Below are 72,089 nucleotides of genomic sequence, written 5' to 3'. Positions count from 1 at the left end.
TTTCATTGAAAAGGCTAGAATCATACCTCTTTTCCAGTCTCGATAATTGTCTCCATTGAATTTCTCTAAAACAAGTGAAACGGTCGGATTTTCACTTGGATGTATGTAATAAACTGATCCTGGATCTTGAGTTGGATTCTGAATGTTTGTATCTTGTGCAGCCATTGAATCAAGATTTTGCTCGAAAAATTCGATTATAGCAACAAATTTGTGCTTGAAAAAATGATCTAAAATCGAGAATTTGATCAAAAATTGTCCAGAAATTCTGGGGAAAAACTGATGAATTGATACTGTAATAAGTATCCTTTACTGTGATTCAATCAAAACTTGCGGAAAAATTTCAGATTATTAGCAGAAAACCTGCTCTGATACCATAATGAGATTTAGAGGAATTAGAATAAAGAGAAAAATGAAACTCTATTTCATTGATTTTCGGAGAATATTGTGAATGAATTACAAGAGAAGCTTTATTATAGCTATATATACAAAATATCCTGTAACAACTTTTCTAACAACTTTCCTAACAGAAAATATCTAGTAACAGAATTCTGTTATGTAAGTCAACAAAGTCAAGTAGCTTCTAGAAACTTTAATACAGCTCAGCAGTCTTCAATTGCCTTCTCTATAGCTTGCTTCATTCAGCTCCTTCATATTAAGAACAGGATCAACATCATCACTATCAGCATGATCACCAATAAAGTTTAATCAAGAGTACAACGCATAAACAAGAGTAAAAAATTAATTAACCCCAGCACATCAAAGCAATATCTAACAAAAGTATAAAGCTTTACACTTTGTTTGGATAGGAAGAAATGGAAGGAAAAGAAGAGAAGAGAAATGAAGGGGGACAAAATCTCTTGTTTGGGTAAAAGATTGGGAGAAAGAAGGGGAAGGAGAGGGAGGGATCCATTTCCCCTCTCTCTTTAATAACCATAATCTCTCTAAAATTGGAGAGATTTGGAGGGAAAATGGAGCTCACCCCTCCCTTTCTTTTCCCTTCCCTTTCTCCGTTTTCCCTCCCCTTCTTTTCCTTCCTTCTTTGCTATCCAAACAAAGCGTTAAAAAAAAAAAAAGGAACTTTGCTTAATCTAGTCTAAACAAGAGTAAAATAAACGCTAAGAGTTAAGATACGGAGTATATGAATAATTTACAAGAATTGATTAAAAAAAAAAGTTATAAATTTTTTTACCTGAAGACGAGCAGAACTGCAATTCTGCTAAAGTTGTTGAATCTAAAATTTGAAAAGGTTTTGGCAGTGTGTGACACAAGAGCTTTTATATTTATGCCTCTGTTCTTACGCTTCCTGACTTTCCATTTTTCAAATCTTTAAATTTTTTAGCTGTCACGTCACCAATGCTTGTTGATGAGAATGATCATAATCCATAGGCTTTGCTTTTAGTGTCGTTTAAAATCAATTTTTTTTTTAAAGTATTAATTGCAACAATTTGACTAATTATTACGAGTTTACGGAGTATTGCGTTACCGTATTAGTGTCTATATACTACGGAGTAATATACATTCTCATGTTTTTTGTTTTTTTTGGACTTTTTGCAATGCAAATGAATTGTTTTGTAAAATTATTTTTAGCCGCTAAATAAACATTATTCCTACTTTAATTTAACCATTAAAAGAGCCAATGTACAATGTAGTAAGACGAATAACAATGTTTAAAGTCCAAAGGTGTATTCAATCTTCTATAACTACAAGTCCACAACTAAAGTATAAACTACTTACATCATATGGTAGAGTTTTATTTATTTAATTTTTTTTAAAAGGCAGGTAGTTTTTTTTTGAGGAAAAAATAAGAGGGGTATTTTGGGAAAAGAAATTTATCACCCGAAACCCCTTTCACTTTATACAAGTATATAGAACTGGCAAAAGCTAACAAACGCCTCCGGGGCGTTGGATAAGCTATCTAAAAGTATAAAGATTAAATTAAAATTAATATTAATCACACCGATTAACGCGTGATTTTGTTATGCTTTTCCAAATTAATACTACTTTTGGTAACATTTTAAATGCTTATCCAACGCACCGCAAGCGTTCGTTAACAAGATCCTATAAATTTTTTATTCAACTTATGGATTGAAAGATAAAAGATGAATTATTTTTATTTTTTTTTATGTATTGGGATTATACGTAATAAATAAAACTACTATAGTTGTGACATACGGAGTAACAATTTTCATGCTATGCTCAATTTTTTTTTTTTTTTTTTTTTTTTTTTTTTTTTTTTTTTTTTTTTTTTTTTTAAGAAATGCTCATAATCTAATTGAAATTTTTCGGATTTAATTTGGCCTGCTTTGATGATTTTCAAACTTAACTAATTTTTTATTTTATTTGTACACTTATTATTAAGAATGAAATCTTTACAAGAGATGGACTATATAAAAAATTAAAAATCACTCATAATGTATAAATATAACCATATTACCCTACATAAAGTTTATTCTATAAATTTGCCAAAAAAAAAGTTTATTCTATAAAATCACCTTCTAATTTATGACTAGTGTGTATCCTGGGCGATGCCCCGAGTTTCTAATTTGTGTATTTCTTGCTTTAATTTAACAATTATGTTGGACTATTTGTGTAGCTAGTGTGTGTAGTGGCTTGGACATTGCCTTGGATGTCACTTTTTTTTTTTTTTACATCATATCTTGAAAGCACTTCGTCATTGCAACAATCACCACCAAAATTAAGTAAGTGTTTAAATTCTAACGGAGCTTAATACAGTTTGCAACTAGATCATGGCAACATTTACCACCAAAATAAAGCACCTTCATCTATCCCAAAAAGTAATAAGGAAAAAAAAAAAAAAAACTCCTGCTAAAAATACCCTTCAAAACATACTAGAGCACCTTCATCTATCTCAATTCTCAAACCAAAAAACTTCATAACCCTCCAGACTCTAGTCCATCGACCCACTAAATTACTTCCTGGCTAGAGTTCACTCGGAATTATTGGAACAAACAGTGTCATTGTCAGGTTTAGATGCTTAATTATTGGTTCACAGATGACTTGAAGCTCTTTCATCTTTTCTTCAAACTTGGAAGCTTCAGCCAGCTGATAATTCCAATCTAGCCACTGCACTGTCTTCTCAATGGCATTCTTCATCCTCATCTTATCATCGACACTAATCTTCTCCGCGTAATCTTTCAATGTCTCCCACATTTTGTTAGCATAGTTCTCCAAAGCAATCTTAGCTTTCACCTTGTTTAAATATTTTTTATCCTCAGTCCTGTACTTTTCAGCCTCTTTCAACAATCTATCAATCTCCTCCTCTGATAACCTACTCCGATTAGTAATTGTGATATGGTTCTTGTTTCCGGTATTAATGTCCTCTGCGGAAGCAGTAAGAATCCCATCAGCATCGATCTCAAACCATACATCAAACTTTGCGACACCAGCAGGTGCTGCAGGAATGTCTGATAGTTTAAATTTGCCTAGAAAGTTGTTGTCTATAGCAACTGGTCTCTCACCTTCATATACTGAGAATGGTACAACTGTCTGATAATCAGAGGCAGTATAAACCCTGCCAACCTTCTTTGTTGGGATAATAGTGTTACGAGGGACAACAATTTTCATGCCACCACCATAGACCTCAATACCAAGCGATAAAGGTGCAACATCAACAAGCACCATATCATTCTTAGTAATCACACCAGCCAAGACAGAAGCATAGACTGCGGCTCCATAGGCAACTGCCTCATCTGGGTTGATGCTTCTACAAAGCTCCTTTCCATTGAGAAACTCTTGTAAAAGCCTTCTTTCTACTCAATCGAAACTTTAATCGAAAGTAGACTCAAGTTCCGAACTCCATATGGGGAAGGAACGTTGTTGTTTGCGGGGTCTCGATCATTTACATGGACCCACTTTTCATTCCATTTGTGGGAATTTGATGATCTATAAACCGTCCTTAACGAACGATCGGCTCATCTTTGAGCATGATGAATCACTTCGTGCCGACCTGTTGTCAATAAACTTTTGGGCCCTCTTCAATCGAAGCTTCCGGCTTGATTCCTTTTCGCGAGTTTTCGCTAGGAATCATCATGTCGATTGCTTTCGTTGGAGAAATCGGTGGCGTGGTTACCTTACGGTTCCCTCGGCTTTCAAAAATGCGTTTTGGATTCGTGGGATGGAAAGGATTTTCCATTTGAGTTCTTCACACCTTCACTCTTCTCCATCTTAGCATCCTTCAAGCACTGATCTACTGGATCGATACACTTCCTAAATAAATCAATATTTAACTTCTCAAATCGAGCACGGGTGAAATCAATGCCCTTGTAAAGGCAATCAATCTCAACGGTAGTTTCATGAGCAGATGAAAGGGTTCTTTTGGCTCTCTCAGCAGCTGCTCTCAACCTACCAATGTCTACATTGTGTTGCCTTTTGAAGTCCTCCACAAAGTAACTCACCATGTTATTGTCAAAGTCTCCACCACCAAGATGTGTGTCTCCACTTACTGCTTTAACTTCAAACACACCCTTTTCCAAACATACTAAAGATACATCAAATGTCCCACCACCAAGATCAAATACTAGTATATGCTTTTTGCCAATGTCATTCTCATTAAGCTTCTTGTCAAGACCATAGGCAATAGCAGCTGCAGTTGGCTCATTGATAATACGGATAACATTTAGTCCAGCAATGACTCCTGCATCTTTTGTAGCCTTACGCTGAGAATCATTGAAGTAGGCTGTTGAACCAAGATAGGCCTCTGCTATCTCTTTCATCTCGACAAGGACCATTGAAGATATCTCCTCGCCCTTGTAAGTCACCACTATCAGTGGCTCCTTGTATTCACATGAATCAGGTGGGGCAATGACTTTAAATGGCCAAAGCTTAATGTCATTTTGCACTGTTTCATCACTGCGTATAAGTCTCTTGGCATCTGAGTGTTAACAATATCCGGAGCATTAAAATTTTAAATATAGAAAGCAATAGGTACAGAATAAACAGGAAGAATTCCACAAAAAATTATACTAAGTCTCAGTACTAGAATTGCTCTTCAAGCAAGCTCATATGGTAAATTTCTTTCAAGTTTCCAAATAGCTACACACCAGTTGACATTTCTTTATCATTTTTGCCCGGATAGTAACTTATGTCACAGTATGCAGATCTTACTAAGTAGAGCTTTCCTATAATATCCCGTGGCTTACATCTCTCTATAAGCTTATAATCAAATCACAACATTTTAGAAAGAGTCAAAAGTTACTAATGAAAATATTATAACAAATTAACAATCCATATCCTATGTTAACAAGGGAATGGAATTAGAATCACAACCAAATACTAAAATATTATAATATATGTACTTATTAATACTCGAAAAGAATAATAAAATTGTAAAAATTAACAGATTAACAACAGAACGAAGATTATACCAAAGATAGTGTTAGAAGGATTGGCAGTAACTTGGTTTTTGTCAGCTTCTCCGATAAGTCGTTGAGTAGGAGTGAAGGCAACCCAAGACGGCGTCGTTCTGTTACCTTGATCATTTGTGATGATCTCAACACGGCCGTGTTGCCAAACTCCCACGCAAGAGTAGGTTGTCCCGAGATCGATTCCTATTGCCGGCCCTTCTTCGTTGTTTCCCTCTGTTGAATTTTCCATTTTGGAAGGGCTTTGTGAAAATTGGAGAGAAAAATTGAAGACGAAGATGGATGGGTGATTAGTATTTTTGGGATATATCTATCTTCTATGGAGTATTTCTCTATACAAAATTGGAGATAGATTTTTTTGGAGGGAATTTTCCCTCCTAAATTTTATTTATTTATTTAAAGTAATTTGTTATATCGGTGGGATCTTAAGCTCAATTTTTTAAGAAGCCAAAAAATAGTGTATTGGAAAGTAATTTATAAGGGTCTGCTCTCTTACGTTGAAGTTCAGTTCAGCTCAGCTTCTAATTTCCTTCTCTTATAAAATATTCATTTCAGCTCAACTCAGTTCAGTTCAGCTCAGTTCAGTCAATGAAAACAGGCCCTAACTCTAATTTAACTTGGCCAATTACAATGAAGAACCACAAATAAATTTCCCTCAATTTCTCAAAATCCCTAATATTTGTTTCAACAAAGAACCCTTATTTTGTAATTATTAAACCCTAGAATCAGAATTGAAAATTGAATATCAATTTACAAGCATTACATGTTAATTAAAATCCAATTACTTTCCCCTTCTTTAATCAGTGAAATTTTGAAATTTTGTGTTTTTAGGTTAAGTCTTATCAATTCGGAGTATTAATTATAATATGCGAGTAAACCTACCAATTTTCAACCTGACCAGCAAACCCTATCCGAACCCGACCCAATTTGTCGGTCTTGAGCAAAAAAATTTGACCCGTAATTCGATTTAACTCGTAAATTTGAGCGTCGAATCCAACCTGAATAAAAACCCAACCCGCTTTAATGGTTTATTTTTTAAAATACATTTATTTGAAAATTAATATTTAGTTTATTGATTGAGTTTGATTATGTATATACCCTAGCCTATTACCCTCCGACATTCATTTTTCTATCTTATATAACTGTTGATCAAATCCACACCAACAATCTCCTACACCAACTATCAAGCAAGCCCCAATTTATAACTTAGATAAACAAATTACGTTTATCAAATGCCATTTTTGTAAATAAGTTGGATTGCAAATTGTGTTTTTTTTTATATTAAAAATTATATATTTTTGTTGTTCGTGGACCACTATGACAAGTTGGAAAGATTTTAAGTTAACACCGTTAACTCTCCATTTGCTACTATTCATCATCTTCTTCCTCCTACCTTCTTGTTCTTTATGTTCATCTTCTTCCTCTTGTTCATATTTTTTCTTCCCACCCACCTTAATCTTCTTCCTCCAAATCTCTACCCACTTTCACTACCTTCTCTTTCAAGTCCGTTCAACTCCATTTCCTCCATCGGCGGCTTTGCCAGTGAAATTAAACAAAAACCATAATAACAAAAAGACGAATAAATTAATAGTATGGTTAACCCTAAAGGGTAGACTTCGCACCAACTGCCGAAATTAAATGAAAACCCAAATAATAAAGTGAGAAGAACGGGCATGACTAACCCTAAAGGGTAGATTTTCTTCCTCCACTGATTTCGACTTGCTCGACGTCATATAATGAAAAGGTGTACTTTCCACCATTGAAATTGAAGGTTGAAGGAGGAGAGAGAAAATCAGAAAATACCCAAATAGAGGTGATAATGAGACTGAGTTATTCGTGAACTATTCGAGCTCGATTCGTGGTGGCTCGGCTCGGGTTTGAGTTCAGCTCGAGACCTTAACGAGCCAAGCTGAGTTATGCCAAGCTCGGCTCAATAAGTTCGTGAACAAGCTCGATTATTTTTTTTCTATATAAAAAAATCATGTATATAAATATAAATATATTTATTAATAGATACTACACTATAATAAGAGTATATATATTTTCATTATTAAAAAAATAAACTCATTGTAGAATAAAAAATTTAATAATGAATGATAAAGAATGAAGACAAGTAAACTAGGGATAAGAATAAATCAAGGTTGTTCGTGAACAGTTCGAGTTCGGCTTGATCAACGCTTAGTCAAAGCTCGACTCATAAAGCTAAGGTTCAAACTCGGTTCAAGTTCGAACAAATTTAAACGAACATGAGCCAAGCTGACCATAGTTCGGGCTCAGCTCGCTCAATTAGCACCCCTATACCCAAAGGTTGAAAAAGGAGAGTAAAACAATGATTAACCAAAGTTAGATGAAATTCGGATTAAAACCGAACCGAACCGAAAACCAAACCGAATTAGTAATTTAGTTTGGATTTTTTTAGAATTCGGATTGGATCGGTTTGAAAAAATTAAAAAATATGAATTACTAATTGGATTCGGTTTGGGGTTTAAACAACCGAAAACCGAATTACAAACCGAATTTCGACCCATTACGTTAAGCCCATTTTTTTTCAAAGTATCCAACCACTTTCCCCTTTCATATATAAACTTTTTTTTTTTAAAAAAAAAACCTAATTTTCAATTCTCCTTTATCAATATCTTACTCTCTCAGAAAGAATGTTGTTAACAAGAAATGATTGTAGGAATTTTCTGGGTGAAGTTCGGGTTTCGGATTTGAATGTTGCAAAAGAAGGGAACAAATTTCAGTTTGGGTTGGATTCTAATTTGAAAAACCGAATTAATTATGTTTGGTTTGGATTTGATTGAATCTTAAATCGGTTTGGATTCGGATTGAGATTTTCGAAACCGAATTAATTCGGATTGGATTCGATTTTGGCTGTAATCCAAACCGCAAACCGAACTTTCACCTTTACCCTTGATAACACAAGAAGGTTATAATTTAAACTTGTATTGTCTCCCAACTATCGACCCACGTCAATTGCATATGAATAACTTAGCTTACATCACTGTCATGCCATGTTGGTCTGACCTCTTTCTTTAATTTTATAATGTTTTAAAATTTTTTTTTAATTTTATTCTCATTTTTCTTAGTTAGAAAATTGTGCTTTCATGACAATTTAAATTAAGTAGTAGGCATGTAATGGCTAAAAATAATATTGGTGAGAATTATCAACAAAAATTGAAAAAAGCAGAAAAGTAAGCTTGAAAAATCATAAATTTTTAGAAATTAGCCAAAGAAAAATTAATAAAAAATTGTTCAAAACTCGTTGGGTTGACCCGAACCAAAGACTTTGGGTTATGGTCGGATTCAGGTTGAGCATTTCTCGACCTGTGACCCGACCGAAATGACTTTGTGACCTAAAGTGATCTGACCTGACCAACCTGATTGAAAGGTCTATATACGAGGGTTAGGCTTAACTGCTTAAGTTAGGAAGTAAAAATAAAAAGAAGGTCCCACTCACCTGATTTTATTACCAGAAACCAAAATGAGTAGTGGTTTTTTTTTTTTTTTTTTTTAAAAATATATTCAGGGGTAGTTTTTTTTATAAAACTTTGAAATGAGTAGTTGTTGACAAAATGACCTATCAATCGGGTAATCCGTGACATTTTATTATTTTTATTTTTGGTGTAGATATGACGATAAAGAGGATACGACATAGAAAATACTTTGTAATTTGTAATGTCTAGCTAGTTATTGTCCCCGACGATGCTGCGGATCCGAATCAATTGAATGTGCAATGTGCCAACTAAAAATATTACCTTCAATGTAAGAGATAAGAATAATGGAAATTACTACCTTCATAGTTTAAATGGAAAATGTAATTATAAGCACTAACTCATAAGAATAAGAATCAAAATTGTATTACCTGTATATCATGAATGAGAATTGTACTTCGTATATTATAGGCACATACATACTAAAAACCCAAGTCAATACGTACAAAAGATAGAGAAAAAAAAGTATCAAATAAATTTTTTGACATACAATGTTTTTTTTTTTTTTTTTTTTTGACGGGAGACATACTATGTTTTTAAATGGACGTATATATGAGTTAGAGAAACAAAAGAATAAGATTAATAACAGGTAAATTTATTTTATTCATTTACCTTACAGCTCAAATAATAAATGATGAAACATTACTATGTAAAATTGTTTGATGTTATTCAATCTAGCACATAAGTATCCAATGAATCACCATTATTGCAATTAATTATTACTTGCTAATTAATTAATTAGATTTTTGTTATTGTGCAATTACTAAGGAGATAAGAAGAAAAAAAAATATTAAATAGGGAGGCTATATAAATATGAAGAGTTTTCTATTAAACTAAATATTATTATAGAGAGGTTACGCATATGATTAGTTTTTAGGTAGGTTAAGTATTATTAACCTCCATGTCACGCCTTAGATTTTTATAAGATAGCTCAATGTGCACTATGTCATGCTGACATAAGGATGTCACGTGTCATATTATCATGTAATCCATGTATTTTAATAATATTATATTTTCTCCGTTTTTTTAAACTTGCACCACTTGTCTTTTAAAGAATTTTCACAAATACTGCACCATTTCCATTTTAGGAAAAGAAATATTTGTGTTCGCACTATAAATAGCTAATATACCCTTACTTTCAACACTTACTTTTTATCATGTACTCCCTTCGTCCCCGAAAGAACGACCCATTTGGGTTGATTTAGCGGGTATTAAGAAAGTTAAATAAAAAGAAGTAAAAGTATATTGAAAAGATAAATTTACATGGGGTTTGTAAAAAAGTAGAGAGAGAAAGTAATAAAAGTACATATGGAAACAAAATTTTATATGGGGAAGCTAATTTTGCACAAATATTACACAAACTTTAAAAAAATCGGGTGTACAATAATTATTGTACATCCACTATAAAGATAGACTAGATTGATTAAAAGTTACCCTAATATGCATAAAAGTAAGGAAAATTTGCAAATTACCACCCAAAAATAGTATCAATTTCTAAATAACCACCCATTAAAAAATTTATTTTAAATTACCACCTTTTTTCAAAATCCGGTGGAATTCAGATGAGTAGGGCCCTCCTAACGACTACTAACGGCTAGTTTCTCCTTCCCAATTGAATTTCCCCCCGATTTTCCCCCTATATAACATTTCTCCTAACCTAATTTGCGATTTAGACTTCAAAATTTCCCCAAATTCCTCAAATTTCAGCCCCTTGTAATTGCTGTAACATCTTGAAGAAATATTTTAGTGGGTGGTAATTTAAAATAAAATTTTAAATGGGTGGTTATTTAGAAATTGATACTATTTTTGGGTGGTAATTTGCAAATTTTTCTAAAAGTGATCCAATACAAATAAAAATTATTAGTAAAGAATCACATTTTAAATAACTAAAAATCAATTATTAGTGATTAAATGTAATTAAATTACCATTATAAAACTTTTCTTATTGTCTATTTATATAAAAATTGTATTATGTTAAAAGTTACCCAAAAAAGACAAAAAGTTACCCTAAAATTAGGTAAAAGTTACCCTTATACTGCTCGATGTACAGTAAAATTAGTGTAAACCGGGTGTATACAAAAGTTTTTGCAAATTGGTGGGGATTTTAATGCAAATGAGTCATTCTTTTTGGAACTAATTAGGCTAAATGGGTCGTTCTTTCGAGGACGGAGGTAGTACATACAATCACATAGACAACTTTGTATTTCTACCTTTCTCTCTCATCCTTTTTTCTACTACCAAAAAATTTGTGCCGAACTCTTATGGTGCAATAATAAAAGAACGGGGGAAGTTAATTGTTTTTGTAAAAAACAATGAAGTACTAATATTATAGATTTTAAATCTTGGATATCACCGTCAAGACTTTAATAGTACTAATACAAGTAATAATGAAGTACGACTGTACGAGTAAAATATGAAGTACGATTAAAAAAAAAAAAAAAAAAAGTAGAGTGAGGCACAAACCAAAGATAGTGTTGGTGCCCTTGGTGGGATTGACAAGAATGACAACCACTTGATTTTTGCACCATCACCAAAAGACGCTCATTTTGACTAAAGGCAACCCAAGACGGTGTCGTTCTGTTACCTTGATCGTTGGTCGACACACGAGTAAGTCGTTTCGAGATCGATTCCAAATGCCAGACTTTGTACTTCTTCTTTACTCATTACCATCTTTTAACACAACAACAAATGACAGAAAATACTTGTTTTGTCTGCATACTTATGATCAGCTCTGGTTTCTTTCCTTTGCTGCCTTATTTTGTACATTGACTTTTCCACTTCCAAGTTAATGTTCTAGTCAATGTTACTAGTATTTTTTTTATCCCTTCAATTTGTACCTTCTTCTGATGGAAGAATTGGATTTGGAACTTTTTAGTGCATATTTGCCCTCAAGTTGCACAACATCGGGTATGAACAAATGTAAACTCGGTAACACCAAACTACTTATGAAACGGCTACAAGCTCATTTGACATAATGAGAATTCGAGTTGCAAAAATAAAGAGCATACACGGCTACACGGTTCATTTGATACTTGGTGATAAAAGGAGGTAATTGAAAATATCGAACTGAATTTGTGTGTACAAAGATCCATGATAATGCTTTATTCATCTCAAGTATCTCAGTTTCTTTATAAATCTCTATTACTAATAATACTATCCATTTATCCAATACCATATGAACATAAGTTTGGGAATGAGATGACATTCCTACGAACAATATACTCGTAATATTACTTTCCAAATTACACCAAAATTCATTCCCAAAACTAGTCTCATTAATTTACTACTAGGAATTATCACTTTTACACTAAAAATAAAGGCAGCACTTACAAATTCTTTAGATAATTGGCAATGCTATCGAGTGCAGCCTCTACTGAAATCCAAGCCTGAGCCTTAAAATTGCTGACCTCTCGAAGTTGAACCAACTGGGCAGACTTCTGCCTGGCAACATCGACTTGAGGGCTTATGGAGCGAGTCAGCCTATCAAGGTCTTGATCAGCCAAGCTGAGATCTCTTTGAAATTGAGATTTGCGACACTTTAACTTGACTATTTCCTTTTCTGTTTCAGCTATTTTTAATCTGAGCTGATCTCGAGAAGATGTCTTCTGTGATAAGTTAGTCTTAATCCTAGTAAGTTGGGATTGAATTGTGCCAGCTTCTTCAAGTTTCAGAGGAGCGGCAACTTCCTTTTTACTCCATTCCATGAATTGATGCTGTGAAGCCAAAAGATCCTCTTCAAGAGACTTTATAACAGTAAGCGAATTCATAGGCAGGGAGGGGTGAAAGTCCTTGAGTAATTGAGACATTTTCTTCGTTAATTGAAGGTCATTTGGATTGCACCTAATTTCCTCCAAAAGCTTAAAGAATCGAGTTTTCGCAGAGGACAAAGATATGGTTTTTTTCTTGGATACCTTGGACAGGTCCTCCAGCAGTGAATCAATGTCCTGTAAGAATGCAGCCGAAGAAGATTCCTGAACTGAAAACAGGAATTATTGAAAACATAAGTAAATGTAAAACAAATTTAACAGAAATTTTAGTGTAGGGTTATATATATATATATATATATATATATATATATATATATATATATATATATATATAGTAGTATGTACCAAGTATATAAAAAAAAATGTACGAAGTACAAAAGAAAAGGTGTCAACCCCTGGATTGCAATGCACTTCTTGTTCTTTTACAAGGAATCAAAAATCTTTCTTCAACAGCTGCACCTACACAATTCAATTTTTAAGCTATTAGTATATTATGTAAGAGACCTCATATTTTGACCAAATAGAAAACTTCCAATTCCTGATATAATAAGTTTTCGACCTCCTTTATCTGGAGTAAATTGGACCAATAACAAACTAACAGAATAATAGTAGTGACAATAATAAGGAGGTTGATACTGAGCAACCTAAATAAAACTCCAACCATTGTTCAAATGCTAAACCAAGCATTAGAAGAGATGGTCAAAATTAACATGGTAAGTTTTTCTAGTGCTAATGAGGGGGAGCAAAAGTCGCTAGCAATCAAAATGGTTTCACCAATGCAAATTTGAGAACAGCTAACAAAGGGGCACTACTGGTCCACTAAACCAGCAACGAATAATAATGAAGCACATATATATATTTTAGTATTCTTACCAAGATGAAGCTCCTTTTCAGTACGAGGACAAATAGGAGAGTTATCAATAACACGACTTAACATGGCAGCATGGATGGCAGCCCCATAAGCAACAACTTCTTCAGTGTTGATGCTATTGCAGAAAACCTTTCCATGGAAAAACTCTTGCAACATCTGCTGCACCTTTGGGATCCTGGTTGACCCACCATCTAGGACAACATAATGAACGTCTCTCCTTTCCATTTTGGCGTCTACCAAACACTTCTCAATAAGGCACATACACTCTTTGAATAAACCTTCATTGAGACGTTCAAATCTTGCACGAGTGAGATTTGAAGAGAAATGACGATACTGATCATCACAATACAGATCAATAGCAGCCTTAGCACGTGTAGAAAGAGTCCTCTTCACCCACTCACAATAAGCTACCAGCCTTCCATAATGCTCAGCATTTACACTGATGTCATATTCAAACACTTTGATAAGGTAGTTTGCCATATTTCTATCAAAAGCATCTCCCCCAAGTTGGGAGTTCCAATTAACTGCTCTAAACTCAACTATATTCTTATTAATAGTTAGCAAAGAGACGTCTAGGGTCCTACTTCCCATGTTGAAAACTAGAACATTGTTACCCAAACAGCAAGTAGCAATTTTCTTGTGCAAACCATAAGCTAAGGTGACTGCTGTTGGCTCATTAATAATATGAACAAATTTGAGCCCGGCCATTATTCCAGCATCTTTTGTTGCCTGCCTCTGGGAATCATCGAAGTAAGCTGGTACAGTAATAACTGCATACTTCACTTTCACACCAAGATAGGCCTCAGCAGTCTCCTTCAACTTTATTAGTATCATAGAGCATATCTCCTCAGCAGCAAACTGCTTCTCCTCGCCCTTGAACGAAACCACAATTTTAGGCTTATCATTTGCACCAGCAATTACCTTAAATGGCCAACTCTTGATGTCATATTGAACTGTTACATCACTAAATGTCCTTCCTATAAGCTTATTTGCATCTGTAATTTTTTAATATGCACAACACCAAGTATGAGAGAACAAATTGACGTATAGACTTACTCATATGAGCTTCAAAATTATTATTTATGGCAAAACTGAAGTTGTGATTTACAGCCCATATCATAAGAGATTAGAAATTGTGGGAATAACGAATTTGTAGTGTCTTTTAAGACAAAGTGATCCATATAAATCTCCATGGTAATGCATTTTCAACCCCAAATATGTGTAATGTGTACAGCGTCCTTGATTCTTATTGCCACTTATAAACAGTTAAAGGTTTGCAAATGATCATGGTTCTTCAAAAAAGCACAAGAGAAAGTAATGGAAGGGCAATAGAACACAGACCAAGAAAAAGCAACTATTTCCACCAAGCAAACATCAACCAGTGTAAATATATAAAATCATAACATTGAGGTAGAAAAAGGAACACAAACCAAATATAGTGTTTGCAGGGTTTTGAGTACTTTGGTTCTTGGCAGCATCACCAATAAGGTGGTGGTTATCAGTAAAAGCAACATAAGATGGTGTTTTCCGGTTGCCCTGATCGTTGACTATAATCTCAACTTTACCATGCTGCCATACTGCCACACGTGAGAATCTAGCCCCCAGATCAATTCCAATTGCTGGCCAGCCCCAATTTTTCACCATTTTTTATAAAGTAGGTCTCCTAACAGCTTAACCTGAAGATAAACAGAATATCCATAGACATTTAAATGATATAACACATAGATAGACAGACCTTGTTCAAAGTATCATATGGAATTACGGAGTAGTAAATTTTGAAAAACTCTACTAGCACTAATAAGATAACATGGTTTAAATGGCTCAAAATGGCTAAATTTAAATCATGTGAATGATATGATATATCCAATACTATATTAAGGGTGTATCTATTTTACTTCATTCAATTCAAGTATTCAACACAATTAATTTGGAGCCACTATAGTTAATTATTTGAAAAACGTCACACTTAGGGGGCGTTTGGTTAGTGTATTTTTTGGCTTAGAAATGGATTCGATTAAATTGATACTGTTACCGTGTGTTTGGTTTGAAGGCATGGTAACAATTACTATGGTAATGGTTACCCTTCATTTGTTACCTCTCAAAAACTTTGACAAATACCCTTTTCATGGTTAAACCAAACAAATGAAAAGGTAATAGCTAAATGATTCCTTTCTCCCTCTTATTTATTTCCTTTCCACTCCATTTCCATTTCCATTCTCCGAACCAAACGCCCCCTTAATGGATTTTAATTAATATAAAATCGTAGTATTACACTACATCTGAAGAAAATGAACAAATTAATTAAACTATTAAAAACGGGAAAATGTAAAAAGTTTTCGTAAAAACAAACAGATCCTTAGTCATTTTATGAACTTATTAGCCCTAAATTTGAAGTAAAAGTTGTGAATTGTAATTTGAGTTCCCTTACCTAAATCTTACTTGAACATTCATAAAGATACAAAATTTCGAGCTTATGTTTCCTTAAATGAAATCTATTTCAAGTTTAATCAAAAGTACAACGCCTAAACAAGAGCAAATAATCAATTAACCCCATCACACCAAATCAATAAATCCAACAAAACCATAAAACTTAAAGAAAAAAAAAAGGAGAACTTTAAGCAATAAGCATAGACTAGTCTAGAAATAAACGCTAAGAATTAAGACTTATGAATAATTTACAAGAAATGATAATAAATTTACCTGAAGAGTGAAGATGAGCAAAGTTGCAATTCTGCAAAGTTGTTGAATCCAGAATTTGAAAAGGTTTTGGCTTTTATATTTATGCCTCTGTTCTTAGGCTTCCTGACTTTTTATTTTTAAAATCTGTGTTTTTTTTTTTTTTTTTGGGAAATTCTCAATAGTAGCTATGTACTTTTGCTCATTCTCAATGGTAACAAAATATTTTGCAAATTCTCCCAAATAGCATTACTTTTTATAAGATTCCCTAACATGGCAATAGTTGTATAATTTGCAAGTAATTAGCTTAAAAAAACAAGAATTAGCCTAATAATTAAAAGAAAAAAAGATATTTTTAAAAAATGGGACTAAAACCCTTCGCCAAGCAGCCACCTCCACGGCATCTGCTAGCCCACCGCCGGAAACCTAAATACCCGGCATAGCTATCCCGAAAACACCTTGTTCTCCCAAAAACCCACCCGAAACAACTTCGTTCTCCGCGAAACCCACCCATAGCCACCTCACCATTCTCTTTGAAACACATCCATAACCTCCTTAATCTCCCCGAAACCCTCTCAATGTCCATCTCAAAACCCACCCCGATTCCCGAAATTATATGGTTCAGCTTAAAACCCTGATTTTCATTATTTTGAGGGGTGGGATATTGTGGGTTTCGTGTAGCCGATGGGGTTGAGGCAGGGTTGACTGAGAGGGCATAAGGACGAGGAAGAGGAGGTGGGCAGATGTAGTCCGGCAGTCATGGTTGATTATATATGGAGGTGGAAGTGGAAAGGAAAGGGAAGGGGAAGGCATTTTTTTTTTAATTAAGCATTTTTTTTTTTTGTTATTTATTAGTTTAATTTTGGTTTAATTAAGTTAATTAGTTAATAATTGTAAAAATATTGTTATGTTAGAGAAACTTTTAAAAAATAATGCTATTTGGAGAATTTGTCAAATATTTTGTTACCATTGAGAATGAGCAAAAGTATATGACTACCATTGAGAATTTCCCTTTTTTTTTTTTTTAAGCTGTCTCTTCATTTCTCTACACGTCACCAATGCTTTGTAGATGATCACATTTACTAAAATGAGTTGAATTAAACTAAAATGATTGGAGTTGAATTTAATTGAACGGATTGGAACTGAACTGAACTGAACTACCCGCTCCTTTTTTTTTTTTTTTTTTTTTTTAAGTTTTACAGTTTGACCTGTACATAATTTTAGACAATTTAAATGACTTGAATAAAATAAGAGGTAAGTGGAGTACTTAAAAACAGCGGAGCTGATAGTTTATTGAAAAGTAATGAATGTGAGAGAAAATATATAATAATAAAAAAAAGTAGTAGTGGGTTTGGATGGGTACCACAAAAGGAGAGAGATATGCTATTTTGATACGAGTATAGTCTTTTGCCATAAAAAAAGTGTAACACTTATTAAAACACGACTGAATTTGCTAAGTGAAACACTTATTAAAACACGACCGAATTTGCTAAGTGAAACACTTATTAAAACACGGAGAGAGTAAATTGAACTGAATAGAGCTTAAATGAATATTTTACGAGAGAAGGAAATTAGGATATGAACTGAACTAATTGGAGCTGAACTTAACTGAACTGATTGGAGCTGAACTAAACTAAACTGAAGTGAACTCAAATTAAGTTGAAGTGTACAAGCCCTTAAGGCTTGTTTTGATTAACTGAACTGAGCTGAACTGAAATGAAATAAACTAAACTGAGTTGAAATGAATTGTTTATGAAAGAAGAAAATTAAGAGTTGAATTGAACTGATTGGAGCTAAACTGAAATTAAGAATAGACCCTTAGTTTCGTTTATAATCACGTTGTTTCATATTTACAACAGTACGGAGTATTGGGTTACAAATTTACAATACATGCGTATTAATTGTTTATTATTATTATTATTATTATTATTATTATTATTATTATTATTATTTTTAACATAATATGGTTCTTTATGATTATTGATGTTAGTCAATCCAAAATTATTTGGAATAATTAAGACTTTGTTGTTGTAGTTGTATTCATATATACATGTGTTTTTTTTACACAATTTTTTGTATGCGACCTGTTATATCATGCGGTAGGAGCTACTTGGTCAATAAGTAACCCTTGATCGAGTAAGTCGAGTAACCCCTAACCAAGTAACCCCTCGAATAGTACATGACTGAACCCCTCGAGTAACTACACAATTTTTTGTATGCGACCTGTTATATCATGCGGTAGGAGCTACTTGGTCAATAAGTAACCCTTGATCGAGTAAGTCGAGTAACCCCTAACCAAGTAACCCCTCGAATAGTACATGACTGAACCCCTTGAGTAACCCCTAATCGAGTAACCCATGATCGATTAACCCATGCTCGAGTAATCCCTGATCCTTCAGAGGTTAGTAACCCACTGACCCCTGACTAAGTAACCCCTGACTGAGCCCTCGAGTAAGCCCTGACCGAACTCCTTACGTAACCCTTGACTGAACTACTTGAGTAACCCTTTACTAAACTCCTTAAAAAAAACCTTGATCGAGTTAACTCGAGTAACCCATGTCCGAGTAACTCGAGTACCGAGTAGCTCGAGTAACCTCTCAAGTAACCCTTGACCGAGAGAACTCCTCGAGTAACTCATGTCCGAACCCCTCAAGTAAACCCTGACTGAGTAATTTGAGTAACTTCTGACTAGTTTCAAAATAATTCAGGTAATCCCTACCACACGGTGTGGCTCGCTGAATCACAAAGTTGTTATTTTTTATAGGTTATTTTAGATTTTAACACCTGCTAAAAACCCGAAAATGGTTTTTAACACCTCCAAAAAAAAAATGATTTTAACACCACCCAAATTTCAAAAAATGGGTATTATCACCACGTAACTGATTCCGTTTACAAATCCGTTAAGTAGGGCCATATAGACACGTGTCGCTTTGTTATTGGCCAAAAAAATAAAAAAATAATAAAAAATTAAAAAACAAAAAATAAAAATTTTAAAAATTTTTTTTTTAAAAAATAAAAAAACCTAAAACTACCCCAGCCACCCCAGCCCCACCCACCGCGCCACCACCGGCGTCCCCAAACCCACCCCCTGCCGGCGTCCGGCGTCCCAGAGAATCGCCCGGCGCCGGCGACCCCACCCCCACCACCCTTTCCTCCACCTACGCACCCCACCCCTTCCCTTTCCCCATTTTCATTTCTCGGCCCACCACCCCGAAACCACCCTAAACGCCCCCTCCCCCGGAAAACGCCCCTCCTCACCCGGAAACGCCCTCCCTCTCATTTCCCCCTCCCTTAATCGATTCCCTACCACCCCAAACGAAACCCTAAAACCCGTTTAGGATGGTTTCGGGGTTGTGGGTCGGAAACGAAAATGGGGAAAGGGAAGGGGTGGGGTGCGTAGGTGGAGGAAAGGGTGGTGGGGGTGGGGTCACCGGCACCAGGCGATTCACTGGGACGCCGGACGCCGAAAGGGGGTGGGTTTGGGGACGCTGGTGGTGGCGCGATGGGTGGGGCTGGGGTAGTTTTAGGTTTTTAATTTTTTTTTAATTTTTTTTAAACAAATAAAATAGTGACACGTGTCACTGTGGACCACATTTAACGGAATTTTTTAACTGAAACCGTTAAGTGATGGTAATACCAATTTTTTAAAAATTTGTATGGTGTTAATACTTATTTTTTTTGGAGGTGTTAAAAACCATTTTCGTGTTTTTAGCAGGTGTTAAAATCTAAAAAAACCTTTTTTATATTGTTATTATTTTTGAATTTTTGCGGTGCAAATTAATTGTAAAATTCTTCATTGCCTCTAACTCTCTAAGGGCTTATTTCCACTTTGGCCATTAAAATAGTCAATATAAATATGTAATATAATAGGACTAACACCAACATTTAAAGTTCGAACAAGTATTCTGCATATTCTACCTCCGTTACAGGTTATGTATAACGATTGGATATTTTCCCTCTCTACTTTATGTCAAATCGTTACACATACATAACCTGTAACGGAGATAATATATATATATATATATATATATATATATATATATATATATATATATTATAAAAACCGATTAATGCCTTTTATTAATTAATGGACAATTTATTCATAAGAACTTAAGAAGATACGGAGTACATCTGTAGGACAATGATTTTCCTACACTTGTTCCACACCAAATGACACTAATCTAGCAAGGTGATGAGCGACGGAGTTCCCATCCCTTCTAACATGAGACAATGAGACAAATTCGAGGTCTTTACAAAGAAAAAAACAAATCATCTAAAATAAAGTCTAAACATTATCTTTGTATATGTATGTGTCATTATTCATGAAAAACTTATTTTGTCAAAATTGCTTATGACATATATAGAGTAATTTTTTTTTCATTACTGCTCTGTATTTTTTTTTCCTTTCAATTGCAAAGATTGGGAAAATAATTTTTAAAACAAATACAAGTGTAAATATCAATCAGCCTAATACATTTTCTCTATAATTTATTTTTAAAAAAACCTCTTTTACATGAGCTGTACAAAAAACTCAAATTTGTTGCAAAATGATCACTCAATATTATTCTTATGAATTGGTACTAATAAACTTAAATTATCAAATATATTATGAGCCAAAAAATAAAGTACCAAACAAAACTTGGTGGATTTATCTAAATCAAAATTGTATCACTTTAGGAAAACATAAAAATAATAATGAAATACGCTTCTTCCCCATCAAAAACAATGAGTAGAATTCTTTAAACCTCATAATTATAAATTCTTGTAAGGTAACAAATCTAATACGGAGTAATAACATGACAAATTGGCAACAATAGATATCGTTTGAGCATAGTATTTTTGGGGGGAAATTCCCTGTTTCTCATGGTGAGAAACGAAATTTGTTTTTTATGGGGGCATTTTCGTGAATAAATCAACAACTTTTTTATTATTGTGGGCTCCATAGTTGAATAAAGTTGTTGGTTTATTTACGAAAATGTCATGTGAGAAACAAAATTTGTTTCTCTCGTATTTTTGGTGAGGAATTGAATGGGGATTAGGAACTTGTCGATTCATCAACTCTTGAAGATAAAGATTAGCCATTTATTGAGCAATTCTTTGCATTTTTTAAAATATCTCAAAAGTACCTCTACATTGCAATTTTTTTTTTTTTTTTTTTTTTGACGGGACATTGCAATAATTACCAATAAAATAAGTGTTCAAAATTCTAACAGAGCTATACTGCTTGTTTGCAACTAGACCAGCAGCAATTACCACCAAAATAAACTTCTGCTAAGAAAAACCTTGAAAACATACTCAAGCACCTTCCATCTATCCCATACCAAAAAACTTCAGAAACCTTGAGACTCCAGGCCATCCATCAAATTTCTTTCTAGCAACCGTCCTCTCGAGTTTATCGGAACAAGTAGTGTCATCTTTAGGTTTAGATGCTTCGGCAATTATGGGCTCACAGATGACTTGAAGTTCATTCATCTTTTCTTCAAAATTGGAAGCTTCAGGTAGCTGAAAATTCCAATCTAGCCATTGAATTGTCTTAACAATGGCATTTTTCATCTTCATTTTATCCTCAAAACTAATCTTCTTTGCATAATCTCCCAATGTATCCCACATTTTGTTAGCATAATTCTCCAAATCATTCTTAGCCTTCACTTTCTTTAAGTATTTCTCATCCTCAGCCCTGTACTTTTCAGCTTCTTCCAACAATTTATTAACCTGCTCCTCAGATAATCTACTACGATTAGTAATGGTGATCTGGTTCTTGTTCCCGGTATCAATGTCCTCTGCGGAAGCAGTAAGGATCCCATCAGCATCGATCTCAAACCAAACGTCCAATTTTGGAACATTTTTCGGTGCAGGAGGAATGCCAGAAAGCAAAAATCTCCCCAGAAAGTTATTGTCTTTAGTAGATAGTCTCTCACCTTCATATACTCGAAATGACACGTCAGTTTGATTGTCGTCAGCAGTAGTAACTCTGCCAACCTTCTTTGTTGGGACGACAGTGTTACGAGGGACAATTACTTTCATAACATCACCACGGAGCTCAACACCAAGCGATAAAGGAGCAACATCAACAAGCACCACATCTTTCTTAGTATTCACACCAGCCAAGACAGAAGCATGGACAGCGGCTCCATAGGCAACTGCCTCATCTGGGTTAATGCTTCTACAAAGCTCCTTCCCATTAAGAAACTCTTGCAAAAGCTGCTGGATCTTAGGAATTCGGGTTGATCCACCAACGAGGACCACATCGTGAACATCACTCTTCTCCATCTTAGCATCCTTCAAACACTGGTCAACTGGATCAATGCACTTCCTAAACAAATCAATATTCAACTTCTCAAATCGAGCACGAGTGATAGTTGACGTAAAATCAATGCCCTCATAGAGGCAATCGATCTCAACAGTAGTTTCATGAGCAGATGAAAGGGTTCTTTTGGCTCTCTCAGCAGCTGCTCTCAATCTACCCAGAGCCCTCGAGTTGTTACCAATGTCTACATTATTGTGTTGCCTTTTGAAGTCCTCCACAAAGAAACTGACCATGTTATTGTCGAAGTCTCCACCGCCAAGATGTGTGTCACCACATACTGCTTTAACTTCAAATACCCCCTTTTCCAAACATAATAAAGATACATCAAATGTCCCACCACCAAGATCAAAAACCAGTATATGTTTTTTGCATGTGTCACTCTCATTAAGCTTCTTGTTGAGACCATATGCAATAGCAGCTGCAGTTGGCTCATTGATGATGCGCATAACATTAAGTCCAGCAATGACTCCAGCATCCTTTGTAGCCTGACGCTGAGAATCATTGAAGTAGGCTGGTACGGTGATCACTGCATTTTTCACTGTGGAACCAAGATAGTCCTCTGCTATCTCTTTCATTTTTACAAGGACCATCGATGATATCTCTTCAGGAGTAAATTGCTTCTCTTCGCCCTTGTAGGTCACCACTATCAGTGGCTCATTGTCTTCGTTCTCTTTACATGAATCAGGCAGGGGAATGACTTTAAATGGCCAAAGCTTAATGTCATTTTGCACTGTTTCATCACTGAATCTCCTCCCAATAAGTCTCTTGGCATCTGAATATTAACAATATGCAGAGCATTAAAATTTTAAATATAAAAAATAATAGATAAAAAACAAACAGGAAGAATTCCACAAAAAATTGAACAATCTAACCAAGTCTCAGTACTAGGATCTCTTTAATTGGTCTTCAAGCAAGTTCATATGGTTATAATTTCTGCAAAGTTTCCAAATAGAAACAGGCCAGGTGACTTTTAAGTGAAAAATTAGCTGATGTTAGTGGAATTGTATAGTGAAAGTCATCACAATATCAGATGCCACAATACTTACAACTCCAAACTATTTTTAAATTTGTACCATCACAATATCACACTATCATCTTTTTGCTCTGTTAGTAGTCATCAAGCAATTGATCTTCTTAAACCCTATGTCACAGTATGCAGTAGCTTGAATGTGTAAATTGATAATAAGCTACACAATCAACACATTTCTCATTATAAGATTTATATCTTGGAGTAGAGATTTTGCTTAATTTCCAATGTCTTTCTATTAGCTTCTAATCAAATCCCAACATAGCTATAACATAACCCTTCTGAGACCTCTTTTCCGTTAGCTTTTTATAAGAAAGGTTCACAAAAAGAATAGCTCTTGAAGCATTATCTGAGATCTTTTTGCACAAAAGACCACCCATTGTACCTTAACCAGCATTACACCAATTTGCTTCAACCAAACGTTATTCCGAAGACCAATTGTTCACATTATAACTCGATCTCAACACAACCCGACCTTTTAAAAAAGGATATAATTTCATCAATATCTCTACATCTACACAAAATAGGAATTCTTTAAAGGGTAAATTGTTTTATCCACCAAAGTACTCCAGGTCCCACAAATAGTCACATTTTTGCCGAAACATTTCTTTCAAATTATGTATGAAGAATAATGCATTTGTAAAAATCAACAAATTGGTCAGATTAACAAGGGAATGAAGATTATACCAAAGATAGTATTAGATGGGTTGGCAGTAACTTGATTTTTGGCAGCTTCTCCGATTAGTCGTTGAGTAGGAGTGAATGCAACCCAAGACGGCGTCGTTCTGTTACCTTGATCGTTAGTGATGATCTCAACACGGTCGTGCTGCCAAACTCCGACGCAAGAGTAGGTCGTCCCGAGATCGATTCCTATTGCCGGCCATTTTTCGTTGTTTTCCTCTGTTGAATTTTCCATTTTAGAAGAGTTTTGTGAAAATTGGAGAGAAAAACTGAAGAACGGGAAGATGGATGGGTAGGGTAATAGAGTGATTATTAGGTTGTTTGGGAAATTTAAATGACATTTCAATGTTCATTTTTGAGCGGGATAAAATTTAATTTCTATTGTTTTGAATAAATTGAATTTAGTCAATTTCTCGTTAAATTAGGAGTGTTAGGTCTATCGAATCTAATCCAAATTTGATAATTGAAGGTTCAGTAGTCTTTTTTGGAGAGTTGTTTCGTTTATTGGAATTTAATTGGATTGGAAGCTAAAAGGATTTCATTTTATTTTTATTTTTGTACGGACAGCTTGGGTTTAAAAATATTATACGTTTATCGTCTATAGTTGTGAAAGATTAAGGTCTATTCACATTTACTTAATTTCAGTTCAGCTCCAATCAGTTCAACTCAATTCTGCTCCTAATTTCCTTCTTTTATAAAATATTCAATTCAGGTCAACTGAGTTCAGTTCAGCTTCAATCAGTTCAGTTCAGCTTCAATCAGTTCAGTTCAATTCCAATCAGTTTAGTTCAGCTCAGTTTAGTTCAGTAAATGTGAACATACCCTAAGAAGCAGTTTGGTTTGCACAGGGTAATCATAATGGAATGAACAAAGGAAAAGAAGATGAATGGAATGAAAGTACCTTAAATTTTCTATGCCCTTTGTTTTAAAAACAAAGGGAATGAGGTCCACCAGTCCTACCACAACACCCAACCTTCACTTAATTTGATGTTGATAATCTCCATGATTTATGTTGTAAGATGTAAAAATAACAAATTTATAAGGTAAAGTTTTTTTTTTTAAACAATAATATATTTTATTATTAATAAATATAAATTACAACAATTAATATGTATGAAAAAAATAAATTAATGTATCTTGCTAGATGCGTCATACAATCTTTATAATTTCAAACTTCTTTATACTAAGATGCTGACGACATGTGTTACCAAGATATCGTGTAAAAACAAATGAGACAAACATTAAGGGGTAGGGAAAATGTTTGAGAAGTCTCTCATGGTGAATTATGTAGTTGGTAATTTACTAATTTGGCATTACAAGACTACAAGTGTAGGCTGATTTTTAAAGTTTTTGTTTATTGTTACAAATTATTTGCATGCTATTGGGACATTCACTTTGAAGCTGAATTATGGAGTATATTTGCTTGGTGTTTTAATCATAATGGTGATTATATTGATGTCTTATGTTGAACACTGTCAAGTTTTGATCTGGACATTCACTTTAAACATATACGAAGTATATTGTTCGTTTGGTACATTAGTACTACTATTGAGTGTTAAGAGGAGGCCTACTGGCTACTGTATACTGTGCTTTCAGTTTTGTATCTAATTGGGTTTTGAAAGACTTCAAAAATATTTTATCTTTTACTTCTAAGTTCTAATTGGCCTTTTTTACATTGTATGGTGCATCCTAATTAAATAAATCACAGATGCAAAGAGGCTTCTAGGTAGGAGATATAATGATGAAAGTGTTCAGAATGACATGAAGTTATGGCCCTTTCAAGTCATTGCTGGTCCTGATTGCAATGAAGATCAAAAGCCATTGATTGCAGTGACATACAAAGGCGAAGAAAAGAAATTTGCTGCAATGGAGATTTCATCTATGATCCTTGCAAAGATGAAAGAAACTGTGGAGGCCTATCTTGTTTATCTAAAAGATAAACTTGTATCTAAAAAATAAACTTGTATCTAAAATACTTTTGTACCCTGAAAAGATAAACTTTGAGATGAGAAATAAAAAACAAAACAAGCTTACCATTAATTCAAACATTACATTGTTTCACCCATAAAACTACATAGTTCATTTAATATTCGTAGTCAATTCTAACATGATCACAAAAAAACTCTAAGCCAAATTTTTCTCACACACAGATAACAAACCTTAATATGAACATGACATCTTCTAACTTTTCCTGCCTCAGCACTTGCTCAATCAGCACCATCATTGTTGCAGAATGTGAAGAAAGGGTCACATATTTTCTTCAAATCTTCGAGCTTCTCTTTGTACCTCCGTGCCTTCGCATATAACCAATTTGATTGTATAAACGTCTTACTCTGGACAATAGCATCAGTCAATTTCTTCCTGTCATTATGCTGTATCTTCTTGCCATGATATTTAACCATGTCAGAGATAGTTTGGAGGTAATTCTCCAAATCTATCCTGGCTAAAGCACTTTCCCTTCGCCACATAAACTCACACTTGAAATCAGGAGCCATAGTGAGGTTACGTACTTCTTCCCTTGACAGGCCACTGGGATGTTCAACTGGAATTTCATTCTTATATCCATCCAAATCATAGACAGAACATTTCAAAATGCCATCACCATCGATTTCAAAACAGACTTTAGGTGCTGGAGGAATTGTAAAAACACCTAAACTAACTTTTTTTGGTGTTTCACCTTCATATACCTGAAATGTCTGTTCATATGGTATATTAGAAAGTGTTCCCAGGATTGGAGTGTGCCTTGGAATCACACTCATGTATGTCTGAGAGTTAACCCAAAGAGAGTATGTGCTGATATCTTCAACCAGCAAATTCTTGGGATAATAGGTACCCTTCAGGACTGCAGCCTGTGTGGCAGCACCATAGGCAACGGCCTCATTAGGATTAATGCTATTGCAAAGCTCCTTCCCACAGAAAAAAGCTTGTAACAGCTGCTGAACCATAGGAATTCTGCTTGGCCCACCAACTAGAACAATCTCATTGATATCATTTCTATCCATTTCTGCATCCTTTAAACACTTATCAGTGAGGTTAATACACTCCTCGAACAGATCCATATTTAACTTTTCAAACCGATCAGGAGTGATGGTTAAAGAAAAATCAATGCCTTCAAGAAGGTGATCAATCTCAATATCACTGACGTTTCTGAAGAGAGGGTTCTCTTTGCCCTTTCACAAGCAGCTCTTAACATCTTAATAGCCCTAGAGTTCTTTCTAATGTTCTTTCCCTGCTTCCTCTGAAACTCAGTCACAAACATCTTGATCATTCTGTTGTCAAAGTCTCTTCCTCCCAGGTGGGTATTTCCACTTATTGATTTTACTTCTAAGGTTAACGAATACCTAGTCTTTTCCTCGATAACAATCAAAGAGGCGTCAAAAGTACCTCCACCAAGATCAAACACTAACACATTTTTTCTCCCTTTACTCAGCCTGTGAAGGCCATGAGCAATGGCAGCAGCCGTTGGCTCGTTGATAATGTGCATTACATTCAGTCCAGCAATTGTTCCAGCATCTTTAGTGGCCTGACGCTGTATATTATTGAAGCAAGCTGGAACAGTAACAACAACATCCCTCACAATAGTGCCAAGATAGTCCTCGGCAAATTCCACCATTTTACAGAGGAACATAGCAGTAATCTCTTCAGGTGCAAATGACCTTTCTTCACCCTTGTATGTCACCACAATCTTGGGTTTTTTTTTCTTCGCCAATAATTTTAAATGGCCAAAACTTCTTGTCGTTCAGTAGAGCTTCATCATCAAAGCTCCTGCCTATAAGCCTTTTTACATCTGCCAACACCAAAATATCGCAGTTAATTACTTCCATGGAGAGTATATATGATGATAATCAAGCTTGAACTCCATCCTATAAGCTACTATTCAATGAATACGTATGGACTTCACATTTGATGGAGTAGTTTCAATCAATTCTTGTATCGCGGAAAGAAAAATGTAAATGCAGCAAAATAAACTTTGGTCCAGATCAAGACATATATGAACATCAATTAGCTTCGACAACATACAGAAAATTGAGCAATAAGTATACAAGTAAACTCCTTACAGTAATACATTGTCACCTATTAAGTTTCTGTAGTACAAAATTTTCAAATCAATCACACAACGTAAGACAATTATGAGATTACTCAAAAACCAATTTAGCTTCTGTTCTATTGTATAAATTCTGAAACATTATTGTCCAAACAGCCACAACAGAAGATATAGAGAACATAACCGAACCAATCCAATAAATGAAAACTAGTGAGACGAAATTTGATCATCAAGAACATCAAGCTCAACATGACCTTACTTAACTTGAAGGGGCTAACTCATGACAACCATAAAGCCTTGAATCCATCCTACAAAATTCTATTCAATAAATACTTATGGACTTTACATTCTATGTAGTAGTTTCAATCAATTCTTGTATCGCGGAAAGAAAAAGGTAAATAATGCTGCAAAATAAACTCTGGTCCAGATCAAGACATATATGAACATCAATGAGCTTCAACAACATACATCAAATTGAACAAAAGTATACAAGTAAACAATTTCAAGTAATACATTGTCACATATTAAGGTTTCAATAGTATACAAAATCTTCATATCAATCACAATACATAAGAAAATTAAGAGATTACTCACAATCTAACCAATTTAACTTCTATTTGTTGAAAAGACTAATCTAGAAAAATCTAGGAGTCATATATTAAATGTAATCTAGAAATATCTTGTACAAACCTAGGATAAATATCTAATAAGAAAAATCTAGAAAACTAAACAAAAGCATACTACCTAGATTAATCTAGAAAGAAGAAGAAAAAAGGAGAAACAAATTGAAGGAGCAAAGTCGGTGGAAGTAACCGACATTAGTGAGTATAAATAGGAGCTTGCATGTACTCACTTTACTTAACTCATGCAATAAAACTCAACTTTGCAACCCACTATGTGCCTACTTCCACTCCTCCACTTCTAACATTTGGTATCTAGAGCCCATTAATCCAAAGCCTCCATTTTCCATTCATCATCCAAAATCAAATATAACAATAACTCCACATAAATTCAAATGGCCTCCCCTATTCCAAATCCAAACACAAACTTAAACACAAACACAAACAATTTTAATCCCCAAGTTAATTGGGTACCTACATTTAAGGGGGAGAAATTTGATTAATGGAGTATGCAAATGAAATCAATCTTCATCACCCAAGACATTTGGGAAATTATTGAAGTTGGCTATGAGAAACCCAAAGATGCCAATGAAAAGGCTTCTTGGGATGCCTCTAAGAGAGGCCAATACAAACAAAACATAAGAAGGGGTCATTATGCCCTTTCCATAATTTATCGTGGGGTAGATGAAACAATACTACCTACGATCATGGCCGCTACAACGGCAAAGGAGGCATGGATTATCCTGGAGACAAAATATAGAGGCTCAGAAAAGGTAATACTCTTCAAACTTCAATCTTTGTGGGGTCAATTTGATAGCCTACAAATGACCGATAATGAATCAATTCAATCTTATGTTGATCGAGTCTCAAATATTGTTAACCAAATTCGATCTAATGGAGACACAATTGAAGATGTTAAAATAATCCGGAAAATACTACGCACTCTCACCAAAAAATTTGATCACTTAGTGACTGCCATAAAAGAATCTAATAAAGATTTAAAATTGCTGAACATGACTGAGCTAATGGGCTCTCTACTGGCTCATGAAGAAAGAATGCGTAGATTTGATGAGCAGCCAATAGAACAAGCCTTTCAGGCTAAATTAAAATTTTCTAATGGAGAAAATAAAAATAGCCATGAAAATAATTTTCATCCAAAAAAGAAAAATTTTAATAATCGAGGTCGGGGAAGAGGAAATTATAAAAACCAAGGGAGCCGAGATGTAGGGAATAATTTCAAGCCTTTAAATCCCACTACCTTGAACCCACTGTGATCATACACTAAAGTACGGTGGCGTCCAAAAGGGAAGAAGATAGAGCAAAAGAGTCGCCAACAAGTTTTTAAGGAACTTGTAAACTGTTCACGAGGTGAAGGTTACACCCCTTAACGATCCAAGAGATCGTCAACTCCATAAGGTCTAGAACCAAATAAGGGTTTGGGGATGAAGGTACAAATCCAACCTAAAAGAGATTGAACCTGCCCTAATAATAGGCCTCTACTTTATTCTGATCGTATTCATGTGCGCTTTCTGACTAACATGCAATTAATAGAATTAACCCTAAACCTGTTTAATCTATGTTGGTTGAATATAATGCACAAACAAAACTATTATTGGCGATCACTTGAAATTATAATCAAAGTTAACCTAACAAGATTATTAATATCTTATTAAGCGTGATTACAAGTATAAATTCCCTTTAAACATGCAATAAAGGTGATCAAACAATAAATATAAAATATAATCAAGCAACATAATAAATAATCAATATCATGATAATAATCATCATCAAAATAATAATAATCATAATCGTGTTAAAGCATAATAAAAATAGCAAGATCCTAGGCATGATACTAACAAGATTAATAACAAATCCTAACATGTCACAAAGCAATAAAAATCAAATCTTTAACCCTAACATGATACTAGCAATCATAAATATTAGGAAAAACATAGGAAGCATCGTAACAATCATATTTAATATTAAAATTACCATAGACATGATACTAGGAATATCATAATAACAATGTAAACATGATTTCTACATCATAATATCAATTAATCAATTAAAGCACTTACTTTGATGCCTCGTACAAAATACACACGTTAGTAACTTCAAGGAAAATAATAAATCAACAATCAAATTAAATAACTGAAATAGAGATTTGGGACCAAACCCTCAGAAATTAAAACCTTTCACGTCTAGGGCGAAGGCAACTTCGAATATGGCTAGGTGTTTCTAGATCTTGTGAATGCGGAATTTTGTATTAAAAAGGAAAGGAAAGAAAGAAAGAATGTTTAAGAGAGATGAATGAAATCAATTGGTGAATGATTAGTGAGAATAGGTGTAGTTGATGAATGAAAACGGAGTTTTTAATACGATATTTATAGAGAAAATCAGCCAAAAAAGATAATTTAACAAAACAGAGTCTGACGCTCAGAAAACAGAGCTAGCGCCAACCCTGGCTAGCTGGCGCTAGACACCAACACTAGCGCCAGGCGCCAAGGCCTGGGGTTAGGCGCCAAGCCTGATTCCAACGCGTTTTCGAAAATCCGATAAGTTTACCGTACTGGAGGATAAAATAATATAATTTCCTCGAAAATGCTATTTGATTTTGATTAAAACTCTGAAAAGTCAACAAAAGTCAATTTATCAATGCTAATTGAATTAGGAATGAAAAGAACCTTCTAGAAGATTCTAGAAGACTAAAGCCATTCCTAATTTCATTTGGAATGATAAATCATATTAGGCCCTCCCCAAGATCATTGGGCCGTACATAAAGCTCAAACCGGGACCAGTTTAGTAAATTGGTCATAATTTCCTCAATATTCATCGGAATTGGGCTTATAATATATCGTTGGAAAGGTCTTTGCAAGCCCCATCCAACTACACTACTATTGGACCCATACCATGGACCAACCAAACTGGATTGACTGTTTTCTTAAAATAAGTTTTCAAAAACAGAGAGAAGAGAAAAGAAATAAAACTATCCGCAACACTAGACCTTTCCACACTTTCGTTTCATTCGATTATGATTCGACGTGAAAGGTACTCATCACTGGGTTTGGTTTTGGGGAGACACAAATGGGTGTCTACAGAAGCCCCCACTTTGACTGAGTTTGGAGAAACGCAAGTTTCGAAAATAAAAGTAAAAGTATCGATAGGGACGGAGAATGATTCTGAACGTTCTGCGATCCTAAACCAATCTTGTAACGCCGATACCTGCAAAACTAGCATTAGTTAAACAGATAAAAGAGTTAAGAAACGCGTATCTTGCACCGTCGAGCACACATCTCTGAAAGTAACCGATTCGTTTTGATGACCTCCTGCACGCTAGAGAATGCCATCCCGCTTGAAAACCGCTACGCCTGTAACTGCTTCCAATTTGGAAGATTGCTTCGCCTGAAACGATCCTCCTCGCAATGATAGTATTCCACATCCTAGGGAACACCATCGAAGATTATTTCTCTTGAAATAATCCTCATCCGCATTGATAATATTCCACATCCAAGGGAATACTATCGAAGATTATTTCTCTTGAAACAATCTCCATCCGCATTGATAATATTCCACATCCTAGGGAATACCATCGGAGACAACTTCGCCCGAAATTACCTCCAGCTGTTTGTGACAACTCTCCGCAAGCTAGGGAACGCTGTTGAAGATATCTTCTCTTGAAGTCACCTTCGCTTAATGCGATAATTTTCCAAAGGAAATTACCGAAGATCCACGCCTGTCGATCTTTTAAAGTTCGCCTGAACTTTGCTTCCGCTATGCCTGTACGTCGGCGCTTCTGTTGCTTTGAACCAGTATGTCGGTGCTCTTTTATTTGGGAATAGTTGCCAACACAACTCTTGTATGATGTATGACAATCCGATTTAGGGAAAGTTGTCAATGCCACGTAACAATCCATCCTTGGAAATGTTGCCACGATGAAGCGACAATCCGTGTCTCGGAAAATTTGTCAAAATCTAATCTTTGGAAAGTTGCCAATGCTTCGTAACAATCTTTTATAAGAAATTTTGCTACCATGGATAATCCAAATCTTGGAATATAACTCTTGAAAGCAATCCACCTTGGAAATTTGCCAAACGCTATGCGACAATCCTTTTGGGGAAATATTGCCACACTTGACAATCCGCGTCTTGGAACATTTGCAAAAAGAGTTGACCGACAATCCACTTCGAGAAAATTTGCCATTTGCTGAAGACAATCCACGTCGAGGAAATTTTGTTGAAATTTATGATGAGTAGAGACCTACGACAATCCTTTGGGAAATCTTGCCATAGGGAACTGGGTGTATGAAAATCCAATCTCGGAAAACTTGCCATCGATTTATGAATGTATGACAATCCGAATTTGGAAAAACTTGCCAAACAAAGAAGGAGCACGACAATCCACGCTTGGAAACTTTGCCAGAGATGACAATCCAATCTTGGAAAAATTGTCGTTAAAGAAGACGCACGACAATCCATTTTTGGAAATATTGTCAGTTGGGGATGACAATCCAATTTTTGGAAAGCTTTTTCGTTTAATAAGAATGCGCGACAATCCATATTTGGAAATATTGTCGTTTAAGTGCTTGCTTTTGAACAAATGCTTTGGTGCTTGTAATGAGCCAATACTTAGGCGCTTAAGCTAAGTGAGACGGTCTTTCGTCAAATCGATCACTTAGACTGTAATCCAATCGACTACTCAATCATGTCAAATTGCTTATAGGGGCTAACTGGCGTACCAAGGAACCCGAAACTGCTGTATGAAGTCGAAATCACCTTTCTGAGAGGCTTCGAGCTCTGTCGTTGTTGAGATATTTCTGGCGCCAGGAATTGGAGTAGGGTCTTTCCTATTCTGCTGCACCTGTATTTATTTTGACTATAGAACTTTGCCAATCTTTAATCATCTTAGGGTTGACCTAAGGTTTAGCATTGCTTGACTCATCGACTTGACACGACTCGTTGTGATCGACTGACTCGAGGTTGACTCGACTCAAAGTGAAATGACATGTGTGACTCAAATCAAAGTGATATGTCACGACATGACTCAATTTGTACATGACTCGTGTGTGCATTGTAATGTGATCGTACGACTCAAAAATGCAAAAAACAAAAAATTTCCGTCATTTTTGTGGAGGGTACCGTCTTTCTCCCGAAAAAGAAAGACGCGAAAAAGGAATCGAAGTTTTCGAATGCATGTTGAATGAGCTTAGTCAAATGTTGTTTGAAACTATCTCTCAAGGTGTAAGGATTAATTCATCCTAGGCTTTCTCAACTGTTGACTCCATGATGAAAGTATTTGGGTAACTTAGGCGCGGAGGCTAAGCACTTCATACTTCGTGATGCAATGACAATTATGATTGATGAGTGATGTGACAAGGCATGCTTCAATATTGTGATTTCATGACAAAGGGTTCCTAAGGGAAATATATTTGGTCATGTATTTGTGTAGTGTGTGAAAGTGACACTAAAGTTAGGCCGCAAGAGCTAAGTGTGTGGAGAAATATATTGAAAAGAGTCAAATGGTGGTGACTCTTAGGCTAGGTAAGCTAATGATGTAGGGATCAAGCCCCCAAGTCTAGCTCTAAGTGAATAGGGATGAGCATTGGAGATTCCTTGATATGATCATGGTATAAGTGTGTGAATGTGAATATGAATGCATTTTTAATACGGCCACACCTCGATGTGAAGTTGCCTACGTATCCGTTAGGAATCAGGCTGAACGTAGCTCTTGCCGAACCTCCCACAAGTCTGTATACCTCAAAAAGGTCTTTTGAAGGGTTGTAACGTGGTTAGGATAAAGGCTATAGAAGGAGGGGATGAAGGCTCAAGACCCTAGATAAACCCCCAAGGTGTGCAACCTTGATTTTAAATCTTTGTATTTTTATGCTTGAGTTTCTACTCTTTTTTTTTAGCTCTCTTTGCTTTAGCATTTATTTTTATTTATATAAGTGTGAGGAATCTCGATCAAGCGGTCTATCACTCACTTGGCATTCATGTTTCTCAGACACGGTACCGAGCACTCGATAAGAGACACAATGTGGGACGTGTTCTTATCGAAGATATTTTCATATCAAAGACATTGGAACACTTGCCCTTTTGTACACTTTTATTTATTTTTCTTTTGCTTATTTTTTCTATTTTAATCTTTTGAATTTACTCAAGCCTTCTTTAGAATTGCATAAGTTACACACCATCCCATCCCAAGGTTAGGTAGATGTAGGTTGAAAAAATGAAGGGTCTATCGATCGTTAGACGAGGCTCAAAGTGGTTTATGAAGAAAGGATTGTATATTTGAAAGGTGAAAGGAGATATGATGTGGCTACAAGGGGTGCCTAAAATCATTGGTATACCTTGTGTTTAGCTCGACATGGATTTTTTTTTTTTTTTTAATGCGATGCAATGTGATGATCATATATAAGGAAATAAATGCTCATTTTTATTAGAATAAAATAAAGAATCTACAAGATTAATCTAAGGGAAAATAATGGTGCCTATGCTAGACTTATTGGAGAAAGGAAAAAAATGAAAAAGAAATAGAAAAAGAGGTCATGAAATCATGTCGTTGAAGCTCGCCTCTTGTCTTGTGTCGTTCGCTTCATCATCACCCAGTCTTCTCGCTAGCTAGAGGCAATGGGACCTTGTTTGCTTCTATGAGGTCTTGAATGAGATTTTGAAACCTGTAGCATTCATCAGTGGTATGATTGTTTCCTCGATGGTACTTGCAATAGGAGTTTGGATTCCATATCGAAGATCGATTTTTTGGTGTTGGATCCTCGGTAGGGCCAATAGGTTTGATTAACCCTCGATCATAGAGACGATCGAAAGCAGCATCGTAGGTCATTCTAATGGGTGTGAACTGTCGCCTGGGTTTCCTTTTAGATCCTTGATTGTTTATGGCTAATACATCATTATGGTCAAAGGTACTAACATTATTACTAGAGTGAGCGTTTTCGGAAGAAGAAGGATTGTCGCTCTTCTTTCCTTTCCAGCCACCGTGGTTACTATTGTCAGTAGCTTTTTTCTTTGCAAGGTCGTCTTCGATTTCAATTCCGATGTCATAAACGGCCTTGAAGGTATTCAAGTTGTGTTGATATTTTAAGTGCTTTGAATACTTTTCTTGGAGATTCTTGATAAACATCCTCACAGACTCCTTTTCGGTGGGGACCTCAATCATCTTAGCGAAAGTTTCCCTCCATTTATTAAAGAAAGAAGTAAAGCCTTCATTCTCTTTTTGTCTTAGCATCTCAAGTTGTCTATGATCGGTTTCAACTTGGATATTGCGCTTGTATCTGTCAACGAAAGCGTTTACTATCGACTCCCAGGTAGAGATTTTCTCCTTGTCAAGGGAGAAGTACCATTGTTGGCAAACGGTTTCAAGAGATAGTGAGAACAGAGAGGGAAAAACCTTTTTATCGATACCCTTAATACTCATTATGGTTTCGAAAGCTCTTAGATGAAAATAAGGATTATCCGTTGCCTTGAATTTTGGGATGTCGTTGGCATTGAACTTCTGCGGAAGAAGATCTTTATCCACCGAGACCCCTTGTGATGTAAGCTCTTGAAACTTGTAGTCACTAGACAACTTGCTTAAACTCTCTTGCATGAGGTCCATTTGTTGTTGCTTCACGGGATCATCGATCCTAAGCGCGAGAAGCTTCAATGTCTCAGTCACAGTAGCTAGTTGGTTCTTAAGATCATTGACTTCTTCTTGAGTTGCCATTATCTTCTTAGCCTTCCTCTTTTGACGAATCGGTTTATCAAAAAGCGAGACTTGAATAAAGAGGTTGTCCTTGATTAACCGCCCTTCCCTCCTTGACCAAGTACTGTGGAAAGGGAATTTGGGGATACTTATTGTTAATTATTTGACTTAAACTTTATTCAACATGCAATGGATGGAGGAAGTGAAGAAAGATTGGAATAGAATGTGAAGAAGATTTAGATGGAGGGATATGAATAATTAGGAATAGAATGTACCCCCCAAATCAAATGACGGAAAGACCGACTCATGCATGGACCTAAGACATGGTCATGGTGACATATACTCAAAGTGTGTGCTAAGACTAGTGAGTGTATGTGACATGTTGAGACTCGTGTCATGACCATGTGGCTAGACTATGTGACTAAGACTCGTGTCATGATCATGTGGCTAGACTATGTGACTGAGACTCGATTGATGACTCGACAAGGTGTTATTCACAGTGAAAATTAACCGAATTAATTAGCAAACTAGTTAATTAGACCCTAGGTGATGACTCGACCAATAATCCGAACTGTCGGCCAAGCGACAGGATTGGCGTCACACTGTGGAGCTTGGCGCCAGGCGACAGAACTGTCGTCAGGCGCTACACTCCATAGTGTGGCGCTACAGCTCAGACCTTGGCGCCAATGGTGGAGCTTCGGTCTGGGACTGTTTTCGGTGGTATTAGTCAAGTGGGGTATGCCTAAAGTCGTACTAGGTCAATTCCGATTAAAATATTAGACTTTACCGACTCAAATTAAATAATTAATTAATTAATTAGGCAAAGTTCTTTAAGTCATTAATTTATTTAGTCTCAACACAAGTCAACAAACGGTTAAGAGAAACATATATATGCACAACAAATGATGCACAATTAGTCAAGTAGGCACAATATGATGCAATGCGTTCGCAACTTAACCATGGCTCTAGTTCTCTAAAGTTCGGGATATGGTTTAGTCAAAGAGGGTCCATAGTTAATTGTCCGGATGCACCGCGCGGAAGCCTAACCGTGAAGGGTTGGCGCGAGTGGATGGGACACCGCAGGCTTTAGAAAAAACTCGCTTCCATGGTTTGGTGAATTCAACATCTTGGATGTACCCTTTGTTGCACGGAGCATTCAATCGGGTAGATGGAGCATGAATTCCCAGAGGGTTATGTCCATATGTAGAGCACATATGGGTTTCAGAAAAGTAAGAAAAAATTCAATCAGGAAGTAGGATCGAGCAAACAATACGAAAAACCGGTCGAAATTAGAACGCGTATTTCTGGCTCAGTATTGGGGGGAAATTGGCGCCAGCAATCAGAGACTGGCGTCAGTTTTTAACTGTAGCGCCTGGCGCCAATGCTGGCGTCTGGCGCTACAGCTAAAAGTCTGGCGCCAAGCTCTGGCCCCTGACGCTACTTCCCACATGCCTCAGCAGCTTTCTGTGCTCAATAAAATTTTCCAGTTTCGCGCAGTGTTATTTCAGTCCTAGTTGTGAAAGACGTTTCTGTAATTTTCTACGTGTAAAATCCTATGTTTTTAACTCATTACGGATGGTCTTTCCAATGAGATCTTTTTTATGCATATGACAATAATGTTAATCAAAATTACGCACATGAAATACTTAGAACTTTTAGAGTCTCATCCACTCATTCTAAATCATTGCCGAAACAAATTCAGGAATTAAAATAGAAATCCTCCCCAGTGGAGTCGCCAAAAAATGTAGGGAATAATTTCAAGCCTTTAAATACCACTAGCTTGAACCCCACTATGATCATACACTAAAGTACGGTGGCGTCCAAAAGGGAAGAAGATAGAGCAAAAGAGTCGCCAACAAGTTTTTAAGAAACTTGTAAACCGTTCACGAGGTGAAGGTTACACCCCTTAACGATCCAAGAGATCGTCAACTCCATAAGGTCTAGAACCAAATAAGGGTTCGGGGATGAAGGTACAAATCCAACCTAAAAGAGATTGAACCTGCCCTAATAATAGGCCTCTACTTTATTCTGATCGTATTCATGTGCGCTTTCTGACTAACATGCAATTAATAGAATTAACCCTAAACCTGTTTAATCTATGTTGGTTGAATATAATGCACAAACAAAACTATTATTGGCGATCACTTGAAATTATAATCAAAGTTAACCTAACAAGATTATTAATATCTTATTAAGCATGATTACAAGTATAAATTCCCTTTAAACATGCAATAAAGCTGATCAAGCAATAAATATAAAATATAATCAAGCAACATAATAAATAATCAATATCATGATAATAATCATCATCAAAATAATAATAATCATAATCATGTTAAAGCATAATAAAAATAGCAAGATCCTAGGCATGATACTAACAAGATTAATAACAAATCCTAGCATGTCACAAAGCAATAAAAATCAAATCTTTAACCCTAACATGATACTAGCAATCATAAATATTAGGAAGAACATAGGAAGCATCGTAACAATCATATTTAATATTAAAATTACCATAGACATGATACTAGGAATATCATAATAACAATGTAAACATGATTTCTACATCATAATATCAATTAATCAATTACAGCACTTACTTTGATGCCTCGTACAAAATACACACGTTAATAACTTCAAGGAAAATAATAAATCAACAATCAAATTAAATAATTGAAATAGAGATTTGGGACCAAATCCTCAGAAATTAAAACCTTTCACGTCTAGGGCGAAGGCAACTTCGAATATGGCTAGGTGTTTCTAGATCTTGTGAATGCGGAATTTTGTATTAAAAAAGAAAAGGAAAGAAAGAAAGAATGTTTAAGAGAATGATTTTCTTCTAATTTTCGTAGACTTGTGTCAATGTCTAACTTGAAATTGGGTGGCATGAAATCTCATGATTGCCATGTCTTGATGCAACAATTATTACCAGTTGCCATTCGAGGAATTTTTCCACCTCAAGTGAGGTATACAATTACAAGATTATGTGTCTTTTTTAACACTATCTGTAGCAAGGTCATAAATCCAAGTATTTTAGATGACTTGCAAGCAGATATACTTAAGACAATGTGTCGATTTGAAATGTATTTTCCTCCATCTTTTTTTGACGTGATGCCTCATTTGGTTATTCATCTTGTACGTGAAATTAAACTTTGTGGACCAGTGTGTATGAGATACATGTATCCTTTTGAACGAGAAATGGGTGACTTAAAGGGAAAAGTCATGAATCCGGCCAAACCTGAAGCTAGTATTGTACAACGAACAGTTGCTGAGGAAGTGGCAGCATGGGTTGCAAAATATCTTGCACGTTCACAGAAAATTGGGTTGCCAAAGTCTCGACACGATGGGAGGCTTGGAGGTCAAGGTACTATTGGCAGGAAAAGGATATCCATGGGCTTTGAAATGAAAAATAAGGCCGAGCTTTTTGTGTTGCAAAATCTTAGTGAGGTTCATCCTTACTTGGACGAGCACATGCTTTTTCTTAAAAATAAATATCCTTCCAAAAGTGATCTTCAGCTGATAAAGGAGCATAATTGTTCATTCGTTACATGGTTCAAGGAACGAGTGATGTCCCAACTATCCACCACACCTAACAATATATCTGACACATTGGGATGGTTGGCATATGGTGATAAATGTCAAGTCATGTCATATGAGGGATACAACATCAATGGGTATTCTTTTTACACTAGCCGACAAGATGACAAGTCAACAATGCAAAACAGTGGTGTTAAAGTAGTAGGTTTTTCATCTGAGTATGTTAGTGCACATGATAAAACACTTGTGGATAAGAAGAAATTTTATTATGGAATCATTGAAGAAATAATAGAGCTGGATTATGTTAATTTCAAGATTACTCTATTTCGATGTAAGTGGGCTGATAGTAGCCGTGGTGTAAAAAAAGATGAACAAGGGAACTTGACCCTTGTAAATCTTGGTCGACGAGGGCATCTAGCTGATCCATTTATATTAGCTTCACAAGCAAAATAAGTTTTTTACATGGCTGACCCAGCTGATTGTAAGTGGTCAGTTGTTTTAGAAGGTAAAAGAAGGATACTTGGCATTGAAGATGTGGTGGACGAGGAAGAATATGATGAGCAATTTAATGAGTCACCACCTTCCGTTTGGAGCATCCTTCCAATAGTCGATGATTTTGACACAACGTTGAAACGAAAAGATCATAATGAAGGATTTTATGTCGCAAAAGAGAAGAATGAAGTAGGTATAAATTCTATGATTTTTTTTTCCAATATTTGTTAGTAATTGCATAAATTGCTTATTATTGTTATGTGTTCAAGTTTATAATTTAAAAATGATATAAATCGATGTCTTAATATATTTATGTCTTTTTTTTTCAGGTAAGTAATAATGGAGGATGAGGATTTGCATAATCGTTCCATGCCTTTGCAAAGTGAGGAAGATGAGTCACACAATCAATCACAATCAGAGCAACAAACAACCGACTCTCAAAAGAAGAAAAAAAAGCCAAGAGGTCCTTCAAAGGGCCTAAAATCCATACCTGGGGTTCCTAGAGTGCTTGAATGGGATGAATTGTGTCGACCCATTGGAAAGTGGGCAAAAGCATACAAAATTCATGTTGGTGAAATAAGTCGTGCAAAGGTGTCTATATTGTATAAAGATTGGAATCAAGTTCCACAAGGAATAAAAGACACTTTGTGGGAAGATGTTAAGGTAATATTCACTATTATATGTTAAATGTTATACTATTATATGATCATTTTGACATTATTTGAATATGATGAAAACAATTTATTTGAATATGATGAAATTATTTACTAACTTTTTTTATTTTTTTAATTTTTTGCGTAGAGAGAGTTTCAAATCGAAGAAGATGAAGACAAGAAAAAAAAGGTCCTACACACTTGTGATAAAACTTGGAGAGATTTCAAAACAAAATTGGTCAGTGGTTGGATCACATGTACCAGGAATATGCCGAAGGAGAAAAGAATGTCGTATGTACTCTATGATTTCATATCTGAGGATATGTGGAAAACATTTGTGGAGGAGCATACTACAGATGATTTTAAGGTTTGTGTGTATTAATATCAATGATCATGCGGGTTATTAATACTTTGTTAACGGATTCTTATGTACTAATCTTCATTTATGCTCGTGAAAATAGGAAATTAGTGAGAAGGCAAGACAAAGCCAGTCTTTCAACGAATACCCTCACCATTTAGGAGCCAAATCATATGGTGAAATGAATATTGTATGGCGTAGAAAAGGGTATATTCCCACGACATCTTCAGCATCCAGTACTTCATCTTGTTCTTCGGTTGTGTCTAGTTTGCCGGATAGGACATATGCTTAGCTTCTAGCAAGATCAATAGAAGATGATAAGGGAAATCCTTATTTGCCGGATGAGAAAACAAGAGAGCTGAAAGAATCCATTGTAAGTATATAATAAGTATATGTAATAAGTCTTTATTTCAATTTTGAATATATTTTGTTAAGTTTATGTATTGCAACCAAAGTTTTCTAACTTGAAGTCATTGTGTAGGATAATTGGAGAAAGCAACAAGCTGAAGGAAACTTTGTTCCTAATAGGCATGATGATATCTTATCTCGTGCCCTTGGGAAAAATGATCGTAATGGTCGGGCAATAGCATTTGGCAGTGGAATTGGCATTAAAGCTGTATGGGGATCCGGAAAGAGGCGTAGTGGCCGACGGGGTAGGGAATTCGGAGATGATGAGCTGGAAGAATTAGAGGCAAGAGTAGCCCGGAGGGTACGAGAGGAGACTATGCAGGAGATGGATTCTAAAATGGATTCCATGGTTCAAGAGAAGTTTATGTTATTTGCTAAACAGATTGGTATTCAAATTCCAACTGAAATGATAGAAATGAATAACATAGGCCGGACGACTCAACAAAATCCTAGTAGTTGCCAATCAGTGGGTGATGATCCATTTGCAAACATACATGTATCCAACACTTTGTTATTTTATATTTTGTATCTTTTTTTTTAATGATTTATGACTGCGACATACTTTTAACTTTGTAACTCAGTTTTCTATATTTTTTAATTATGATTTTTTTCTATCTTTATAAGGAACCGGTTCCTTGTCGGCTATCATTGTTGAAAAATGACTCTGAGAAAGTCATTGTAGCTGAAGGTACATATCATCCGGAGTTAATCCTTGATCATCATAGTAACCTCCTTCCGGATCACGTGAGGGTGAGTGTTGATGATTTTTTTGACGAGTTCAAAGAATTCTCGGTTCCAGTTCCTTCTTCAATCATCAAGAAACTTAAGCATGCTCATGGTACATTTACCCAATGGCCGAAATACTTGGTTTCATTCATGCATGACAAGGTAAATTATTTTTGTAACAATTTACATATAGTTTGCCATACAAAATATAGCAAATTGTTGAATAGATTTGCTTTGCTATTGATTAGGAATTCATATCAAATAAGAACAATGGTAACAACAAAGCGGCCAAAGAAAACATGTAAGACAAAATGAAAGTAGTTGAAAGTGGTCGCGAAACAAAAGAGTCCAACACCAATCCAAAAAAAGTTTTTCTTATAGATTATGCTTTGGAAAACTTGTCTCAGAAGTGTGGGTCTTTGAATAGTTTGTTATCTTCATTACCCGAAGGTTAAACTATTAAGGTTAAGGCTGATGCTTGGACCTTTAGTTATGAAGACAGTAAGAACATCATTATCAAACGTGAAGATGTCAATCAACTTCTCATAGGAGCTTGGCTGAATATTTCAGTTTTGCAAGTTTTTATGATGTAAGATATTCAAATTTCACTCTTCCCATATACTTATTTATTACCATTTATAATGTTATTACATGATATATATGTAGGGCCTTGAGTGACTTACTCGATACGGAGGAAGTGGCTTCCATTGGATTCATGTGTCCGGAAATGATTTTAGAAACCGATTTGCATAGTGATGCTGATCGTATCCTACTATACATGATACATGTGATGGAAAAACAAAAATCTAAGCAGTTCATCTTATGCCCATACCATGAAAAGTATAAACTTTGAACTTGTATTTATTTGAACTTTGCAAATTGTTGATATTATTTACTCTCTTACAAATGTGTGTCTAATTTATTATGTAGGAATCATTGGGTTCTTTTGGTCTTATGCATGGCTAAGCGTGAAGTCATCATCTTTGATTCTTTGAGGCAGAAGCGAAATTTAGCAATTAAGTTTGCAATGACAAAGTAAGTCTAGTTTGTTATTAATGTCATGATTTTATGTGTGTAAGGGTAATATATATGTTATTTGTTTCAAATGTGTAGTGCTTTTCGAAGTTTTAAGGCATTAAGTGGACAATCTAGGGGAAGTAAATTGACATGGCATTTGGGACAGGTTACCTTAATTTCTTACCGTAACTTTTAGTTTCTTAATAATTGAAGTATAGCAATTTAATTCAACTTACAAATATATTACATGTAGTGTCCTCAACAATTGGGTGGACGTGAGTGTGGCTACTACGTCATGCGTTATATGTACGAAATACTTGAACATCACCATAGCAGTGAAGATCTTATTCAGGTATGAGTTGTCAAATATTTCATTTTTGTTTGATAAATACAATTTGATGTTAGCTACAATCTTGAATTAAAACTTTCCTCTTGTATATTTGTTGTGTTGATAGGATTTTTCAAGAACTACACCGTACACCGAGGAGGAGATAAATGAGATCCGAGATATTTGGGCAGAGTATTTTATATGTAATGTTGAACTTTAGATATACCACTTAGCGCATGTTTGACTCTTGTTTTGGATTATAGGCTTGAAATGAAGTAATTTGGTTAATTGGTGTTGGGATGATGAGTATAATGTCTATGATATTGAGATGTAAATTATTGGACAGGTTGTTAATATAATGCCGTCATTCCCAATTTTATGGGTAGGCCAAATTACAAAGGAGACTCTGCCGAAATTTACATTTGCATTATTCAATAATATTGCATTTTAATTTCAATTATATTAGCGTTAGCATATTACTTTATACCTAGGAAAACAGGTACTACAAACATATACAAGGCAATTATTATATTATAATTAAAAAAAAAATTCACCTCATTTGAGTCACTCATTAAACAAACAAGTGACGCAAATACAGCAGTTTTGTATTGTCTACACAGTCATTTGCGTCACTCCTATATAAACAAGTGACGCAAATAACAAAAAATAAGTTTATTGGAAGAGTCATTTGCGTCGCTTGTTTATGAAGGAGCGACGCAAATAACAAAAAAAGTTTATCTGAAGAGTCATTTGCATCGCTTGTTTATAAAGGGGCGACGCAAATGACTAAAAATAAGTTTATCAGAAAAGTCATTTGCGTCGCTCTTTTATAAAGGAGTGACGCAAATAACAAAAAATAAGTTTATCTGAAGAGTTATTTGCGTCGCTCCTTTATAAAAGAGTGACGCAAATAACAAAAAATAAGTTTGTCAGAAGAGTCATTTGCGTCGCTTATTTATAAAGGAGCGACGCAAATGACAAAAAATAAGTTTATCAAAAAAGTCATTTGCGTCGCTTGTTTATAAAGGAGCGACGCAAATGACTCTTATTTGCGTCGCGCCTAGGAGCGACGCAAATGACTTAAAAGTCATTTGCGTCGCGAGCAGTTGCGTCGCTCATAGAAGCGACGCAAATACACTATAAATGAGCGACGCAAATAAGCCTTTTTCTACTAGTGATGATTCGTCGTGAAAGGTACTCATCACTGGGTTTGGTTTTGGGGAGACACAAATGGGTGTCTACACGAGATAATAACACTTTTTGCATATTATGCAAGAAAAATGGCCATAATACAAGAGATTGTCGGTACAAATGCAAAAGATGTACACGACACTCTCATTTTGAAAAAAATTGTTATTTTCGGCAAAAAGAAGAGGTCAACTTCACTGAAAATAATGATCAACTATTTTATACCTGTCTAAATGCTCAAGAAGAGAAAAATGACATATGGTATATAGATAGTGGTTGTTCCAACCACAAGACCGGAAATAAAAATTTCTTTGTAACTCTTGATGAAAATATAAAATCACAAATTACTCTTGGTGATGGGAGTAATCAAGAAGTTTCCGGAAAGGGAAGAATTGTTGTTAAAACAAAAAATGGCTCTTCTAAATTCATCCCCGACGTTTTTTATGTTCCTGGGCTGGTACAAAATTTACTAAGTGTGGGCCAATTAGTCCAAAAGGGCTATATGGTGAAATTTTATAATAATCAATGCCACATATATGACAAGAAAAAGGGGCAATTAATCACTACCTCTAAAATGGCTCCAAATAAAATATTTTCACTTAAAATGCAATTGGAGTCAAACATTGCCCTAAGCACAACAGTGGATGAGTCCACCTTGTGGCATTTGAGATTCGGGCATTTAAATTTTGACAGTTTAAAACTGTTAAAAAATAGAGAAATGGTGATTGGGCTACCACCAATCACTAATGAAAAGAAAATTTGCGAGGGTTGTATCTATGGCAAAATGCATAGATCACCATTTCCAACTTCATCTTGGAGGGCTAGAGCTCCATTAGAGCTTGTCCATGCTGATATATGGGGTCCTACCAAGAATCCGTCTCTTGGCGGAAAAAGATACTTTCTGTTGATTGTTGATGATTTTCACGCATGATGTGGGTATATTTCTTGGAGAAAAAATCAGAAGTGATAGATATTATATTTACGATAATATTTGTCGCAGATTAGGATAATTTTGTATATATTCTGTTATACTTCGTATCCTTATAAAAATAGGAGTACGACTCTTGTAAACCTCTATAAATATTAATCAATGGTACACACTCCAACTTGAGGAGTTTTTCCCGAAATCTAACATGGTATCACAGTCAAGGTTTTAGATTCCAATTTGTTTTATTTTTTTCCTCCAATTCTTTTGGTTTTTTTTTTTTTTTTTTACGTTTTTGGGACCTTAGCTTCCGCATTCCTCTTTGGTTAATTAACCACAATTCTTTATAGCCTGGTTCTTCCACTTTGTTTTTTTGTTTATTTTTCTATTGTTAGCATTTGACTTTGGAAATCAGTGCTCATAATCGTCTTTTTTTACCAAGGCAGCCATGACTAAGGACAGTGACCACCCACCACCGCCTCCACCTCCTCCATCAATGGAGTTTCATCCGGCTCTCTCCGTCAATAACATCAAAAATGCTATTCCTTTGATTCTTGATCGGGAAAAGGTGCAATATTCTAGTTGGGTGGAATTGTTCGAAGTTCATTGCCATGCTTTTAACGTTCTTGATCATATCGATCCGAACACTCCAAGACCATCTGATATTTCTGAGTCTTTGTGGCAGCGTCTCGACTCCATTGATAAACAATGGATATATGGCACTATTTCAGTTGATCTCTTGGAAACCGTCTTATGTCGTGGAGACTCTGCTCAAAAAATCTGGAATAAGTTGAAAGCTCTATTTCAAGATAACAAGAACACGAGAGCTGTTTACCTTGAAAACCAATTTAATTCCCTTCACTTGTCTAATTTTTCAGACGTTTCTTCTTACTGTCAGCAGCTAAAGAACTTGAAGGATCAATTGGCCGCGGTGGACCAGCCGGTGTTGGAGCAGAAACTTGTTATTCGTCTCGTATCGGGGCTTGTTAACACAAATTACGATACGGTAGCAACAATTATCAAGAAAACGGACCCATTACCCACGTTCGAATCTGCAAGGTCTCGTCTCCTTCTTGAGGAGACAAGATGTTCTAACGACCAAGGCAATCAGACGGATTTTGTGGCACAACAATCTGCTCCCGCCACCACCAATTCAGGTGCATCATCCAATTCCCAGCCTTCACAACAGAAGCGACCAGGCGGGGGTATCTCCGGCAAGGGCGGTGGTCCTGGCCGAGGTCGCGACAACTCAGGCAAAGAGGGCAAAGGACGTGGCAGGGGGCGTGACTCCAACTAGCAGCAACAAAGTCTTCAACAACAAGCCCCTCAATGGGGTCAATCGAATTCTTGGGTCCAACAACCTCAACAATTCCATTGGGCCCCTGCCCCATTCCCATATCCTCAACAGCAGGCCCAAAGTCATCCAAGACCCAATTTTCAGCCTCCAAGGGCCGCATACGTAGCCCAATACCCGCCACGGCAATATCAAGCTTCATATCCCACTTCTCAAGCTCAAAATTACGGGCCGCTCATGACTCCAACCGAGTTAGGGAATTCTTTTGCCACAATGAGCCTACCACAAGACAACTCTTGGTACGTGGACTCAGGCGCGACATCTCATATGACCAACAATTCAGGTACTCTCATGCCCTTGTTTAATTTGAGCACCAATAATCATATTTTAGTTGGTAATGATAGTCGTATTCCAGGAACAGGTTATGGGCACACCATTTTTCCTTACCCAAAGCCCCCCTTAGCACTCCGTGATGTTCTTTTAGCACCTCAAATTGTCAAAAATCTTATCTCTGTGCGTAAATTCACCTCTGATAATTCTGTTTCAATTGAATTTGATCCTTTTGGTTTTTCTGTGAAGGATCTACGTACGGGGAAGGTAATAACGAGATGCAATAGCTCAGGAGACCTATATTCAGTAACCAATAACACTAGCCCATCCACCTGTCTTGCAACATCACTCACTGTTGCCACCTCACCCTCTTGGCATGATCGTCTTGGGCATCCCGGGAATTCAACTTTAAGCTTTCTTAGGTCTAGAAATTTAATTTCATGTAATAAGGAGCATGACTCTATTTTTTTTGTTTCTTGTTAATTAGGAAAACATGTTCGATTACCGTTTCATAATTCCAATAGTACTACTTCTACTGCTTTGGAAATTATTCATGCTGACTTGTCGACTTCACCTATTCGTAGTTATCAAGGTCACAAATATTATTTAGTACTATTGGATGACTTTACCCATTTTGTGTGGACTATTCCGTTAAAATTCAAATCACAAGCCTTTCAATATTTTTTGAATTTTAGAGCTTATGTTGCCACTCAGTTTGAACGACCAATTAAATCCTTTCAAAGTGACCATGGTAGGGAATTTGATAATGATCCTTTTAAACTATTTTGTATCACTCATGGTTTAGTTTTCCGTTTTTCTCGTCCACACACTTCATCTCAAAATGGGAAGGCCGAACGCATGAATCGAACCTTAAATAACATCTCTCGTACTCTACTTATTCATGCTTCAATTCCCCCTCCCTATTGGGTAGATTCTCTAGAAACGACAACCTATCTTCTTAACATTGTGCCAACCAAAACTCTTGCCAATGGGACTCCCGCTTATGCTTTGTTTCGTAAAACTCCGTCTTATGATCATTTGCGAGTCTTTGGTTGTCTTTGTTTTCCTAATTTATCGGCTACGGCCCCTCACAAGTTGACTCTTAGGTCCACTCCTTGTGTTTTCTTAGGATATCCAGCCAACCATAGAGGTTATAAATGTCTAGACCTTTCCACACAAAAAATAATTATTTCCCGTCATGTCACATTTGACGAGACTCAATTTTCGTTTTATAGTCTAAGTCAATTTAAAAAATCTGACTACTCCTTTCTTAAGGATACGGAGCCAAGTCCTTTAATTTCTCCATTATGGCGTCAAGCTCAAGCCCCAACTCCCCACACAAATCGGCCCACTCCGCAGGGTACCTGCGGCCCAGACTCCACACACACGGCCTACCCGCGGACTGATCTGCTTCCCTCACCAAACCAGACCAATCCGCCACCTAGCAGCCCACTAATACACCCCACTTCTCCCCTGCGCACAAATCAACCCAATTCCACTAACCTTCCTTTTGGGCCCACCTCGCCAAATCAGCCCACTTCCTCTAATTCTTTAAATTCACCCATCCAACCCATCACTCAAACTACATGCAATTCCTCATACACGCCCCCACCATTGAGGGGCATTATGCCCATTCGGCCCACTCACCCCCCACCACCTTCCCCTCGTGTTACTCGTAATCAACACGAAATTTTTAAACCAAACCCAAAATATCACCAAGCTAATATGACCATCCCTTCACATAAATCACCGCTCCCTAAGACATATAAAAATGCTCTTAATGACCCTAACTGGAATGCGGTGATGCAAGATGAATTTGATGCTCTTATTAAAACAGGGACTTGAGATTTGGTACCTAGGCCTGCGGGGGTGAATATTGTTAATTGTATGTGGTTATTTAAGCACAAGTACAAGTCTAATGGTGACCTTGAAAGGCACAAAACTTGTCTTGTTTGTGATGGCAGGTCGCAAGAAGTTGGTGTAGATTGTGAGGAGACTTTCAGTCCTGTAGTTAAACCGGCCACTATTCGCACTGTTCTTAGCTTAGCTTTGGCTAAAAAGTGGTCGATTCATCAATTAGATGTCAAAAATGCCTTTTTACATGGTGATCTTCAGGAAACTGTTTATATGCATCAACCTCCGGGTTTTGTTGATCGGAGAACACCCTCTTATGTGTGTCGGCTTCGTAAGGCTCTATATGGTTTGAAACAAGCTCCTCGAGCTTGGTACCAGCAGTTTGCGAATTTTTTGGTCGGATTGGGTTTTGTCATTGCTAAAAGTGACAACTCTCTTTTTACCTTTCGACAGGGTAATGATATGGCATATTTGCTTCTTTATGTTGATGATATTATATTAGCTACCTCTTCTGACAGGTTGCGCGAGGGGATCATATCTCAGTTGAAAATTGAGTTCCCTATGTCTGATTTGGGCCCTCTGAGTTATTTTTTAGGGATTGCAGTGACCCGGACTCCTTCTTATTTGCTACTCTCACAGGAAAAGTACGCACATGAGATTTTAGAGCGTGCAGGTATGGGCTCTTGTAAACCTGCAGCTACTCCAGTTGACACTAAGTCTAAACTTAGTGCAGTTGCAGGACCATCTTTTAGGGATCCTACCCTGTATCGCAGTTTAGCAGGTGCTCTTCAGTACCTCACTTTCACAAGGCCAGATATTGCCTATGCGGTACAACAGGTGTGTCTATTTATGCATGATCCTCGGGAACCTCATTATGAGGCATTGAAACGCATTCAGCGTTATGTTCAGGGTACTATTGATCATGGTTTACATTTATATCCGACTGCTTCTCATCGTTTGATTACTTACACTGACGCTGACTGGGGAGGTTGTCCCGACACCCGTCGTTCCACATCGGGTTATTGCTGTTTTATTGGGGACAACCTCGTTTCCTGGTCATCTAAGCGTTAACATACTCTATCTAAATCGAGTGCAGAAGCGGAAAATCGAGGTGTCGCAAATGTTGTCTCTGAGGCATGTTGGCTTCGTAATCTTTTATTGGAGTTACATTGCCCCCTTCGACATGCTACTATTGTTTATTGTGATAATGTCAGTGCTATCTACCTTTCTGGCAACCCGGTCCAACACCAACGCACCAAGCATGTAGAGATGGATATTCATTTTTTTCGAGAAAAGGTAGCTTTGGGGTAGGTACGGGTTCTCCATGTTCCTTCGAGATATCAGTTTGCAGACATTTTCACGAAAGGCTTGTCACGAGAATTATTTTTGGAGTTTAGATCCAGTCTTAGCGTACGACCTCCTCCCGCTACGACTGCGGGGGTGTGATAGACATTATATTTACGATAATATTTGTCGCAAATTAGGAAAATTTTGTATATATTCTGATATACTTCGTATCCTTATCAAAATAGGAGTACGACTCTTGTAAACCTCTATAAATATTAATCAATGGTACACACTCCAACTTGAGGAGTTTTTCCCGAAGTCTAACAAGAAGCATTATCCCACTTCATGCAATTTAAAGCCTTCATAGAAAAACAAAGTGGGCATTCAATAAAGGTTCTAAGAACCGATCGTGGGGGAGAATTCACAAGCAATGAATTCAACAAATTCTGTAAAGAGCACGGCATCAAAAAGGAGCTCACGGTGAGACGCTCACCAAAACAAAATGGTGTCGCAGAAAGGAGAAACAGGACAATTGCTGAAATGGCTCGCTCGGAGTATGATGCAAGGAAAAAATCTGCCTAAACATTTTTGGGCAGAAGCTGTCCGCCCAGCTATTTACATCCTGAACAGGTCTCCCACGAAAGAAATAAGAAGCATGACGCCTTACGAAGCTTGGCACAAACGAAAGCCAAGAGTCGAGCACCTCAAAGTTTTCGGGTGCATTGCATATGCCCCCGTCCCGAAGGAGAATCGGGATAAACTAGATGGAAAAGGAGAAAAATGTATCTTCATTGGATACAGTGACGAGTCAAAAGGATGTCGTCTAATCAGCCCGAATCCAAGGAGTTAATCATCTCCAGAGATGTCCTATTCAACGAAGGAGCACAATGGCAATGGAACGAGAGCAATCCAGAAGTTCAAGATCTAGAAGTTCCTGTAGTAGTCATTCCATCTTCAAGCCCAGATGTAGGTGAAGGCCCAAGCAGTCCAAGGTCAACACCAAGTAGCCCAAGATCACCGCAGAGCAGCCCAAGGTCACCATCAAGCTCAAGCACAACGCCAGAATCAAGTCCAACACAAGAAGTTCGACGACACAACGACCCAGGCGTCTTCCAGCCTACTTGGATAAATATCAGTACAATCATGCTATCATGGCCCTCATCGCCAGCGAACCACAAGGCTTCCAAGAGGCAGCACAAGAAGAAAAATGGATCGACGCTATGAATGAAGAAATCAAGATGATCGAGAAGAACCGCACATGGGAGCTTGTTGAAAAGCCTCGAGACAAAGAAATAATAGGCCTCAAATGGGTCTACAACATCAAGTACAATGAAGATGGCTCCATTCAAAAATACAAGGCTCGCCTAGTTGCAAAAGGCTATTTACAACAACCTGGAGTTGATTTCAGTGAGACATATGCTCCAATTGTTCGAATGGAGACGATCAGGTCAGTCCTTGCACTCGCAGCTCAACTTAAATTACAAGTTTTTTAATTAGATGTCAAATCTGCTTTTCTTAATGGCGAGCTAAAAGAAGAAGTGTATGTTGAGCAACCGCATGGATACATCATCGAAGGCAAGGAAGAAAAGGTGTATCGCCTTCGAAAGGCCCTATATGGGCTCAAGCAGGCTCCTCGTGCATGGAATAGCAATATTAATGGCTATCTTATTCAAAATGGGTTTATAAAAAGCCCAAGTGAGCCATCACTCTACATCAAGGCCCAAGGGCCACATGATTTTCTCATCTTATGCCTTTATGTAGATGATCTTATCTACATGGGCACTAACTCAAAAATGATCGAAGACTTCAAAAAGGCAATGATGTCAGAATATGAGATGACCGACCTTGGAGCTATGAAATACTTCCTTGGCATGCAAGTAAAGCAAAGTACAGGAAGAATTTTTCTCTCACAAGAGAAATATGTTAAAGATATGCTCAAAAATTTCAACATGAGAGATTGCAAGCCAATGGCGACACCAAGGGCTACGAATGAGAAGCTCTCCAAATATTATGGAAAGGAGAACGTAGATGCATTGCTCTATCGCAGCATGGTCATATCTCTAATCTATCTCACAAACACAAGGCCCGACATAGTACATGCAGTCAGCATTGTCTCTAGGTTCATGAGTGAACCTAGCAAGACAAATCTTGCAACAGTAAAGAGGATTCTCAGGTATTTCGAAGGGACGAAGAGCCATGGAATAATGTACGAGTCCGAGATCGACTACAAGCTCACAGGCTACACAGACAGCGACTGGGCGGGCTAGAAGCATTGATGATCGAAGAAGTACGAGTGGATACGTGTTCCAGATAGGATTGAAGTCCGTCTCCTGGTCATCAAAGAAACAGGCAACGGTGGCACTATCATCATCAGAAGCGGAATACATATCGGCCACAAGCGCAACATGTGAAGCAGTCTGGCTAAGGAGAATTCTTCAAGATCTACGGCAAGACACCGAAGATCCAACAACCATCCACTGTGACAATATTTCAGCTATTGCCATGACAAGGAATCCAGTCTTTCATAGTCGCACGAAGCATATCGAGATACGACATCACTTTATTCGAGAACTGGTCGAGAAACGGGAGATCGAGCTACAATTTTGCAAGACGGGAGAGCAACTCGCAGATATTTTCACTAAGGCACTACCAACAGATAAGTTCCTCCATTTTCGAAGACAACTCGGTATTCAAGATTTTTCTGATTAAGGGGGAGTGTTAAAAAAGATAATCTAGAAAATTCTTGAAGCAACTAGTTATTAGATATTTTGTAATGTTCTAGAATAGGCATATGAAAATATCTAAGGAAAAATCAAAGCCTAGAAGAAAGTCCTAAATAAGTCACTAGAAAAATCTAGAGTAGAGGAGATGTATATGGCGGTGGAAATAACCGACATACACTCACTATAAATAGGAGTAAGTGTAGACATGCAATGTAATTAACCCATGCAATATAAACACATTATCATTGACTTCAATACTTCATTTCCAATTCACCAAATACTAAAACCAATAACTCACTACTACTTCCGTTAAATATTTCTAACACTATTCTATTGCATAAGTTCTGGAACATTATTGTCCAAACGACCATATAAACAGAAGAGATCGAGAACATAATCGAACCAATCTAATAAATGAATGCTAGTGCGACGAACTTTGATTATCAAGAACATCAAGCTCAACATGTCCTGACTTAACTTTTAAGGGGCTAACTCATTACAACCATAAACTTGTCTCAATATAGTTTTAAAAGACTTGTTTAGCTGAATTTGCTACTCATCATATTACCGTAATTGATATTAAATGTTAATTTCATCTTTGCAAACATAATTAATGTTTGGGTCCAATTTAGTCCAATTGGGCTTAGGCATTAAATGATCCAATTAAAAGCCCAAGGTCAAGGTTCATCTCTCCAATTGTGCTAAAGTCAAAGATCAGTCCTCAAGGAAAGCCAATTGGGCTAAGGCCCAACTTCTCCATGTATGCAGAGGTATAAAAGCCATCAATATTACATTTGTACATTCATTCAAGCAAAGCCTCAAGCAATTAATTCTCTTGCATAGTGTTCTCTTTCTACGCACTGTACTGACTTTAGCATCGGAGGGGCCTTCCTCGGCAACACCCCCGAGGCTAGTTTACGTGTGTTTACTGTGCAGGAAACCTTCGGCCCAACATTACTTGGATCGAATCTAGTCTTCTCCACTTCATCGGACCTTCGACAAGGTCCCATTGTTTTCACCCGAAACAATTTGGCGCCGTCTGTGGGGAGGACTTTCAAAAATCTTTAAGCCAAATTTCTAACCAAGATCATCTTGCAATTATCTTAGTAGCAATGGCTAAGAACCGCAAGAGCAAAGGCCTCCGTCAAGGAGCAGGCGAAAAGCCTAAAACCCCTACACCATCACCCTCGCCGGACCGGAACTCTCCCAAGGGTGCCAGCTCGGGGGGAGGATCATACAGGGAGGATTCCCTTTCTCCCGTAATTCATAACTCTCATCATAGGCCGAGTCACTCTCGGTCTAGCAGGGGTGAGTCCGATCATAGGACACATTCAGTGCCCCAAAGCCAGCCATCGACTGTGCGCTCTCATTCCCATACTCGGCCGAGGACCCCTTTGACGGGGCCCAGCTCAGAGGAGGTGGCAAGAGCGCTGGCAGTGCTCATGGAGGCAATGAGGGCACAAAATATGCCACCACCTCGTGATCGAACTCCTCCGCATACCCGGCATCAACGGAGGAAGCTAGACCATGATGGTGGGAAGCTTCCTTCCTTCCGGGAACTGGAAGAGTGGGAAGAGGATACCTGGAAAACTGAAAAAGAGAGGAAAAAGAACCCTCAATTTTTCAAAGGATCCTCATCCTTCCGACCAGAAACGCATAAAAGCAGCAGCTCAGCTTCTCGGCCAGAATCTACTCACCGAGAACAACCTGAGACTGTTCGCCGAAGCGTCCTCGACCGACTTGGCGGCAAGGAACCGAGCGTGCACAGTCGCCTCTCGTTCCCTGCGGCCGAGGCCCAGGCTTCCCAGTCAGGGACGAAAACCACTCCTACCTCTCTAAGAGGGCGGAGCGCGGTCCCTTCGGCCAGGAACAAGGGCAAGGCCGTTATGCTACCCGCCAGTTCTCCATTCGAGCAATGGATACTGGAAGAGCACGTGCCCACGGTTAAAATACCGTCGCACATCACATATGACGGGACCTCGGATCCGAAGGACCACGTGGCCTCGTATGAGACTCATATGCATCTTTGCCCCAGATCCGAAGCGACTTGGTGCAAATATTTCCCAACCACTCTCAAGGGGGTCGCACAAGCCTGGATCTCCAAGGGAGTAAAGCAAGGCTCCATAACAGGGTGGGATGATCTGTCCTCCAAGTTTAGGAGCAAGTTTTCCACGGCAAACCGCCGAGAGAAGACTACTGCAGAACTCATGAGTCTGCAACAGGGGGAAACCGAAAGCCTCCGAGACTATCTGACCCGTTTTAGTAACGAGTCATCCAGCGTCTCTCAGCTGGACCAGGGGCTAGCCGTTTTTTGCAATGCAGAATGGCCTTCAGCCCGGGAAGTTCCTAGACTTCATGGTCATGCATACCCCGCAGACCTTGGAGGAAGCTCTGAATGCCTCGGATAAGTTCATCCGAGCCGAAGAATGGAACAAAGCGAAAACCCAACCTCAATTCGGGGGAGGGAAATAAAGACAAATACCCTTGTCTGAAGGCCAAGGCCATAAGGCAAAGGGAAAGTCAAAGGCCTCGGAGCAATCTTCGGCCAGCGACCCAAAGAAGGAAAAATCTGCCTCATACACAGGCAGATACGAGTCCTACACACCGCTCTCTCTTCCACGCGCCAAAATTTACAGCGTGACGATGGAGGAGCAGAGTTACCGAAAGCCGAGACCACTCCCAGAGTGGTATCAGCGAAAAAATAAAAATCAGTGGTGCGAGTTCCACGAATCTCCGGGACACAACACTGAGGAGTGTATCCAACTGAAGGACCAGATAGAGGACATGGTCCGGAAGGGATACTTGAAAAAATACATCGCGGATCACCGCGAGAAAAAAGAGTCCGAGAAGTCAGCAAAGGACTCTCGGCAAGACCTCGACTTCCCCCGGAAGAACAGTAAAAAGCCGGAGGGGAAATTCTCTCCGATCAATGTTATCTCGGGAGGAATATGCTCTCGGAGGGAGCACAAGCGACACCTTAGGGCTTTGACTCACCAGGTGAACAACGCTGACATTCAGTCTCCCCAATCGTCAGTGCTGAACATGACGTTCACAGCCGCCGACTGCCGAGGGATAACGTTCCCTCACGAGGATCCGTTGGTGATCATCGCCACGGTGGCCAACCACGACGTCAGTAAGGTCCTTGTTGACGGTGGCAGCGGAGCAAACATTATGTTCCGAAAGGCCTACAATCAAATCAAGCTGAAGCCCAAGCACCTTACGCCGGTACCCTACCCGGTATCCGGGTTCAACGGGGCTTCAACTTATCCAGATGGGAAGGTGACACTTCCTATCACCATCGGCTGCGATGAGGCAGCCAGGAACGTCATGATTGAATTTTTGGTCATTGACGCTCCTTCAGTGTACAACGTGATTTTGGGGAGACCCATAATTCATGAGATCCAAGGGGTCGTCTCAACTTATCATCAGCTGATGATTTACGTCTCAGACGCTGGCTTCCCCGAAAGGATACAGGGCAACCAAAAGGACGCCCGAAGGTACAACTACCTCAAGCCATCCAGTAGTCGCCCAGATGACGACAAGGATGAGGAGGAGAAAGAAAAAGAAAGAGAGCCAAGCACAAAAAAGCCGAAAGGCCTAAGTGCTTCGGCCCAAGGATCTGTACCCAGAGGTAAAGGGCCCGAAAGGGAAAAGGCTAGCTCTTCAGCTGAACAGCAAGACTCAGAGAGCCAGCCGAAGAACAAAAAGACTGGGACACCTGCTGACATAGGCAGCAGGCCAGATTATGAAGAGTCCAGTCCATCAGCAATGGACATGGACCAACAGACTGAAACAGTTGAGTTGGCCGAAGGAGACGTTGAGAAATGTGTAACAATCGGGATGGACCTTGATCCGAACACCCGTTGTGAACTTATTCAGCTCCTTCGGGACAACAGAGATGTGTTTGCTTTCTCGGCAGCTGATATGCCCGGGATAAGTCCAGACCTCATCTCCCATAAGCTTAATGTTGACCCAACGTGTCGACCAATTAAGCAAAAGAAGCGGAATTACTCCGCTAATAAGAACCAAGACATCGCAGCCGAGGTCAAAAAATTGCTGGAGGCAGGCTTCATCGAACCTTGCCAATATCCAGAATGGCTGGCAAATGTGGTGATGGTTCAGAAGGCCAATGGTACCTGGAGGATGTGCGTTGACTTCACGGACCTAAATAAGGCTTGTCCGAAGGATTTCTATCCCTTGCCGAGGATCGATCAGCTAGTCGATTCGACAAGTGGCCATGCCTTGCTTAGTTTCATGGACGCATTCTCGGGGTATCATCAGATCTTCATGCACCCCGACGATCGAGCAAAGACAGCATTTGTCACGAACGCTGAGGTGTACAATTACAAAATGATGCCCTTCGGATTGAAAAATGCGGGGGCAACCTATCAAAGGCTGGTGGATCAAGTTTTTGCCGATCAAAAGGGCCGAAACATGGAAGTCTATGTCGACGATTCGATCGTCAAAAGCAAAAAACCTGAGGACCATGTTAAGGACCTGGCTGAAACTTTCGCCACCTTAAGAAAGCATCAAATAAAGCTGAATCCGAAGAAGTGTGTCTTCGGCGTGAAGTCAGGGAAATTCCTTGGGTTCATAGTCAGCAAAAGGGGGATTGATGCCAATCCCTCCAAAGTCAAAGCAGCGCTCGACCTTCCTGAGCCGAAAACAAAGCGGGATGTTCAGCGGCTCACCGGAAGAATGGGAGCCCTCTCGAGGTTCATTTCCAGAGCTTCGGATAAGGGGTTACCTTTCTTCAAAGCCCTGAAACTCCCGAAAACAAAAGAGCTCGTTTGGGAGGAAGAGAAAAAAGACGCCTTTAAACAGCTTCGGGAGCATCTGGCTCAACTCCCAACGCTGGCTAGCCCAGCAGAAGGAGAAACTTTGTACCTGTATGTGGCCGTTAGCCCGGCCACCATCAGTGCAGTACTGCTGAAGGAAGAAAGTAAAAGTCAGCAACCGATCTACTTTGTCAGTCATACACTGACGGATGCCGAGACTTGCTACCCTCTACTCGATAAAGTCGCTTTCGCGGTAGTAGTAGCTGCTCGGAAGCTGAGGCCCTATTTTGTTTGCCATCAGATAGTGGTCTTAACTGATCAGCCGTTGGAAAAAGTTCTCGGCAAGGTTGAAAAATCTGGTAGGCTAGCCAAGTGGGCTTTTGAGCTCACCGAATTCAGCATCAGCTACCGTCCGAGGGCTGCCATTAAGGCTCAAGCTCTAGCGGATTTCTTGGCTGAATGCTCATACCAAGAAGCGCTAGACAATGAAAAGAAAGTCTGGACCGTGTTTACGGATGGATCTTCCACCGAAAACGGTTCGGGGGCAGGAGTAGTGATAACTTCTCCCGAAGGCAAATCCTTTGAGTATGCACTAAAATTTTCTTTTAAGGCCTCGAACAACGAAGCCGAATATGAGGCAGCAATCGCCGGCCTAGAATTGTGCATCTGCTTGGAAGCCGATCATGTCTGCCTGAAAACAGACTCTCAGCTAGTTGCATATCAGATTAGCGGCAGCTACGAGGCCAAAGAGCCCTCCATGATAGCTTATCTTGCCAAGACCAAGTCAGTCATTGCAGAGCTGAAAACTTTTGAGGTTCAGCTGATCCCAAGGGGTCAGAATACTCAAGCCGATGCACTCTCCAAACTTGCCAGTTCAACTCTTACCGAGCTGAACAGATCTGTATATGTAGAAGTGCGTCGAGAGAGAAGTGTCGACGAAGCACCTGAAGTGTGCTGCGCTGACCTAGAGCCTAGTTGGATGGACCCCATCCTAGCTTTCAAGCTTCGGGGAGAAACTCCCGAAGATAAAGCTTTGGCCTCCAAGATGAAGAGAACCAGCTCAAGGTTCATTGTCTTCAGGGGGGAACTTTTGAAAAAATCCTTCTCAGCCCCATTGCTGAAATGCGTGGGACCAACAGATGCAGATTATATCCTACGGGAGATTCACCTCGGCATCTGTGGGAACCACATTGGGGGAAGGACCTTAGCCCACAAGGCATTGAGGGCTGGATATTACTGGCCCACCATGATCGCAGATGCTAAGGAGCTGGTCCGGAAATGCGAAAAATGTCAAAAATACGCTCCAGTTATCCACCAGCCAGCAAGGGATCTTCAGCCGATCCTTAATCCACTCCCGTTTGCCCAATGGGGACTGGATATACTAGGACCATTTCCAGAGGCTGTGTACCAAAAAAAATGGATGATAGTTGGTGTTGACTACTTCAGTAAATGGATCGAGGCCTAAGCAGCCTCGAACATTACAGAGCAAACTGTCAGAAAATTTATCTGGCAGAATATCATCACTCGTTTTGGCATCCCGAGAGTATTTGTCTTCGATCATGGGAGGCAATTTGATATCTTACCATTGAAGCGGTATACAGATCAGTTCGGCATCAAACTGGCATATTCAGCGGTATGCCACCCGCAAAGTAACGGACAAGCCGAAGCTGCAAATAAACAGATCCTAAATGCCCTCAAGAAGAGGGTGGAAGATCAAAAGTCCAAGTGGCTGGAGGAGCTCCCTGGAACCCTTTGGTCCCTTCGGACAACTGAAAAGAGGCAACGGGCTATTCACCTTTTGAACTGGTGTATGGTGCCGAAGCCGTTCTTCCAGTGGAAATTGGCTCTGAGAGCCTACGAGTGCACCACTTCTCGGCTGAGAATGAGCGATTGATGAGGGAATCTCTCGATTTCCTCGACGAAGTAAGAGACTCAGCCCGAGACAGAATGGCCGCTTATAAGCAGAGAATCAACAAATTTTATAACCGAAGGGTCCATGCAAGGCCTCTTAAAATTGGAGACCTTGTCCTTCGGAATGCTGCTGCAGTTCAGAAAGGCCGAATCCATGGGAAACTCTCAGCTGCATGGGAAGGGCCTTATGAAATCTGTGATGAGCTTCAGCCAGGGACATACCGACTTCGGCAGTTGGATGGAACTGAGTTGAAAAATCACTGGAACGCTTATGTACTGAAAAAATATCATGTGTAAACCCTTCGGGGCAGAACAATCTTTGTAAGTACATTTTGAACTAATGAAAGGCCTTGGAGCCGCCATTTATATAAATATTTGCAACTTTTTATCCTTTCAAAGTTTTCTCGGTTCTATCTACTCTTTAAGGGTTTTTTATTCAGCCTCGTCTGAAACCTTCGCCTTCGGGTAACTGGGTTTCAGATTGCTGACAAAACTCGTCTTTTTAAAGAACACTGGTCTTTCAGCTGAAGTCAAACTTTAGTAAGACTTGTTCTCCAAAGACATGAGTCCATGGACAATTCTGGGATATTGCCTTAACTGAGCCTTGTATCCCAGAAAGCCATTATCCGAAACATTGCCTTCAGTTGGCCCTGTGTTTCGGATATCCATTTTTCAATGATAGACAAAAAATCAAGGATAACAGCAACTGTTGGAAATTTTATTCAGCCTCGTCTGAAACCTTCGCCTTCGGGTAACTGGGTTTCTGATTGCTGGCAAACTCGTCTTTTTAAAGAACTCTAGTCTTTCAGCTGAAGTCAAACTTCAGTAAGATTTGTTCTCCAAAGGCATGAGTCCATGGACAATTCTGGGATATTGCCTATCCCAGAAAGCCATTATCCGAAGCATTGCCTTCAGTTGGCCCTGTGTTTCGAATACCCATTTTTAAGAAATAAAGAAATTGTTTATTCAGCTGAAGCCATACTTCAATTTCTGGGGGGGGGGGCAAGAAGCACTACCAGTGCAAGTTTATGTTCAGCAGAATTGAAGAAACAGTAAAGCACTCAAAAACAAAGCAGCTGAAGAAAAGAACATCAAATTAATAATTTATGCTCAGAAATTGAGCTACAAGTTCAAAAAAGTTAAGAAACTATATCGACAGCCGCCCACAAGCGGAAAATAACAACTGCCGAAATACGTACAGAAGTAAAAAAATAAACTGTTTTGTACGACAAGGCAAGCTGAAGCAAAAAACAAACAAGGCAAAAATTCAGAAAGCGGCAAGTCTAAAGTTGAGCGCATGATGAACCGCAAGATTCTGAAGACGACTGCCCGAGTTCCTATGCTTCAGCCCGAGGATACGACTGGTCAGCATTGTTGGGCTCCATGGTGGTCTCAGCCCCAGCAGCAGAAGAAGCAGGCTTTGCACTCTGCCGAGCCTCCCTTTCCCTCTGTTCAGCCTCCAACTCCATTCTCTCAGCTTCTTCTTCGGCTTCCTCAGCCTTAAGGATTTCAGCTTCGACTGGAGTTGCATACTTCATATGAGGGTCTTCGGGATCCTGGACCCATTCAGCACATTTGGACCAGTCCAACTTCGGCTCAGCATGAAGGCAGACTCTTCGGCACACTCTGAACCCGTTTCTGAAACCCATTTCATATTCTTCCTGGGTATAGACATGGACTTTGAGTAGAGCCTCAGCATCAGCCAACTTCTTCTGGGTCTCCTCCAAGTCTTCCTTGGATTTTCTTCAGCTCATCGGCGAGCTTGAAGGAGGAACCTTTTAGCTCATTCAGCTGCTGCTGAACTTGGGAAGCCTCTGTCTGGGTCTGGGCCACTTCTTCCTTTTTGGCCATCAGCTGATCCTCAGCTTCTTGGAGCTTAGCTCTCTGAGCTTCAGCAGCAGCAGCAACAGCCTTTGAGAGTTGGACATCCCTGGCTTGGAGCATCTCTTCAGCAGCCATTCTGCTAGCTTCAAGAGCTTCTAGCCGTTGCTGCACTTCAGCTTGTGCAACAGCTCCTTCCTGGATTCGGCTCTCAATGGTAGCCTTGAATTTGGAGATGTCCACTCCCATGTGCTCTTGGAGGAATTTTTCCCCTTCCATCAGTGGGGGAAAAACTTCCTTCTCCATAGCATCGCAGAAGGTTTTGAAGGCTTCAGCAGCTTTTTTCTCATATTCTTCACCCTTCTGCTGCTTCTCTTCAGCTGCTGCTTGCTTCAGCTTAGCAAGCTTTAACTCCTCTTCGGCTACCTTTTTGTCGTGCTTGGCAGCGTCTACCCTATCTTGTAGGGTATCTATCAGCTCTACAGTGAGAGTCTGATTGTGCACGAACTGAAAACAGGAGCACAAGTTAAAATAAAAAATAGAGCTGAATTTTAGAGGAGATAAAGGCAAGGAAAATCACCTGCATCATCAGCAGTTGGTTAGACCTGGCTGGGTCAGGAACTGATCTGCTGGATTCGCCCATCCCAGCAGTGGCCTTCAGCGACCAGATTCTTGCCCTATCTATTTCGGACGTGCCAGCAAAATCGCTGAAGTAGGCTGCAGCACCTTCTCGGTTCTGACCCCATATGAGGTCCCAGATGTGATCTGGGATTGGAATTCGGGGGCCGAGAAACCCATTTCTCCAGATTGCAGAGTCTGGAAGGAAGGAAAGGATGACGACGGAGCTTCTTTAACTTTGGATGGCTCAGCATCCTCCTTCTCAGAAGAGTCAATTATTATGACCTCTTCTTCTTCAGGGGTGAGGAAGAAGGCCTCAACCTCTCTTGCAATGTCTGCCGTGAAACCCTCAGCACTGGGCATCACGGCATCCTCATTCTTGTGCTCAACAGCACTCTCTTGAACTTCTTCTTGGACCCCTCCCTTAGGTTCGGGAGTTTTCTGATCCACCTCCATCTCGGGAGGTGGCAGAGGGGTCTTTGGAGGTGATTGAGGTGGTGGCCGGGGAACCCTCGGAGATCCATTGCCTTCCTCGGGTTCCCTTATTTCGACGTTGATGGTCATCGGCCTCCGCTGAAAGTCATGGGGGCCGATGATGGCCATTCTTCGGCGCCTTTTCTGAAGCGGCTGCTCGTCCATGTCTGAGTCTGAGGACTCTTCTTGTATCTGGTCTTCGGGACGAATAGGGGCTTTCCCTTCTCTGTGTCTATTACTCTCTTCAGACTGTAAAAGACAGGGGGGGAGGAAGAATGTGAGTAAAAACAAAACAACAAACAGAAATAGACAAAATTAAGTCTGAAAGCTCACCGAGGTCTTCAGCAAAGCCTCGTCTTCTTGAGCTGCCCTAGCTGCAGCTTCTTCTTCAGCAGCCCTGGAGGACCCTTCTCCTCCTTCACAAACTTCAATAACCCGTGCAACCTCTTCGGCCGTACGGGCAGCTTCAGCTTCTTCGTCCAGCAGCTGAAACCAGGGATCTCTCTTCTTCCACCAAGGCTTCTGCCTTTGATACAGAGCAACAACCTCAATTTGGAAGTGGGAAGAGTCTAGATGAACTTCTCTATGCCGCGGTTCAGTGATAGAGGGGGCCCGATCAGTTACAACTCGTTCTCGGTTGACGCCAAGACGAGCGTAGTTAATGCCGACGTTGGTCTCGTCCCGCTCTGAAAAAGAAAAGGGGAAAGGTCAGTTCAGTTAGGTTGGCATAGCATAAAAAAGCGAAGTGAGAGGAGAAAAAGAGATAATTAAAAAGCCTCGGCCCCAGCCGAAGAAGCTTACCATCCTTAAACTTTCGGCTGAGGCAGACAGCTGCTAGCATGTTCTCTTGGAAAACATAATGCGTATCGGGGAGCCAAGTCTCCGGGATATGCTGCATTCGGCCGCTGCCCCCCCGGTTCGGCAGCTTGCCGAAGATATTCTGTTGATTAAGGTTTGGATCTGGGCCGTTATCTGCGGGGGGACCTAAACTTCCCATGTCGGGATCAGGCTCAACAAGGTACCGGGGAGCGCTGAAGACGCAAGGGTGGCCCGGGTCCGTGGGTGCCCTAACCCAAATCCATTGACCTCTCCAGTCCTTGTCTGAAGAGTCGTTCGGCCACATGGTTAGGTACTGGGGCCGAGACTCAATCCGGTACCACCCAGAACCATGACTTCCGTGCCCACTTTGAATATTTGGCACTAGCCGATGAAGCTTTTTGAAGCAGTGCAGGTTCGGCACATACCTGAAGAACTTGCAGACCCATAAGTATGTCATCACCCTTCGGATGCTAGTAGGAGTTAGCTGACATAGGGAAATATTGTAATGGATCAGCAAGTCTCGGACGAATACGTCCAAAGGGAACCTCAGCCCATACTGAAGTTGTCTTGTGTACACCCCCACATACCCCGGGGGTGGACGATGGATTCTATCGGATGCCACGGGCATTCGGCACCAATACCCATCAGCTTCAAGGATGCCGTAATGCAACTCAATTTGTTCGGCAAACCGATACTGTTCGACATTCTCCACCCACCATGAGTAGGGGCGGTTCTTTATCATGGCCGAAGCTACTTCGGCATCCTCCCACTCTGAAAACCCGGGAAGGATATCCCAAAGGACAGCGGGAACTTCATCGTCCCGCCCAGAAGCGCTCGGCCCCTCCGTTCTCTGAGGAGGAGCCGAGGAAATTGGAGTCGCCCTAATCCCTTCAGCAGGGTCAGACTCTGCTCTTTGTCCATTCCAGGTCCCAATCCTGTTCCTGGGATCGGGAATTGGCCTTGCTCTTCTTGGAGCACGGGCTCTACCCCTAACTCCTCTCGCCATTGATAATTTCGAAGAAGGAAGTCGAAAAAAGGGAAGGAGTTCAAATTCGAAGAAAAATAAACTAAAATCAAAGGAATTTACCTTAATCTGAAGCGAAAGTTGCCGATTTACGAATTGGTAGTGGCGAGTCTCAGTTTCTAAGCTTTATGCTCGGGGAATTTGCGAAGTTTTGATGCGGGTTCTTGGGTTCTCTCGAGAATTATGGGTTTGTGTTGGTGAATAAGTGAGGAGAGATGACGCGCCTCTAATTATATCTCCAGAAATGGGAATACGGGGAGTCCGCGTTTCAATTTCTCTTAAATACCTCACTAAGTAACCGTTAAACACACGACCTTGCGATTAAACTGCCCATTATTCGTCCAACTTCCACAATTATCCGCCTTAACTGTTGTTATCTCATTAATTACGGTTTAATTACGGTTTAAATTCAAATTTTTGGATTAATTAAATCATTCACTTCCCTCCTTTTCTGATTAAATCAAACCCGACCCGTCATCCTTCCAAATCGGGTCTGGGGGGCAAGTTGTTTGGGTCCAATTTAGTCCAATTGGGCTTAGGCATTAAATGATCCAATTAAAAGCCCAAGGTCAAGGTTCATCTCTCCAATTGTGCTAAAGTCAAAGATCAGTCCTCAAGGCAAGCCAATTGGGCTAAGGCCCAACTTCTCCATGTATGCAGAGGTATAAAAGCCATCAATATTACATTTGTACATTCATTCAAGCAAAGCCTCAAGCAATTAATTCTCTTGCACAGTGTTCTCTTTCTACGCACTGTACTGACTTTAGCATCGGAGGGGCCTTCCTCGGCAACACCCCCGAGGCTAGTTTACGTGTGTCTACTGTGCAGGAAACCTTCGGCCCAACATTACTTGGATCGAATCTAGTCTTCTCCACTTCATCGGACCTTCGACAAGGTCCCATTGTTTTCACCCAAAACAAGTAATTTCTTAAATTCCTTAATGATTAAAATTGTTTTTTTTCAATTTTTTAAGAAGGGCAGCAACTAAATTTTTTCACAATTAAAACCCATTATTATTTTGTCTTCAAGAATCAAGAACATGTTACAAACAAAGCACTAATTATCGATAAATCCCAAAATTATTAAATCAAAACCCAAATTTCAACAATATTATCAAAAACAAAAAATGGGATTCAAGATAGCAGAGTAAATAACTGGAATTATCAAAACCCAAATTCCGACAAAATTATCAAAAAGTGGTATTCCATAATCAAGATAGATGATTAAATAATTAAATAAATATAGCTAGAATCATTGAATGAATAATAAATAATAAACCCAAAATTCAACATCATTAAGAACACAAACTCATAAATGTTACTCTATATTCAAGATAACAATTGAAAGCAATTAATTGCAAAATCTACTGAATATGATCTTTAAATAAAAGAGCAATAAAGTTACCAAAAATAGTATTGGAAGGATTAATATGAACTTGATACTTGGCAGCTTCTCCAATAAGGCGTCCAGTCGGTGTAAAGGCAACACAAGACGGCGTCATTTGATTACTAAGATCGTTTGGAACAATCTCGACTCTTCCATTTTGCCGAACTGCAACACGTGAATACGTCGTTTTGAGATCAACTCCGACTGCCGGCAACGCAATTTCATCGGGAAACTCCATGTGAACTATGAAGAAAGCAGTTTATTGAAGAATTAAATTCAAAGTCGTCGTAATTTTTGTACAAGCTTAAGAGAGCAATGGAAGTTTAAGGTCAGCTGCACTTTGTTCAATGTATTTATATTTTCAAAAACTTTTGCATGCCCCCAGTTTACAATAATTTTATTGTAGATCGAACATTTTTCGAAAAGTAACCCTTTTTACTTGTAAAAGTGACCCTTTTTTTTTACAAAAGTGACCCATATTTTCACAAAAGTGACCATTTTTTTTCCATAAAAGTGACCCTTTTTTCTTATAAAAGTGACCCTTTTTTTATACAAAAGTGACTTATGTTTTTACAAAAGTGATTTTTTTTTCACAAAAGTGACCGTTTTTTCCACAAAAGTGACCTTTTTTTTTCCACAAAAGTGACCCTTTTTTCCGCAAAAGTGTTATTTTTTTTCCACAAAAGTGACCCCTTTTTTTCCGCAACAGTGTTCTTTTTTTTTCCACAAAAGTGACCCTTTTTTTTCACAAAAGTGACTTTTTTTCCCCAAAAATAGAGTTTTAAAATCAATAAAAATAAACACAAACGCATGCAAAAGTATACTTGATTGATGTCGTATGCTTAACGAAATAATGACAATTAACTTAGCTTGTTTCTGAAATTGGGGCTTGAATTAAGAGCTTCTCCTTCTTTAGCTTGTTTCTGAAACAGAGTACCGACGCGAAATCGGGCAGAACAATTCCTTATTGAATTCTTTTACAGTTTATTCCTGCTTCAATAGAACATGAGGGGATTTTAAAATCAAGAGTTTATAATTTCTTTGGATGGATAACTATTAACTAAGGTCCTTTCTAGGCAAAAATTTGAGATGACAATCTACAAGGAACAATAGATCGGAGTTCGGCCGGATTATTGGGAGATGCTAAGGGAGTTCGACGGTGGCGCGGCAGCTGGGAGTGGTGACAGGGTTCGTGGTTTGGCGGTGGGTGTTTTTCTCGACGGTGGTCCGGCTGACTTCGGCGGTGACTCCATGACTTAGAGTTGATGAAGTTACATGTCCAGCCCGATTTACACTAATTTAGTGTAAACCAGATGTTATTAAATATTTGTGTTATATTTTAGGGGTGGAACGGTATATAAAGTTGATTTTGTTGTGTAATAAAAGGTAAATAAATTTAGTGTTATATTTATTTAAAAAAAATTAAAAATTATCTAGAGATAAGAATAAATTATATTGGTTGAAATGGTATTAAGTTAGGAATTCATGACAAAATCACGCGTCGTTCGGTGTAATTAATGTTAATTTTACTCTAATATTTGCATTTTAATTCTCTTATCTAACGCCACAGGGGCGCTCATTAGCTTTTGCCTTATCTAAAACAATTGTGAGTATTATGTAAAAGAGTTGTTTAGTCTAATCAATCTATCTATATCTATCATTAACCTATACTAAAAGCGAACCTAAATGACACTTGTCAGGATGTCATTAAAAAAATTTCCCGTCTTTTTTTTTCTTTCTTTATATTTTTTATTTTTTGCCAAATTTGAATGACTTCCAATTTTTAACCTACAATAATACTTATTTCTATTTTGACAACACATTTAATCCAATCATACTCAATTAATTTTTTTTTATTATTTTTTTTAACATATATTTTATATACAAGGAATATTTTAGTTAAAAATATAGTAACATAGATTAAAATTAAGGTATTGAAATATATCATTATCCAAGATTATTATAATATTATCAATTTTTTTCCTCCAACATAAAATTTATTTTAATTAAAAATAGAAAAAAAATATTTTGGTACCATACTTTGTATAAATCTTAAAATTATACATAATATTTATAAGAACAACCAAACAAAATTATTTTATTATATTATACTCCATTTTTTTATAAGTTATAGTTGGATTTGCACATTTGTCAAGACACAACTTTAACCATCAATATCCTTAATTAAAGACGAATACAAAGTATTATTTTGTTACAAATATTTTTTTTGGTAAATTATTGTTAAATTAACACCATTCTTTATAAATTTTGTTGTAAAGTTTAATTATTACCGTGCATGGTACGGGACTTAATCTAGTATATTATACTAAAGTAATTACCAGAAATATTCTTAGATTACACATGTCAAAACTACATTAAACAATTTCCCGCCAAAACATTGTTTGTTTATTTTTTTTTCTTTAAAAATAAATAATTTCAAGTTAGTTATAAAGCTTGAAATTTAAAAGCAATCAATAACTAGAACTTAATTCTATTAGGGTAAAAGATAACCTAGAAAAATCAATTTTAACCTACATAGTCCTATGTTCAATTTGACCGAATAAAAAATAAATAAAAAAAACCCAAGTAAATCAACATACAAAATGTATTTACCATATTATGCATAAAAATAATCCAACTATGTATTTTGAAAAATCCGAGCATGGCTCGGGCATTAACTAGTAACTTAATAGTAAAACAAACACCGGGAATGACACGTGTCACATCATGGTGTTGTTTTTTCCCTCCAAACCCCTTCCCTAATTAATTTTTTTTTGTTTTTTTTTGTTTTTTTTGTTGTTGTTTTTTTTTAGTTGTTGTTAATATTTGATTTTTATAATAATATATATTCCTTTTTACTTGGTCAACATAATTTTTCTATACACATTATATACCTAAATAATTATTCCAAATAGATGTTAAGGAGTGATTTCCCTAAATAATGCTAAAATACAAATTTATTCCTTAAATAAGTCGGTTTAAAAACTATTTCCCACAATACTATCCACGTAGGATCAGTTATTAGGTTTGGAATATGGGAGTATAAAACCGCTAGTACCATTAGAGTATATCTATATATAAAACCGCTAGTACCATTAGAGTATATCTATATATAGAACCGCTAATACCATTAGAGGTTATGTATAAAAAACCACTAATACCATTACAAGTTCTATTATAGAACCGCTAATACCATTAGAGGTTCTATATATAAAACCGCTAATACCATTACAAGTTCCATTATAGAATCGCTAATACCATAAGAGGTTCTATATGTGCATAGAACCTCTACTTTAGCTTTTACTAGCGACTCTTTATATAGAACCGCTAAAGGTATTAGAGGTTGTATGTAAAGAACCGCTAATACCAATAGAAGTTCTATGCATAGAACCACTAATACCAATAGAAGTTCTATATTAGTTAATACCGCCAACAATGTTAGCAGTTTTATACTTGCAAATACCGAACCTTGAAACCAAGCCTGCGTGGACGGTATTGTGGGAAATAGTTTTTAAACCAATGTATATAAGGAATTAGTTTATATTATTACATTATTTTGGGAAATCACTCGATGTTAAGGAAATTACTTTAAAACATCGCTTAATTTTTTTTTTCAAATATCTCTAGCTAATATTTTATTTCAATTCCAATATAACTATATATTGTAATTAATTAATTACAGTTTTGTTTATGAAATTTTATTACTACGTATATATTATCAAAATTTAAGGATTTATAGAGTATGGTATAACTATAAAATAAATGTTGTGTTTGATAATTATATCATATATCGAATTCTAGAGCAAGCAAAAATATCAGTTAAGCTTTAAGACAATAACCAAAAAGGATTAAACTACAATTATTAGATAGATTCAAACACATTTTTAAAAAAAAATAAAGAATGATGATATATTATATGTAGAGCATGATGATATATTATATGTAGAGCATCAATCCATAAACATAAATTGTAATGATATAGATTAATGTTGCCCAATTATTGATTGTTCTTGCCTTTAGTGATTAGAGTAATACGGAGTATTTTTTTCCCATTAAAATGATTTGTTAGATACAAAAAGGTGATACATTCTTTGTAATTAATATATATCATGTGTATGTTGTGCAGTTTTGCTAATGGTTTTAGTGGAGATTTTAGTTTGTTGTTTGATTAATTTTTGATTTTTAATAAAAATTTAATTTGGTACTTATACTAATATGGCCACTAGACCTGATCAAACCAAGCCTCACCTAAAAAAATTCTCGGTTTGGGCAGCCCAAAAAATCCATTTTTGTTTAATTTTTTTGCTTTGCCTATTAATGTATAATATGACATTATAATTTATATAAATTTGATGTGTATGCTTAATAAAATTTTATGTTGAATATTATTAATTTTCTTTAACAAAACTAAAATTGACGTGCATGTCACGGGCATTAAGCTAGTAAGTATTTTAAAATTATGTCGTTGATCATAGGGATAATTTTGATATTTCAAAGACAAATTGATGTATTGTTTACTTACTATATATAAATCAAAGGAGCAATTTAAAGTTAAATATATAATTGTAAGCAGAGGCGGAGCTAGGGAGTAAAAGGGGGGCCCACTTAGGAATAAAAAATCTGCTATAAATATTTTTGTTGGTACTAATTTGTTTTAAGAAGTAAGATTGTGCAGTGGTTTTGTTATACTTATAGAGTTTTATGCATACCCATGTAACACAGGATCAAACCCAAAGAGCTTCATTTTTTTACCTCATTAAATAACAACTTTAATAGTAAGAATTTGCTTGGTGAGTGGAATGAGGGATTGTTTAGAAGACCTGTTCTTTTTTAGCATATTATAATATATATATAAATTATTATTATGAGTAAGACAATGTATATATCCTTCCATTTTTTCTTAATAATTATATCATCTTTTTAAATGATTTTATTATTTTGCATGAACGAACCCCTCAAATTATGGTGGTAAAAGAGAAAATACATTTGATAACCTATATTATCTTATGTTTGAAAACATAAAAAAATTCTAAACTCATAAGCAAATATTTTTGAAGGAAGATTTGGTATATGATAGATGATTTTTTTTATACTAATTATTTTGGATGTTTTTGGTGGTATAACTTTAACTCTTTAATACGGAGTAACTATTTGTGTCATCTATACGTTTGAGTATTTATTTTCCCTAACATATTTTGCAAACTATGCGATATCTATTTGTCCCCCCGGTTTGGAATTTCTGGCTCCGCCACTAATTGTAAGAGAGTAAGACTTTTATAGAATTGAACTTTGGTATTAATAAATAACCCCTTTTTCTTGAGATCAAGATCGTTTAGGGTTGTTATGTTGTTTACTCACTAACCATGTATCTAATCACAACCAAGTGCAATGTGATCTAAATAGTTTTTCACAATAACAAATCCTATGTTATTCATTGATTAATGTCTTTGATTTTTTTTCTTTGTAAATATTCAGTATTTAAAGTTAATTGTTTTTAATTTTTCTTTAAATTTTATATTGTTTTGTTTTGTAAATTCCAATTCGGATGTTTTATCCTACAGTAAATTATGTTGG

At 37.6% G+C, this 72,089-nt stretch overlaps 4 protein-coding genes and 1 pseudogene across 5 annotated transcripts; 2 read left to right on the top strand and 3 right to left on the bottom strand.

The window, feature by feature from the left end:
• Nucleotides 1-2,045: 2,045 nt before the first annotated feature.
• Nucleotides 2,046-5,613, bottom strand: LOC110725410 (heat shock cognate 70 kDa protein-like). Its single transcript, XM_021904891.1, has 4 exons — nucleotides 5,385-5,613; nucleotides 4,169-4,891; nucleotides 3,405-3,770; nucleotides 2,046-3,341 (listed from the first exon to the last, which is right to left on the bottom strand). The coding sequence occupies exons 1-4, from the start codon at nucleotides 5,611-5,613 to the stop codon at nucleotides 2,941-2,943; spliced, it is 1,719 nt and encodes a 572-aa protein (XP_021760583.1). The 3' UTR covers nucleotides 2,046-2,940.
• A 6,444-nt stretch (nucleotides 5,614-12,057) lies between these two features.
• LOC110725712 (heat shock 70 kDa protein 18-like) lies at nucleotides 12,058-17,280 on the bottom strand. The gene is made up of 5 exons (XM_021905180.1): nucleotides 16,214-17,280; nucleotides 14,944-15,189; nucleotides 13,516-14,508; nucleotides 13,036-13,101; nucleotides 12,058-12,851 (listed from the first exon to the last, which is right to left on the bottom strand). Exons 2-5 carry the CDS (start codon nucleotides 15,155-15,157, stop codon nucleotides 12,202-12,204), a joined length of 1,923 nt encoding a protein of 640 aa, XP_021760872.1. The 5' UTR covers nucleotides 15,158-15,189; nucleotides 16,214-17,280; the 3' UTR covers nucleotides 12,058-12,201.
• A 4,039-nt stretch (nucleotides 17,281-21,319) lies between these two features.
• Nucleotides 21,320-66,818, bottom strand: LOC110725709 (annotated as a pseudogene).
• LOC110725719 lies at nucleotides 40,566-42,817 on the top strand. Its single transcript, XM_021905185.1, has 2 exons — nucleotides 40,566-41,256; nucleotides 41,395-42,817. Exons 1-2 carry the CDS (start codon nucleotides 40,933-40,935, stop codon nucleotides 41,626-41,628), a joined length of 558 nt encoding a protein of 185 aa, XP_021760877.1. The 5' UTR covers nucleotides 40,566-40,932; the 3' UTR covers nucleotides 41,629-42,817.
• LOC110725720 lies at nucleotides 43,292-44,540 on the top strand. Of its 2 annotated transcripts, XM_021905187.1 has the most exons (7): nucleotides 43,292-43,327; nucleotides 43,405-43,578; nucleotides 43,669-43,773; nucleotides 43,852-43,921; nucleotides 44,009-44,107; nucleotides 44,211-44,291; nucleotides 44,322-44,540. In XM_021905187.1, the coding sequence occupies exons 1-7, from the start codon at nucleotides 43,323-43,325 to the stop codon at nucleotides 44,325-44,327; spliced, it is 540 nt and encodes a 179-aa protein (XP_021760879.1). In that variant the 5' UTR covers nucleotides 43,292-43,322; the 3' UTR covers nucleotides 44,328-44,540. The 2 variants fall into 2 exon arrangements, with proteins under 2 accessions (XP_021760879.1, XP_021760878.1); XM_021905186.1 differs by having other exon boundaries at nucleotides 44,211-44,540.
• Nucleotides 66,819-72,089: the final 5,271 nt, after the last annotated feature.

The sequence above is a fragment of the Chenopodium quinoa genome, unplaced genomic scaffold (assembly GCF_001683475.1).
Source record: "Chenopodium quinoa cultivar QQ74 unplaced genomic scaffold, ASM168347v1, whole genome shotgun sequence".
In the NCBI taxonomy this organism is placed as follows: domain Eukaryota; kingdom Viridiplantae; phylum Streptophyta; class Magnoliopsida; order Caryophyllales; family Amaranthaceae; genus Chenopodium; species Chenopodium quinoa.
Note: the sequence above shows the minus strand (reverse complement) of the source record. Positions and strands in the feature narration are given on the sequence as shown.

Excerpts from the sequence above, each read along its gene's own strand:
- LOC110725410 (XM_021904891.1), bottom strand. The coding sequence starts at position 5,613 with ATGGAAAATTCAACAGAGGGAAACAACGAAGAAGGGCCGGCAATAGGA. Across the intron at positions 4,892-5,384 it reads TCCTTCTAACACTATCTTTG|ATGCCAAGAGACTTATACGC; the intron begins GTATAATCTTCG and ends GTTAACACTCAG. Across the intron at positions 3,771-4,168 it reads TAAGATGGAGAAGAGTGAAG|AAAGAAGGCTTTTACAAGAG; the intron begins GTGTGAAGAACT and ends TCGATTGAGTAG.
- LOC110725720 (XM_021905186.1), top strand. Across the intron at positions 43,774-43,851 it reads ATTAAGTTTGCAATGACAAA|TGCTTTTCGAAGTTTTAAGG; the intron begins GTAAGTCTAGTT and ends TCAAATGTGTAG. Across the intron at positions 44,108-44,210 it reads GCAGTGAAGATCTTATTCAG|GATTTTTCAAGAACTACACC; the intron begins GTATGAGTTGTC and ends TTGTGTTGATAG.
- LOC110725712 (XM_021905180.1), bottom strand. The coding sequence starts at position 15,157 with ATGGTGAAAAATTGGGGCTGGCCAGCAATTGGAATTGATCTGGGGGCT. Across the intron at positions 14,509-14,943 it reads CCCTGCAAACACTATATTTG|ATGCAAATAAGCTTATAGGA; the intron begins GTTTGTGTTCCT and ends AAAAAATTACAG. Across the intron at positions 12,852-13,035 it reads AAGTGCATTGCAATCCAGGG|TTCAGGAATCTTCTTCGGCT; the intron begins GTTGACACCTTT and ends TCCTGTTTTCAG.
- LOC110725719 (XM_021905185.1), top strand. The coding sequence starts at position 40,933 with ATGGAGGATGAGGATTTGCATAATCGTTCCATGCCTTTGCAAAGTGAG. Across the intron at positions 41,257-41,394 it reads CTTTGTGGGAAGATGTTAAG|AGAGAGTTTCAAATCGAAGA; the intron begins GTAATATTCACT and ends TTTTTTGCGTAG.